This window comes from Dasypus novemcinctus, chromosome 8, assembly GCF_030445035.2.
Source record: "Dasypus novemcinctus isolate mDasNov1 chromosome 8, mDasNov1.1.hap2, whole genome shotgun sequence".
NCBI classification, from domain to species: Eukaryota; Metazoa; Chordata; class Mammalia; order Cingulata; family Dasypodidae; genus Dasypus; species Dasypus novemcinctus.
Window position 1 is genome coordinate 24219726 of NC_080680.1, and position 72089 is coordinate 24291814.

At 43.7% G+C, this 72089-nt stretch overlaps 3 pseudogenes; 1 reads left to right on the plus strand and 2 right to left on the minus strand.

Moving 5' to 3' along the window:
* Positions 1-19526: 19526 nt before the first annotated feature.
* LOC101426024 (small ribosomal subunit protein eS4, X isoform-like) lies at positions 19527-20322 on the plus strand (annotated as a pseudogene).
* A 15974-nt stretch (positions 20323-36296) lies between these two features.
* Positions 36297-37232, minus strand: LOC101426460 (ribosome production factor 2 homolog pseudogene; annotated as a pseudogene).
* A 32355-nt stretch (positions 37233-69587) lies between these two features.
* On the minus strand, positions 69588-70524 carry LOC101426907 (small ribosomal subunit protein uS2 pseudogene; annotated as a pseudogene).
* Between the last annotated feature and the right edge of the window lie 1565 nt (positions 70525-72089).

Genomic DNA, 72089 nt, shown 5'->3' on the forward strand with positions numbered 1-72089 from the left:
AGGATAGAAGTAGTCACAGAAGAACACACAGTGAATGGACACAGAAAGCAGACAACTTGGGGGCAGGGGGGGAGAGAAATAAATAAATCTTTAATAAAAAATAAATAGGCACAAAAGCTATAATTATTTTTTTTAAAAGCCAGTATGAAATTGAACCTCACTTTGTATGCTTTCCTTATCTCAAGAATCAAAATCCTACGATAGAGAAGCAGATGTGGTTCAAACAGTTGGGCATCGGCCTACCACACGGGAGGTCCCAGGTTCAGTTCCCAATGCCTCCTAAAGAAGACGAGCAAGACAGCGGGCTGACACGACAGGCTGGCACGGCAAGTTGACACAACAAGATGATGCAACGAATAGACACAAGGAAGAAACACAATGAGAGACACAACAAGCAGGGAATGGAGATGACTCAAGCAATTAGGCACCTCCCTCCCACATGAGATGGTCCTGGGTTCAGTTCCTGGTGCCTCCTAAAAAGAAGGTGAACACACAAGGAACAGATACAGAGAGCACAGAGCGAGCACAAACAATGGGGGGGGAGGAGGAAGAGGAAGAAATAAAATAAGTCTTTTTTAAAAATAACCCTATGATAGCCCCTGTCCAATGCCCAGTTGTATAGATGTTTATGCAGAAGAGTAAATCCAATGGCTGCTATTCTGTCTTGGCAGGAACTGGAAATCTTATGTATTTATTTAACACTTCAGTCGTTTTAATTACTCTAGGAATAACAAAGCCCTCTAGTGAAAGTCATCAGCAACCAGATTAAAATAAGCCCTGGACTAGGTTACGCTACCAATTCTTTCCCTGCCTAGTTGTCATATAAGCTCCCTGAGCCCCAGTTGTCTTCTCTGCAAAACAACGAGCTAAGCGACATGATCGCTAATGCCTCTCTGAGCTCTAACATAATACGCAAATTGGATTCATGAGCTGCACCGTTTCAGATAACCAAATCAGCAGTTCTCCATAAGGGCAAGGCTTGGCTGGAGCTCAGTCTGCTCCCGGGCTCCCATCTCTGCAGCAGTCCCCTCTGATGCTCCCCCGATGGCCATGGCGCAGGGCGGTCCCAGCAGGGCCATGCAGAGGCGCACAGCGTGCTGGGTGAAGCGAGACTTGGAGGCCCACCTGACCCAATTTCCACACTCATGTCCCGTGCATCCTCTCACTGCACCTCTCCGAGCCTTGGTTTCCTCGTCTGTGAAGTGGCTAAACTGATGCTGTCTCGCAGGGCTGCGCTGAGGCCTGGGGGTAACCCACTGAAGACTTAGCTTGCACTTTTGCACTTATCTTTAAAGATGTACAGCAAGTCCTTTAATGGCCTTTGAGAAATGGCAAGTCATTTATTAAGGCTTTAAATGTCTTCTCCAAAAAAAAAGGAAAACTGCAAAAAGAAAACTTGAGGGGACTGAGTGTAGCTAAGTGCGAGCACCTGCTTCACACGTCCGAGGTCCTGCATTCAATCCCTGGTACCTCCAATACATAAATCAATAAACGTCTTCCTCGCCCCCCTATCTCCACCATCCGCCTTGCACTACTGCCAGGAACACCCTCGCCACTCCCAGCTTCATGGGTGGGGAGCAATCACTGTTCTACAGCACCCTGCGTTCATCACTCCACCCTCTCCCTTAGGAAGCCAAGCAGGTAGGGGACAATCCGTGTTCAACAGTGCCCTCAAATGGCAAGAAACAGTACCTGCAGAGGGCTGACCAACACTTGAAAACGGGCGTTTGGAGAAATTCTCCTTTGGACTGTAAATGTTTTAAGAGGTTCTTGGATGATCCAGAAAGGAGCGAGGACCCCAAGAGTCTGCTAATGAACTTTAGGACAACATAGCAGGTGGACGCCTGGATGGCTGTGCTCTTGGTCAGCACATACCTATTACATGTGTGAAGATCGAAATGGGCTAAACACGGGTGAAGTGCTCAATAAACTAGCATTATGAATAAATGCGGAATGAATGAACAAGGACAAAGGTGTATTTATGATGGGGCAGGACTTCTTAGCCAAAATCCCACCCTTATGAAGCCACTACAATGTACGCTTCGTAAAGGCGGGAAGTTTAGTTGGTTTTGTTCACTGCTATATCCCCAACCTGTATAACAATGCCTAACGAGTACAGCGTCATAAATATTTGTTGAATATTGAAATAAATTGGGGGGTGGGAGACCTCCTGTGACTACAGCAAGATCCCCACCCCTTTACTGTCCAACAGATTTACCAAGAGCTTGAGGAAAGACCTTAAAGACTTGCTTATCAAATTAGGCTGAAACCAACAAGATGAAATATAAAAACATCAAATGCACAAATTCAGGATGGAAAAGGCTTGCCTTCGCAGTAGGGTAAAGGATAGGAAATCTTGAGTGGGCAACAAGGCCCATACTGGTGGCATTTGATGTGGCTGTCAAAAACACTTGCGGGGAAGCAGATGTGGCTCAAGCGATTGGGCTCCCATCTGCCTTATGGGAGGTCCCGGCTTCGGTTCCCAGGGACTCCTGGTGAAGGTGAGCTGGCCTGCATGGTAAGCTGACACAACCAGAAAAATAGACACAAAGGAAAGACAGTGAAAGACATAGCAAACCAGGAGCTGAGGTGGCTCAAGCGATTGAGTGCCTCTCTCCCACCTCAGAAGTTCCCAGGATCAGTTCCCGATACCTCCTAAAGAGAAGCCAAGCAGACACAGAAGAATGGACAGCAAATGGACACAGAGAGCAGAGAGCAAGTGCAAGCAGCAAAGGGGGGGAATAAATTTTTTAAAAAGACACTTGTGCGGGGGAGTGGATATAACTCAGGGGTTGAACACCTTTTTCCCATGTATAAGGTCCTGGGTTCAATCCCCAGTATCTCCTTAAAAATATCATGAAAAAGACAACACTCGTGCAATGGAAGGGCACACACCTCACTGGAAGGAAAAGAGGATAAGGGCAAGAGGGCTCCTTATTGCCTTGTAATGCTACATTTATCTGTAGCATCACACAGTCACGTAGAGTGGGCCCAGAGAGGAATGGATGGGGACCTTCAAAATGTGTCACTTGAGGGACAGTTAAAAAATTTTTAATAGTTATAAACTAGGGTTAGCTGTGAAGAAGAAAAGACCCATGGGGAAGCAGATGTGGCTCAAGTGATAAGGCCTCCACCTACCACATGGGAGGACCCAGAAGAGAAAGTGTGCTGTGTGCCTGCACGGCCTGCCGGTGCCCACGTGCAGAGCCGAGTGCCCCTGCGGCGAGCTGAGTGCCCGCACAACAAGCAAAGTGCCCGCATGGTGAGCCAGTGCCTGTGCCAGTGAGTCACACAGCAAGATGATGACACAACAACAGAGAGAAGGGGAGAGTCAAGGTGAAGCGCAGCAGAGACCAGGAACTGAGGTGGCGCAATGACAGGGAATCTCTCTCCCCATCAGAGGTCCCCAGGATCAAATCCTGTTGAATCCTAGAGGAGAAAGATGAGAAGAAAAGACCAAAAAAAAGAGAAATAGATACAGAAGATCATACCGCAAATGGACACAGAAAACAAAAACAGATAGGAGGAGAGGGAGGGGAAGGAAAGAAAAAAAAAAAGGAAGGGCCCATGGAGGGACATGACAGTTGTCTTCCAAATACATTAAGAGGGAAGCAGACTTGGCCCAGTGGTTAGGGCGTCCGTCTACCACATGGGAGGTCCGCGGTTCAAACCCCAGGGCCTCCTTGACCCGTGTGGAGCTGGCCCATGCGCAGTGCTGATGTACGCAAGGAGTGCCCTGCCACACAGGGGTGTCCCCCACGTAGGGGAGCCCCACGCGCAAGAAGTGCGCCCTGTAAGGAGAGCCGCCCAGCGTGAAATAAAGTGCAGCCTGCCCAAGAATGGTGCCACACACACAGAGAGCTGACACAACAAGATGACACAACAAAAAGAAACACAGATTCCTGTGCCACTGACAACAACAGAAGCGGACAAAGAAGAAGACGCAGCAAATAGACACAGAGAACAGACAAATGGGGGGTGGGGAGAAAAATAAATAAATAAATAAACAAAAAATTAAGAACTGTCCTTGGTTCTGATTACAGCAAATCTAGGGCTAAGAGAAGTGGTAAGGAAGCTTTCTAAAACTCTAGAGCTCTTTAAAAATGGAATCTGCCACCTTGGGTAATTGTACTTGGTTACCACTAAAAGAGTGAGGACAACAAGAGTTTCTATTTACTGTTTGCTGTATGCCAGCACCAGACCAGAAAATTTATGTAATCTCACAATCCTTTGAGATATGCATTTATTATCAATACAGAATTTTACACTCTGTATAAGGATTAGGCAGAATCCTTATACAGAATATAAGGTGGTTAATTGAAGGGGGGAAAAAGTTAAAGCGGTGAATCAACCACACCTGCATACCTTAAATATTTCATTTTAACTTAAAACATAAAAATTCTCTTTCATTCTCCACCCTTGATGTTGAATCACAGCCTTTCTCTGAGAGGAGATCTGCCGATGAGAGTCCACACTGTCTTTCTTCTATAAACTCTACCGTCTATTTCTTGACCATGATTTCTCAGTTTCATTTCTTTATAATAGAGCAAAACCTTAAAACCCCTTAGAAATAAATCTGAAGGGGGAAAAAAGGGCTTTTTCAGGTTTTATCATTTTCCCTGGGCATTTACAACCATCTCTTCTGCATTAACTCAAAAGTCAGTTTTTTAGCAACTTGCCTGCAATATTGTATTCAGTCATTTTGGAGAAGGTAAAAATGACTGTTTTGGTTTTATATCCATACGTCACCAATGTCTGTAGTATTTGATCAAATACTCTAGTTACAATACCGAGGAGAGCAGGCATGCATTTGGGGGAAGAGTTACTGTATGGGCCCCTCCCTATCACAGGGTGTACCTGGGGGCCCAGCTATCCCCGACAGCCTCCTCTGGGCACCCATCAGCTCACAGGCAGACAGCAGGGGGCCAGGCTGGAGAGCTGCATAAGTGAAGATGAGTTAAATGAGTGTCTACACTGCCTTTCAGTGCCAGAGTATGCTGGCTCCAACAGGTCAAGTAGTAATTCATCCAGGGTCAGGGCTTTAGTCTGCTAGGTAACAAAAATGCAATATACCAGAAATGGATCGGTTCTTACACAGGGATTTATTAGTTTATAAGCTTTCAGTTCTGAGACTGTGAAAATGTCCAAATCAAGTCTGCTTCAGGCAATGCTTTCTCCAGAAGACCAGCTGCTGGCGATCCTGGACTCCTCCTGCACATGGCAAGGCACATGGGCGTACCTGCTGGTGTCTCTCTTCTCTTCCCAGTTTTGTTGCTTTTAGCTTCTGGCTTCCTCTCTGCTTCTGTGGCTTTCTGTCTGTGCTTCTGTGGGTTTCTCTCTGTCTGTCTCACTATTCATTCCATTTTAAAAGGACTACAGTAGGGGGACTAAGACCCACCCTGGGTTATGCCCTACTGAACGAATCTAATCAAAAAGTCCCACCTACAATAGGTTAACACCCACAGGAACAGATTAACTCTAAGAATGTCATTTTCTGGGAAGCAGACTTGGCTCAACGGATAGAGCATCCGCCTACCACATGGAAGGTCCGCAGTTCAAACCCAGGACCTCCTTGACCCGTGTGGAGCTGCCCCACATGCAGTACTAATGCACACAAGGAGTGCCCTGCCATACAGGGGTGTCCCCATGTAGGGGAGCCCCATTTGCAAGGAGTGTGCCCCATAAGGAGAGCCACCCAGCATGAAAGAAAGTCCAGCCTGCCCAGGAGTGGCGCTGCACACATGGAGAGCTGATGCAGCAAGATGATGCAACAAAAAGAGACACAGATTCCCGGTGCTGCTGACAAGAATAGAAGCGGACACAGAAGAACACACAGCGAATGGACACAGAGAGCAGACAACTTGGCAGGGAGGGGGTAAGGGAAGAGAAATAAATTAAAAATGAATCTTTTAAAAAAAGAATATCATTTTCTGAGGTCCATAAAAGCCTCAAACTACTACAGTCAGAGAGCCTAAAGCAGCTTCCAGGTCTATGCTCTCTCTGCTGGCTGATCCTGGAAAAGATTAAGGAGACAATGAATCTACAACAGCCTCTCAGAGGACTCCAGTATTGGTGGGGAGAGACTGCAGAATGATCTGCAAGGTCCTGCCAACTCTGAATCTCTGAGAATCTCTACTTCACTTTTCTTCGGAGCTTTTCATTAGTTAAGACAAAAACAAGCCTAAAAAATATGCTTTATTTTAAATATCCAATCCCATCAGTGTATCTCTGCTACTGTATGTCTTATTAGGAGATATCAGAAGACTAGACTTCAAACCAAGTATAAAAAAAACATTTTTGAGATAATCCTGGAGAAATATGAATACGGACTGAGAATTAGATGATACCAAGACGTTATTGTTAGTGGCATGTGTTAGTGGCACAGAAATTATGAAGAAGATGCTCAATAGAGAAGAGAAAGAACTAGATGTTAGATGTGGATGAAAATATTTCAGCAAAGAAAAAGACAAAAAGGAAAGACAGCTACTGCAAAATCTTAATAATGGTTGACTCTAGGTGTTGGATAAATAAGGGTTCATACTAATTGTGTTAGTCAGCCAAAGGGGTGCTGATGCAAAGTATCAAAAATCTGTTGGCTTTTATAAAGGTATTTATTTGGGGTAGAAGTTTGCCGTCACCAGGTCATAACGTGGAAGTTACTTCCCTCACCAAAGTCTGTTGCCACATGTTGGAACAAGATGGCTGCCAATATATGCAAGGGTTCATCCTTCCTCTTCCTCTTAGAGTGCATGGTCTCAGCTTCTTCTGATCTCAGCTGTAGGCTGGCATAAGGTTTGCCTCTCTTCCCAGGGTTTGTCTCTTTTTGGGCTCAGCTCTGTTCTCTCCACAAGGCCACCTGTAAACTACCAGGCAAATGTCTTGGCTCTCTCCCTGGGGCTCCAGCATCAAAACTAAACTCTCTGTGTTCCCCTTTTCCATGTATTTACTTCCCTGTCTTTGATTGAGCATCCATTTCTATAGCCCACATAGGGGGGTGGGGCAGGGACTCAAACCAAGTTGCCCTAATGATGTGGTCAAATAAAAGCCCTAATCTTAATTTAATATAGTAATAGTGAAACCCCTGAATCTAATATGCCCAGAGGAACAGATCAGTTTACAAACACAATCCAATATCTATTTTTGCTTTTTGCTTTTTGTTTTTGTTTTTCTGAAAGATTTATTTTTTTATTTATTTCTCTCTCCTTCCCCCCCAACCTCCCCCATTGCCTGCTCTCTGTGTCCATTCACTGCGTGTTCTTCTGTGACTGCTTCTATCCTTATCTGCGGCATCGGGAATTTGTGTTTCTTTTTGTTGCATCATCTTGTTGTATCAGCTCTCTGTGTGCGCGGTGCCACTCCTGGGCAGGCTGCACCTTCTTTCGCACTGGGCGGCTCTCCTTACGGGACGCACTACCTGTGCATGGGGCTCCCCCGCATGGGGGACACCCCTGCATATCAGGGCACTCCTTGCGTGCATCAGCACTGCGTGTGGGCCCGCTCCACATGGGTCAAGGAGGCCCGGGGTTTGAATCACGGACCTCCCATGTGGTAGACGGACGCCCTAACCACTGGGCCAAGTCCCCTTCCCCCAATATCTATTTTTGGAATTCATAAACAATACCAAACTACCACACTAATCTCTTCACTTGTGTATATATTTGCATTTTTTACTTTTTAAAAAAAGGAATTTGAAAGCTAAATCCACAGTGTGCCATGGTTCTGAGGTGAAGCACCCACAGCCCACCTGTGTGCTCACCTCCACCTGGACTGGAGGAGGGTCAGGCCTGCTGTGCGTTGAATCATGTCTCCCCAAAAACGTGCTCAAGTCCTAACCCCTGCCCTGTGGATGTGAACTCATTTGTAAACAAATCTTTGAAGACGTTATTAGTTAAGGTGAGGTCAAATGCAATGTGACTGGAGTCCTTATAAGCAGAGGAAATTTGGATACGGGAGTAGCAAACAGGTGCAAGGAAAGATGGCCACTTGCTGGAGGCAGAGACTGACCCACGAATTGCCAGCAAGCCACCACCAGAATACCACAGGCTTCCAGTAAAGCGTGATCCTGTCGACACCTTGATTTTGAAATTCTAGTTCCCAAACCTGTGAAACAATAAAATCCTGTGGTTTAAGGAGAGCAGTTGGTGGTATTTGTTATAGCAGCTCTGGCAAACTAAGACACACCTCAAGAAGGTCCAGCAGCCCCTTGAGGAAATGAATGTAGACAACGCTCAGCAGATAAATGGAGCCAATGCCACAAGGTTTTCACTTCCACAGTCGCACCATCTCTCACTGGAAGGAACCCAGAAACGTACCTCGAGCCCTTGGAGCCCTGGCCTCGTCAGGTTCTGCCGGGGAGTTTATTAAGCATGCAGACTCCCCAGCTCTACCACAGACCTACAGGACAGACTGAGCAGAGGCAGGGCCCTGGAATCTGCATGTTTAATTCATTTCCCCAGTGGCTCTGGGGCAACTCTGAACCAGGAGCCATGGAATCTCTGAAGTGGATCGACACTCCAATTTCACAAAAGAGGAAATTGGCCCAGGAGGGCCCTGTACCCTGCCCAAGGAGCCCAAACAGAGCCCTTGGGACTAAGTGCCAGCTTCCCTGTGGCTTCCTTCTCCCTTGCTCCCCCCAGCCTTGCCCTCTGGCAAGTGTTTGTGAGCTTGGAGCTGCCCGCCCCAGGAGACAGCTCAGAAAGGACCAGTCCTGGAGGCTGCCGCTGATATACATGAAAGACTAAAACCATGCTCCCTGGCAAAGCAAGGCACTTCCCAGGTTTTAAAACTTCTTAGGATCTGGGGGACTCAGGTCTTTTGGGGCAGTTTGCCGCGTTCCATACGACCACCTCTTTGCCCCTCAAATCATCCCAGCCTTTCTCCTCGGGATTCAGCCTCCTGACCCTGACCACCTGCCCAGGCGCAAGGGGCTCCTTTGGAAGGGGGTGTTCCAATAGGAAAGAAAACAGGGAGGAAACAGAGGGTATCTGTTACAGCCATTATTTTTCGCTCAGCATCCTATTTTGCATCTTCCCTTGAAGCCTATAAATTGAATCTTCAGGCAGCAGCCCAAAAATCCAGAGCCGGGCGTTCATCAAAACAGGGCGGGTGCCTTGAACCGATCGAAGTGAAACACTGCCACCCCGTGGCTGCAATGGGTCGTCGCAGGCTGCCGCCCCTTTCCCAGCACCTGCCTCCAGGAGGGTGTGACGGAGACGGCCTGACAAAGCCGGTGAGACGCAAGCAGCCCTTCCCCTCTTTTTCATAAAAAAAAAATTTTCCAGTAGAAATGCATGCAGAAGGTCCAAAGGCTCTCCAAAGAAGGTCAAAACCCCTAGTCCCCGAGGCAATAACCGTGAACGGTCTCTTGCATCCTTTCAGAGGTATCCTATGCAGAGACACAATCATTTGTGTGTTGTCTTTACACAAATGGTGGCATCTTCGCCTGTTGTGTTCACTGCTGACTCCCTGGCACATGGCAGATAATAAATATAATCCATAAACACCTGTTCTGAACCTTGATTTTTTTTCACTTACTGTTACCTCACTCACAATATTTTCCCTTATAATTGACAGAATCCCATCTCTCAAGAGCACAGCAGGAAAATCAGAATGATGAGGCCTAATCCATAAACCAGGATAAGGTCAGTCTAGAATTACCATACCCAAGGGTGAGGTTTCGTCTAGAGAAACCATAATCAGGGTGGGACCTCTCTAGTCAGCTTCAGTAATTTCAGGTATTAACCTTTTGCTATTTTATAATAAAAGGCATCTATATAATGATTTAGTAATCATAATTATTTGTCCATTCTCAACCCTCGGTTATACTTCTGATGGCAAAACTGTGATGCCCCTGGGATGGGTGGCCCAGAGAACAAGCAGAATCTCTTCTGGGAGCTCTTTACAGTAGGATTAAATTTAAAAGTATGCCATGTATACTAATGAATCTATAATGCCATTTTTTAAAAAAGAGAAAAAAAGCAAGGAATCCCCAGTATGGGAGACTGGTGCTGCCTTCATTTTAACCTCACTTTCCAGCGTGCATTAACTGTGTACATTTTGTTATGCGTGTTCTTATTTCGCTGAAACCATCTGTGCCTCATATTGAACTGCTCTTAACATAATGGTAACCTGAAGATTGTCAGGCAAAATATTTACAATTACATTTCATGAGGAAAGGAACCCAAATGTGAGCTGCTGTCTTTTTTAATTGACAGGTTACATAATTCATCAGGTGTGTTGCCAGTTGTAACTTTCGTGTTTGTTTTGTAATGGATCATTTTGAAATCAACCAAAGAATTATCCTTTTGTTTTTAATGATGTGTGAATGGAAGTAATGCTAGTTAACAGGCTTGGATTTTTAAAAAGTCAATAACATAATTGTTTTAGAAGAACTGAAAATGGAAAAGCTAGAACAAGTTTTACGGGAAGGAATCTAGCATCATGGGACATTAGGGCTAGTGTCTGAGAGATGAAGCTCTAACACTACACCCTTATTTTATAAGGTGGGGAAACTGAGGCCCAGGAAGCCCAGGGAGCTAAAGCGGCTTTCCACTCATATTTCTGCTCCACCACTCACTCTGTCCTGGGGTTAGTGGCTGAGAGTCCGAGCTCTCTGAGCTCTCATTCTTACTCTGTACTTACATACTGTAAAATTCTCAACATCATCTCTTCTTTCTAAGTCTGTTTCCTCATCAGTAAAATGGAAAGTTTCGACAATAGGACATCTATGATGCAACCATTTTCCCAGAAAAAACCCTCCCATACCCATAAAACTACACATTAAATATGCATGGGTCAGCACGCCCCTATTTGCATCACTTTAAAACAGAAACTAGCCACACCCGCCCTTGCTCCTTCCCGGCAGGGGCGTGTCTCCGCAGGGGGCTGCGGGTGCGGGGCGTCCTGTGCACAGCCCTGCCCCGCCGGCTCCCCCTCCCCAGCGGGTTCGGCCTCCTGGTGAGGAGCAAGGCTCTCTGCACCCGACTGAGTCATCTCTGCCGAGGAATTTGCTTGGGAGTGATTTGAAAGTGCATTCAGCAGCCCCTGCAGTCGAGTAGAGGGAAGAACCCATCAGGGAACCGCAGCTGCCTCCGTGAGCGAGGAGCTCAGGCAGAGCCCGGCGTCTTCCCGAATCTCACAGAGGGACCCCGAGGGGCAGGGGCCACTCGGACGCCACCTGCGCCGCGGCCGGCGTCGTCTCTTCAGTGAAGACAGCCAAAGAGATGGGGCAGAATTGAGCCTCTACAGAAGCAGGTCCAGCTGTCCTGCCGGCGCCTGGCAGCGCAGGACCTGGCGGGAGTGTGGTCCTTGACCTTCCTGGGGTGGGGGCGCGGGCGGGGGTGCGGGTGTTACCATCTTCCTGGCCTGCTGCTTAAGGAACCTAGAGCAACTCTGAGAGCCGCTGTCCTCTGCTTGTGAGATGACTTTCCTCCCAGGCTCCACCCCCCACTTCCTCCCAGGCTCCACCCCCCACTTCCTCCCAGGCTCCACCCCCCACTTCCTCCCAGGCTCCACCCCCCACTTCCTCCCAGGCTCCACCCCCCACTTCCTCCCAGGCTCCACCCCCCACTTCCTCCCAGGCTCCACCCCCCACTTCCTCCCAGGCTCCACCCCTCCACTTCCTCCCAGGCTCCACCCTCCACTTCCTCCCCGGCTCCACCCCCCACTTCCTCCTAGGTTCCACCCCCCACTTCCTCCCGGGCTCCACCCCTCCACTTCCTCCCGGGTTCCACCCCCACTTCCTCCCCAGCTCCACCCTCCACTTCCTCCCCAGCTCCACCCCCACTTCCTCCCAGGCTCCACCCCCCACTTCCTCCCAGGCTCCACCCCTCCACTTCCTCCCAGGTTCCACCCTCCACTTCCTCCCCGGCTCCACCCCCACTTCCTCCCAGGCTCCACCCCCCACTTCCTCCCAGGCTCCACCCCCCACTTCCTCCTAGGTTCCACCCCCCACTTCCTCCCAGGCTCCACCCCTCCACTTCCTCCCGGGTTCCACCCTCCACTTCCTCCCAGGCTCCACCCCCCACTTCCTCCCAGGCTCCACCCCCCACTTCCTCCCAGGCTCCACCCTCCACTTCCTCCCCGGCTCCACCCCCCACTTCCTCCTAGGTTCCACCCCCCACTTCCTCCCGGGCTCCACCCCTCCACTTCCTCCCGTGTTCCACCCTCCACTTCCTCCCAGGCTCCACCCCCCACTTCCTCCCAGGCTCCACCCCCCACTTCCTCCCAGGTCCCACCCCCCACTTCCTCCTAGGTCCCACCCCCCACTTCCTCCCGGGCTCCACCCCTCCACTTCCTCCCGGGTTCCACCCTCCACTTCCTCCCCGGCTCCACCCTCCACTTCCTCCCAGGCTCCACCCCCCACTTCCTCCCAGGCTCCACCCCCCACTTCCTCCCAGGCTCCACCCCCCACTTCCTCCCGGGCTCCACCCCCCACTTCCTCCCAGGCTCCACCCTCCACTTCCTCCCCGGCTCCACCCCCACTTCCTCCCAGGCTCCACCCCCCACTTCCTCCCAGGCTCCACCCCCCACTTCCTCCTAGGTTCCACCCCCCACTTCCTCCCGGGCTCCACCCCTCCACTTCCTCCCGGGTTCCACCCTCCACTTCCTCCCAGGCTCCACCCCCCACTTCCTCCCAGGCTCCACCCCCCACTTCCTCCCAGGCTCCACCCCCCACTTCCTCCCAGGTTCCACCCCCCACTTCCTCCCGGGCTCCACCCCTCCACTTCCTCCCGGGTTCCACCCTCCACTTCCTCCCCAGCTCCACCCTCCACTTCCTCCCCAGCTCCACCCCCACTTCCTCCCAGGCTCCACCCCCCACTTCCTCCCAGGCTCCACCCCCCACTTCCTCCTAGGTTCCACCCCCCACTTCCTCCCAGGCTCCACCCCCCACTTCCTCCCAGGCTCCACCCCCTACTTCCTCCCGGATTCTACCCCCCACTTCCTCCCAGGCTCCACCCCCCACTTCCTCCCAGGCTCCACGCCCTCCGCTTCCTCCTAGGTTCCACCCTCCACTTCCTCCCGGGCTCCACCCCCCACTTCCTCCCGGGCTCCACCCCTCCACTTCCTCCCCGGCTCCACCCCCCACTTCCTCCCAGGTTCTACCCCCCCACACTTCCTCCCAGGTCCACACCCCACTTCTTCCCAGGTCCCACCCCCACTTCCTCACAGATTCCACCACCCTAACCTCCACCCCTCAGGATCTCTGCTTGAATACACTCACCATTGACCATGGAGAAAAGTACATTTTACTCTGAAGTTGTGTAGGAACAACTCACAGAGACCTCTTTATCCTTACTTGCTCTCCTTCTGAACAGGGAAATCTGGGATCTGGGATCTGGGCTGGTAGTGCCTAAACATGGACCAGGGCTCCTAGGGGCTAAGAAGCTGTTCTGTAGAGCATTTTAATCCATAGACAGCCAGGGTGTCGTCTTTAGAGAGAATTTGTCATTGAGTTAGAGCAGGTGCATTGGTTAGCATGGGCTAGTGTACTGCAACAAAGACAAAAGGTTTAGTGGTCTAGGACAGCAGAAGGTCACTTCTCACTCACATGGTTCTCCAAGGTGGGAGTTTCCCATCAGGGGCAGCAATGCTCCAACAGGGATTCAGGGACCCAGGCCCCTCCGTCTCCTAGGACTTCAACATTTTCGTTCCCATTACAAATGATGGAAAAGATAAGAAATGGGGGGGGGGGAACGTCTGCCTCTTAAAAGCTGAGTTCCATAAATGGAACTCCATGTCTTGGCTAAGTCTCATTTCCGCTGGGAGGTAGAGTCGGGCAGTGAACTCAGGATGAGAAGGGGAGTCCCTAGGAAATAGTGGTAGATGCTGCTGCAAGAGTATGATATTTTTAAAGATGCTGTTGAGATAAATAAAACACAAGTTCATTAAAAAGCCTGGCTGAGCTCAAGGTGGCTTTTTGTCACTGGGGATTTTATTAATCAATGGACACAGCAAATCGACTCCTGTGGCCAGTTTAAAATGTTTCTGGATTTGAAAATGTCTCCTGCAGTCCCCAAGCTCCAGACCCCACCTCAAGCCTCACCCTCAATCCCACCCCCACCCCTGACAGGAAGGCTCTAGCTCTCCCTGTTCATGGACCCCCACAGCACCTAGGAGACTCATACCAGCTGCTCTTCAGCCACCAGTGCTCCACACCATCAGCAGTCTCCTCGGCACAAGGCTGATCTGTCCTGAAGACACGCGTGACCCCTGGGCTTCCGTGGACTCATACTAGGTGAGAGAGGCTTGGAGGCTACAGGCTGGACGTCTGGACTTCCTGCCCTCACCAGAAGGTGGGGCCAAGCACCAGGCACCTAGTAGGTGTTCAAGAAAGCGCACAGCTGCTTGTGTGTCCTTGATTCTTGGATGGGTTCCTGCTCCAGCTGAATGGGCATGGAGCACCTGCTGTAGTGGCTCTCAGCAGACGTCCACTGAGTTCTAAGTGATACAATGCCAAGGCAGACTTTTCACTAAGCACCTACTATGTGCCATCCTCAGACTTTCTCCTAGCCACTTCATGTGCATTATCTGCAATCCTTGCATCATCTTCAAGATATGCATGTACCCATTCCACAGACGAGGAAATGGAAACTCCAATTAGGTATCGTGCCCAAGTTTATACAGTTCGTAAGGAGTGGTGTCTGAATTTGAACCCAGTTCTCTCTCCATAACAATAACAAAATTCAACCTAATAAAAGGTTATTTGGAAAAGCAACACAGTAATGTTTATAGCAATTTTGTTCATAACTGCCCCTAATTGGAAGCAATGAATATATCCTTCAACTGGGGCATGGATACACGAACTGGGACACCTGCATACAGTAGAATATCCTTCAGCCATAAACAGGAATGAGCTATCAAGCCATGAAAAGAAAGGAAGGGCCGTTAAAGCATATTGCTCAGTGACAAAAGCCAGGCTGAGGCGGCAGACTTGGCCCAGTGGTTAGGGCGTCCGCCTACCACGTGGGAGGTCCGTGGTTCAAACCCCGGGCCTCCTTGACCCGTGTGGAGCTGGCCCATGCGCAGTGCTGATGCGCACAAGGAGTGCCGTGCCACGCAAGGGTGTTCCCGCGTAGGGGAGCCCCACGCGCAAGGAGTGCGCCCCGTAAGGAGAGACGCCCAGCGTGAAAGAAAGTGAAGCCTGCCCAGGAATGGCGCTGCACACACGGAGAGCTGACACAGCAAGATGACACAACAAAAAGAAACACAGATTCCCGTGCCGCTGACAACAAAGAAGACGCAGCAAATAGATACAGAGAACAGATAACTGGGGTGGGCAGGGGAGGGGAGAGAAATAACTAAATAAATCTTTTAAAAAAAGAGCCAGGCTGAAAAGGCTACACACTGGATGATTCCAACTATGACATCCTGGAAAGAACAAAACTGTAGAAATGTTTTAAAAAAGATGCCCATTAAGTTCTAAGCCCCCTCTCAATGAGAAGCAGAGTGGGCATCACCATCGCAAAATCCTCAAGATTGAGGAATGAACAAACACAAGGGGGGAATGCAACTATGGGCCAAAGTTGACTTATTAGAATTGTAATAACAGAAGAACTTGTAACCTCGGTATAAAGATAGTGGTTACCAGAGGGGAGAGGGAGGGAAGACTAGGGGGAACACAGGGCATTTTTAGGGCATTGGAATTGTTCTGAATGATTTTGCAATGATAGATACAGGCCATTATGCATTCTGTCAAAACCTATACAATTGTGCGGTGCAAAGCGTAAACCATAATGTAAACTATCTGCCTCAGCTTTGATATCTGTTCATCAGTTGTAACAAATGTACCACACTAATGAAAGACGTTATTAATAGGGGAAATGTGAGATGGGGAGGGGATGAGGTATATGGGAATCTCCTTTATAGTTTTTTAATTCTATTTTTTCCCAAAGATTTATTTATTTTACTTCGTTTTTATTTATTCCCCCCACCCCTTGCTTGCGCTCGCTGTCTGCTGTCAGCTCTCCGCAGCAGCACGGGCCATCAGCTCCCAGCGGCTGCACAGGCCAGCTTGCCTTCACCAGGGGGCCCTGGGAATCACGCCCGGGGCCTCCCATATGGTAGACGGGAGCCCAATCACCTGAGCCACAGCTGCTTCTCCCTATGTTTTTTATGTAACTTTTCTGTAACCTAAACTACTTTAAAATAAAGCTTTTTAAAAAAGAGAACTATATATATCAGTGGTTGTCCGAAGTTCAGTTGGAGGAATGCCTTAGTGGAACATGGGGCATTTCTAGGGCAGTGAAATAATTCCACATGATATTGCAATGGTGGATACATACTATCAGGCAATTGTCAAAACCCACAGCTGTACAACGCAGGGTAAACCCTACTACAGACTATGGGCTTTAGTTAATAATATTGTATCAAAAGTGGTTCATCAGCGTGACAAAGGTACCACACCAAGGCAAGATGTTAAGAATAGGGAGGGGAGGGGTACTTTCTGTACTTTCTGCAACCCTAAAACTACTCTAAAAATAATGTTTATTACCTTAAAAATAAAAAAGAGGATCTGTGGACAACAGACCCAGGCAAGACGAAAGAGGACGGGGCGGGAGAAGGGACTTAGGGGCTCCGGGGGCCTGGAAGTCGCCGCACCTGGCAGCTCTTCAGGCAGGATGACGTCCGCTTTCCCTCTGCCTCGGAGGATGGAGTCCTGCCCCACGGAGGGCCGGGGCGACCACAGTCACCAGCCCGGGGAAGGAGGGGAGCCCCCGTGCCTGCCCAAAGCTGAGAACGCTCCAAGTGTTTGCAGAAATCGAGCCCCCGTTCTCACCTGCCCTATTGAGAGGAGTTTGGCGCCTCCAAATCTGAGGCTCGGCATGAAGTGTGGAGAGCCAGACAGAGGGAGGAGGCGACTCCGTCTGGCCGGCCACTCCCTGCCTCGATCAGAATTCCCGTCTCTGCCCTGCATCCCACGTACTCTGGAAAACACAGGCAGTCTCTCCTCCCTGCCACGGATCCAAGCTGCAGATGCCATGTGACCAGTTCTCCCCGGGCCTGTTCTTGTCTAACAAGTGACACTGCCGCGTGCGTCACCAAGGAGCCAGGGGAACTGGGCCCCAGAACTGGTTGTGCCACTCAGTCATCTGCAGCAAGCCAGCTGGCCTCCCCGAGCCCCGGGTCCTCCTCTGGAGAGGGAGAGGAATATCATTTGTCCTGCCTACTTCACAGGGTCACTGGGAGAACAGTCAGCATGTCATAGGGTAGGGCCCCTAGAAATGTGTCTGTTCATTATTACCATGATTAATAATGTCCTCATCATCTCTGCTGGCCTGGCAGCCTTGCTGGAGTCTATTGCCTGTCAGCGTAAACTCTTTTCCTGGCAGGAGCACTGGCCAGAGAGCATCCTTTAAAAGGCCCGTTGCCACAGGTGGGACTGAAATTCTTCTAAAGAAAGCACGTGGCATCCGTGGCTCTTTCTCCCTTGCAGGTGCTGCGTCCTTTCTCCATCATTTTTAGGAGTTATAATGATAATATTATAAATGTTAGCCTATTAAATATTTGTTGATGGGGGAGGCTGTGCTCACCTCCGAGAAGGGCAGAAAAGGGGAGTGAGTGAGGGTGGAGGCCTCTTTTCTATGACCGAAGCAGGTCGCCTTCATGCCCCAGCTTACACACCAGACTCAGCCAAAGGAAAGCCCTGCGGGAAATTGAGTGACCCTCCTTAAAAAGGCGTTTCGCTTTCTGCTATTTTTAAAACATGCTCTGCCCCAAGAGGTTTACCGTACTAATTCTTCCAGATGCTTAGAACTCTCCATGAGAAGAGTTCTGGTCATACCTTTCTTCAGTGCCTTCAAGTGGCCTCAGGTGCCCTTGTTGAAGGGAAGGGGGTCACTCGAATCTCACTCTGTTCATGCAAGGGTCGGGGAGTCTCTCTTCCAACTAGTCCCCTTAACTTGAATGCCACGACTTTCACCAATGAGAATCCATTGCCTTCAGCCATTATGCCGATTAACAAGCCACCAAATTCAGCCATGAAAGCCCCTTTCTGACATTCTTTATGTAATCAGCAGTACATCTGGTGAAAATTGAGTGACTCCAAGACAGAACCTGGAATGACTACCTGGCTAACCTGTGCATGGAATGTCTCTGGGTTCTCTAGAGAGGTCAGATGTAAGGTCCCAACTCTCACCCTGCACTGCCAAGATGGGTGGAAGGGGGTAGTATTTGTGTTTGTAATTTCTTTAAAATACTTTAGCATGGAAAATGTGGCCTGAATGTATTAGTCTAAGCTATACTCTATTCAAGGAGCAGTTAGGATTTGTAGTCCTAATCAGGAATATATTCCAAGGAGGTCAGGCCAGCTTTCAATCAAAAAGATCATACTTTAGACTTCAGGTCAACCAAGACCGTGGCCTAACACTCTCCAGAAGGTTGTCTCCAGAGCCATCTTCCACAGAACCCCAGAAAACAGTTAAAAGGTTGTTTTAACTAAGGAAGTGCTGAATCCAGAAGACAGAGCTTTAAAAATCTGCTAGAGGAATTGTCCTGAATGACACTGCAATGACAGATCCAGGACATTATGTATCTTGCCATAACTTATGTAACATTTATATAACCTAAGTATCTTTTTTAAAAAATTAAAAAGCATATTAAAAAAAAAAACAGAGGGGAGTGGATGTAGCTCAAGTAGTTGAGCACCTGCTTCCCACGTATGAGGTCCTGCCTTCAATCCCACGAACCTTCTGAAAAATAAAAACAGTAAGAAAAGCTTGTGTGGTCTCTCTTCCAATTCTTTCCCTGCCCCATGTGGAGTCAGGTTGTACTCCCACTGTGGGTCCTTGGTCTTGTTTGGAAGGGAGTAGAGTAACCCCTGTGTGCAAACTGCAGTACCTCTATGTCTGTGCCTGTTTATCTGGTGGCAGCCTGAAAGACTGAACCAAGAAACCTGTCTCTTGCTGACCCTTTCAGAACTTGTCCTGTAGGCAGAGCAGCTTGCAGACAGCCAAAGCAGTGTCAAAGAGGCCGGAGGCAAAGTGTTACCTGCTATAAGTTATCTAATAGAGCACCCAAGAGGGGGGAGGAACTCTATCCCATAAGGACTAAAAATACCAGTGCTTGAATTCCTGTAAATGGGGGAATTCCGAAGGCTAAAAGCAAGCACAGGCCCAAGACAAGCCCCAGGCTCAGAAAAGATAGAGAGGCCTTGCACTTCACATTCACCTTGGGCTGATCTTCTTCATAGGTGGGCTAAATTCTGAAGGACAGAACCTGCCAACACAGAGCCAATTTGTAAAGAATTATGAAAGCTTTTTTTCCCCATTGGTTTATTCGGGTTTTGTTAGCTCCTGGGACTCAACGAAATGTTTGCCTTATCACTTGCAGGGTACAAATTTAAGGAATAGACAGCTCAGAGTTAACCCATTAAAATGTACAGTGTACCACGAAAGATTATAAGACAAATGAAACAGGAAAGGATGGCCCAACAAAGGGGACCAGATTTGTGACATACTGGGGAAAGACTTCTAAAAATGAAATAAAGGAAAAAAACAGAGAAAGTTCTTTCTGTGCCTAGAGCAGCCATGGCTCTTGGTCCGAAGAAGCATTTGAAGTGTGTAGCAGCACCAAAGCATTGGATGTTGGACAAACTGATGGATGTGTTTGCTTCTTGTCCATCCACTGGTCACCACAAGCTGAGAGAACGTTTCCCCTTCAACATTGTCTTAAGAGACAGACTTAAGTATGCCTTGACAGGAGAGGAAGTAAAAAAAGATCTGTATGCAGCGGTTCTTAGATATTGATAGCAAGGTCTGAACTGATATAACTATCCTGCTGATTTTATTAGCAGGACATCATCAGCACTGGCAAGACTGGAGAGAATTTCCATCTGATCTATGATACCCAGGGTCGTTTTGCTGTTCATTACATTATGCCCGAGGCGGCCAAGTACAAGTTGTACAAAGCAAGGAAGCTCTTTGTAGACACAAAAGGAATCCTCATCTGGTGACCCATGATGCTCGCACCATCCGCTACCCTGTTCCCCTCATCAAGGTGAATGACGCCATTCACACTGATTTGGATGTGGGCAAAAGTACCGGTTTCATAAAGCTCAATACTGGTAACCTGCATGTGGTGACTGCAGGTGCTAACCTTGGAAGAATTGGTGTGAGCACCAACAGAAAGTGACGTCCTGGCTCTTGAGATGTGGTTCATATAAAAGATGACAAAGGCAACAGCTTTGCCACCCAACTTTCCAACATTTTTGTTATTGGCAGAGGCAACCAACCATGGATTTCTCTTCCCTGAGGAAAAGATATCCACCTCACAATTGCTGAAGATAGAGACAAGAGACTGGTAACCAAACAGAGCAGGCGGTAAAATGCTCTTTGGTTGACATGAATGGAGAGTGCCTTGTGGCTAATTAAAGTTAATAAAGCATGAGAAAAAAAAAAAAAACAGAGAAAGAACTAATGGGTATGAATAATTTGAGAATGAACACTATGAGAATCTCAATAAAGAGATAGAAATTTTAAAAGGAACCAAACAGAAATGCTGGAGATGAAGGCCATACAACTGAAATGAAAAATTCCCTAGAAGGTTTCAACAGCAGTTTGGAAATGACAGAAGAAAGAATCAGTAAATTCAAAGACAAGACAATTGAAATCATGCAGACTGAAAAGCAGAAAGAATGAAAAAGAGTGAAAGACCAAGAAAATGGTGAGACATCATCAAACATACCAATATACATGTTATGGGAGTTGCAGAAGGAAAAGAAAAGAGAAAGGGGCAGAAGGAATATGCAAAGGAATAAGGGCAGAAAACTACCCAAATTTAACAAAAGACATGAAAATAATCCTTCAGAAAGTCCAACAAACTCCCAAACTGGATGAGCTCAAAGAAAACTGTGCCCAGAAATACAGTAGTCAAATGTCAAATGCCGAGGCCAATGAGAGAATTCTGAAAGCTGCAAGAGAAAAGCAACATCTTAGGTACAAGGGAGTCCCAAGAAGATCAAGTGCAGATTTCTCATCAGAAACTGTGGAGGCAAAAAGGCACTGGGATGAAATATTTGAAGTGCTGAAAGGAAATAATTGTTAACCAAGAATTTTATATGAGACTTCTTACATGAGGGAGAGATTAAGACATTCCCAGATAAACAAGAGCTGAAAGAGTTCATTGCTACTAGACCTTCACTACCAACAATGCTAAAGGAGTTCTTAAGACTGAAGAGCAGGAGTCGGGGCATATGGGAACCTCTTATATTTTTTTAATGTAACATTTAAAAATAATAATAATAATAAAGAGATCGGTAGAACCAAAAAAAAAAAAAAGACTGAAGGGAGGGAAGGAAGCAGATTTGGCTCAACTGAGAGCATCTGCCTACCATATGGGGGGTCCAGGGTTCAAACCCAGAGCTTCCTGACCTGTGTGGTGAGCTGGCCCACGCGCAGTGCTGATGCTCGCAAGGAGTGCCGTGCCATGCAGGGGTGTCCCTGTGTAGGGGAGCCCCACACACAAGGAGTGCACCCATCAAGGAGAGCCGCCCCAAGCTAAAAAAGCACAGCCTGCCCAGGAGTGCTGCCACATTCTCTGAGAGCTGATGCAGCAAGATGACACACCAAAAAAGAGACACAGTTTCCCAGTGCCACTAACAAGAATGCAAGTGGACAAAGAAGAACACAAAGCGAATGGACACAGAGAGCAGACAACGGGGGGAGAGGGGGTAGAGAGGAGGGGAGAGAAATAAATAAATAAACAAAAAAACAAACTTGGGGAGAAAAAGACTGAAGGGAAAAGACAATAGGTGGTGGATCAAAGTGGAATAAAGAAATAAAGACCTCCAGTAAAGGTAACCATATGGGTAATTATAAATTCCAGTAAGATTATATTCTATTTTTTGGTATTTAACTCCATATTTTACTTTTTACAGGTTCTAAAATGCAAATGCAGACATTTGCATAAAATGCAAATAAAAACAGGGATAAATCTATGGTTTTGGACATGCAATGTATAAAGATATATTTGGTAACAAGTACAACCAAAAGGTGAGTGGTTGGAGGGGTATAAGAACAGTGAATGATTATGCTATTGAAGTTATGTTGGTATCAAGTGAAATGCAATTATTATAGGTTTAGGATGTTAATTTTTAGTCCGATGGTAACCACAAAGAAAATATATGAGAAATATATACAGAAAGAACTGAGAAGGCACTCAAAATGGTACAATGCAAAAAATCAAATAAATATGATTTTTGATAAGGGTTCCACGTCCTCTTAATGGGGAAAGGATAATCTGTTCAATAAATGGTGCTGGAAAAACTGGATATACACACGCAAAAGAAGGAAAGTGTGCCCCTACCATACACCATATGCAAAAATTAACTCCAAATGGATCAAAGACTGAAATATAAGAAACCGAACTATGAAATTCCTAGAAGAAAACATAGGGAAGCATCTTCAGGAACTTGTGTTAGGCTATTGTTTCTCATATTTTATACCAAAAGCACAAACAACAAAAATGAAAATAAATAGCTGCACACCAATGTTCATAGTGGCATTAAACTGATTGCTAAAAATTGGAAACAACCCAGGTGTCCATCAACTGAAGAAAGGATAAACAAATTGTGGTGTATCATGCAATGGAGTATTATGCAACTTTAAGAAGCAATGAAGTCATGAAATATATGACAATATGGATGAACCTGGAGGACATTATGTTGAGTGAAGCAAGCCAGACACAAGAGGATAAATACTGTATGATTGCATTACTATGAATCAAATATATTGTGTAACATATTGTATTATTTTAAAAAAACATTTATATGTATCCAGTACATTTTTTAAAAATTAAAAAATAAAATAAATAAAAATAAAAATAAATGGGACTACATCAAAATTTAAAACTTTTATGCATCAAAGGATTTCATCATGAAAGTAAAAAGACAACCTACACAATGGGAAAAAATATTTGGAAACAACGTTTCTGACAAGGGTTTCACATCTAGGATATAGAAAGAAATCCTTCAACTCAATAACAAAAAGACAATCAAGTCAATTTAAAAATCGATGAAAGGATGCATCTCTAGTGTTTGAGCACCTGCCTCCCATGTGGGAGGTCCTAGGTTTGATCTCCAGTACCTCCTAAAAACAAAACAAACAAATGAAAAAAACCATCTCTCATTGGGGAGCAGATGTAGCTCAGTGGTTGAGCTCCTGCTTCCCATCTACAAGGCCCTTGGTTCAATCCCCAGTACCTCCTTTAAAAAAAAATGGCAAAAGACTTGAGTAGACATTTCTCTAAAAAGATACACAGATGGCCAGAAAACACATGAAAAGATGTTCAACATCATTAGCCATTAGAGAAATATGAATAAAAACCAAAATGAAGCACCATTTCATACCCAGTGGAATGATTACTATTAAAAAAAAAAAAAAAAAGCCCCAGAAAGTAACTAGTGTTAGAGAAGATATGGAGAAAAAGGAACACTTTTTCACCGTTGATGAGAATATGAAATGGTGCAGCCACTGTAGAAGATAGTTTAGTGGTTCCTCAGAAAGTTAAGTATAGAATTACCATATAGACTCTGCAATCCCACTTATAGGTATATACCAAAAAAATATGAAAGCAGGGATTCAAACAAATATTCGTGCAACAATGTTCATAGCAGTATTATTCACAATTGCCAAAAGGTGGAAGCAACCATGTGCCAACAGCAGGTGAATAGACAAACAAAATGTGGAATATTCATACAATGAAATATTATTGAGTGGTAAAAATGAATGAAGTTCTGATACATGCAGCAACAAGGATGAATCTTGAAACTATCATGTTGAGTAACATAAGCCAGACACAAAAGGATAAGTATTGTATATTTTGGATATGAAATGATGGCATTAAGCAAATTTATAGACTCAGAAACTAGAATACAAGTTACCAGGGACTAGGTGAGTGTGGGAATGGGGTGTTGTTGTATAATTGGTACAGAGTTTCTGTTTGCTGTGATGGAAATGTTTGCTAATGAACGGTGATGTTGGCAGCACAACATTGTGAAAGTAATTAGCAACACTGAATTATATATTTGAATATGGTTAAAGGGGAAATTTTTAGGTTGTGTGTATATTACTAGAATAATTAAAAATAAAAAAAACCATGGGATATATCCAAAACAACGTAAACAGTGCACCCTAGTATAAACAATAATAGCATAATAATAATAATACTGCTTCATCAGTTGTAACAAATTAATATGTATCACACTAAGCAAAGGGTTAATAATGGGGGAAAGGGTTTGGGGGAACTCTGTCTTTTCTGCAAAAATTTTCTGTAAACCTACAACTTCTCTAATAATTTTTTTTACAAGGGTGCACATTTCCCAGATTGTCACCAGAGCAAGCTCTCCAGCTATCTCTATCTCTGATCAACACCAGATGTTCTACTAATTACGTAAATACCAGAAATGGGTTTTCATTGGTGAAATTGATGATGTGATAACTAGCATAATGGGTTCTCTTTGGTGAAAGAAGTGACATTCGAGATAAATAAATTAGCTGGAACAGACACCCCAGCCCTTGCCCCTTCCTTTAGAAACAGCAGCTGAGGCACCCGAGGTCAGTTTCAGCCATCAGTCAGAGGATGCTGGATGCGTGATGCACATAAAGTTAGCCAAAACCTACTTTTAGAATATTATTGCATCTGTGCATCTGAACCTTTTATGCAAGGTGTGCTTGGAGGACATAAAAGCTATGAGATCTGAGAATTCATTGCGCTCACAAAGTTGCATGAACTAATTTGATCCTGCTTGCTAAGGCTTGTTTCATACAGGACAAACTTTGCTCTGAGTCTATCTAACATTTAACCATCTAGAACTACTGGTGGCTGCCCTTATCTAGGAAAAAAGAATCTAATCCTTGTATATGGCCATGCAAATTTCCTGTGGGGAGGGGGAAGCATGAGGGAAGTGAAGAGTCCTTGCTTCCTGCATGTCTACAGTTCCTGGAGGGAGAGTCAACCTGGAAAGAAGCATCCAAGATTTTAAGTTTCCATGACTCCAGGAAAAATCAATAACACCTTACCTATACTTTTTGAATGCTTAAAACACCCTTGTGGGTGCTTATCATGCAAAAATGATGCTTTGTCTCCTGCAGCCTCATCCATTCATTCAACATTCATGTAGAAAGAGTCCCTACCATATGACCTGCATGCTGTACCAAGAAGTAAGGTAGCAATGCAACTGGAAAAAGACCTTGACCACGAGGGGAAAGGGGAAAGACAAATGAGTTTTTATGGCTAAGAGACTTCAAAGTGAGTCCGGAAGTCATTCCAGAGGTTACACTTATGCACATCTCAGCAGGATCTTATTCACTGCCAAAGTAAATATTGCCTTAAATAGCACAGACATCCAGATACTATAGGCAGGGCACATGGCTCAGGAGTTTGGTTCCCTGCCAGTGGGCCCTACTTGGGAATTTATGCTCCCCAGTGTGACAGAGTTGGATTCAGTGGTGGTTTCCCTACACATGGCTCTTCTGCCCCTTCTATCTGAACCTATAGTTAGTGGTAGAGTTTATAGGTATATGTCCAAGAGACTTAAATCTTTGGGCTGTCCAGGTGCCAGCTGGGCCCTGAGCCTCAATGGAGTTGCAGCACCTACTCTCCAGTTCATTAGACTCACCCAGGACAACTAACAAGGAGATGATGGACAATGACCATCCCAAGGTACCGAGAGTCTGCAAATGCAAGCAAGATAGTCCCACCATCTTCCCCATGGGATCTAAGCCCCCTCTCAATTAGAGATGGAGTGGGCATTACCAATCAAAAAGCCTCAGGATTGGGGAATAAATGATTGACTAGACTAGACTTACTGTTATTCTACTATAGACTTACGGTGATGCTAGCAAATGAAGAAATTTTACCATTCATGCGGAGGAAGTGGCCACCAGAGGTTCTGAGGTCAGGGAGAAGAAAAAACAGTTGTAGTATGGGAACATTTTTGGGACTTGGGAATTGTAATAACAGATACAAGCCATTATCTATCGTATTATAACTTACAAAATTGTAAGTTATGTGGCAGTGCTTCAAAATATGTCCATCAATTGTAACAAATGTACCACACTAATGAAGGATGTTGTTAATGGGGGAAAATGCTGGGGAGGGGGTGGCGGATGTTGGGAGCAGGGCATATGGGAAACCCCTATATTTTTTATGTAACATTTATGTAATCTAAGTATCTTTTTTTTTTTATTTAAAAGTATATATATTTAAAAAAAAGAAGTAAGGATTCAGCAGTGAACAAAACAGACCAAATTTCCACCCTCACTGAGCTTACAGTTGCAGGAATTCTACAGGGTGGGCCCCAATGATACTTGTAACTTTACGGTGCTCTTGTTACAACTCTGGTTCACACGAAGTTGCTCAGGGTCTATAGGGGACAACCAGGGTGCTTCACTTCAATCCCTCTGCACTCCCTTTCTTCATTTCTTTGCATCCAGGAAGGCAGGCTATTGTTTAAAGCACCCTAATCAGGACTCCATCTCCCAGAGGTGTTTAAGTGGCAATAATCAGAATAATTTATTGAACCCCTGTTTAAGAAAAGCTATAAACCAAGCTTGTGAGAAGCCAGAGAATGTTGGCTTTGTGTTTTCTTTCAATTCTAGAGCATTTTCTAATAAGCCGGCTTAACCATCATCTGACACTCTGAGGGAATGCCGCTGGTGTAGTTGACTAACAATCCACAGTAAAATTGTAGTTGGTCTTTAGCCCTGGAATTCCCGCAGTTAACCTGCAGAAATTGATAAGTTGTTTTGACTTTATGACCTGGTAGAAAAATAATCCCCAAGGCGTTGTGGTTTCCCACACTAAGGAAAGTGAAAGCCTTATATCTAACCTGGCAATTTTATTGGGCATTTATTTCCCAAAAGGACTGTATAAATCCCTGTTTTCCAAATGCTCCTTGAACCAGCTCATTTGTCTCCATGCTGCCTCATTCGTTAAAGAATTAAATCAAATTTGGCGCATGGTTACCATTTATTTGTGTGAGAATTATGTTTTTAACACTCCAGAAGAGGTCACGCCAAGAACTTCAAGTATCAGTCTCTAAATCAGCATCAGGGTTGCAATATTTCACATGAGTTGTTGGAAACAATTTTTTCATTCATGAAGAAGTGCTGTCCAAAAAACGTGGTTGGCACAGTGCTTCTCAATCTTTTTTTTTTTTTGTATTATTGCCCCCAAAGGAGCATTTTTAGACATTTTTTCCCTAATCAACCCCCTCCCTGTGAAATTGTAATACAACGGATACACTGTGTATCAGTTTATATACTATGGCCCTTTGGAGCCACAAACCATTGTGATAGCTAAGATCTTTTACCACCCCCCACCTGCCAGAAACCAATTTTTTTTCCCCCTTTGGAGGCAATATGCCCTGGAGAGAAAGTGCAGGCTTGAGCAAGGGGGGTTAAGCTCTATCTATCACCTTTTCAGCCTTGAGTAAGTTACTTCCTCTCTTATAAGGTTGTTGTGGAGCTGGGGGCATGAAGTGTAAGGTTCCCTCTTCCTGGATGGATTTGTCTGGGCAAAGTAATTTGGCTCTAACCCCTAGTCCACCCCCTATACACACACACATCCCTTTTTAGCTTTGGTTGGTTGGTTGGTTGGTTGGTTGGTTTTTCAGGGCAGGATGACTTGAAGCTCTTCTTTTAGTAATTCATTTATTGCTTTTTTTCTCTTTTAAAAATATTGCTTTGGATAGCAACCAACCAACCAAACCAACAAAAGCTAAAAAGGGATGTGTGTATGTAAAGGGAGTGGACTGGGAATTAGAGCCAAATTACTTTGCCCAGACAAATCCATGCAGGAAGAGTGATGCAATGAATGTGCTACACTGATGAAAGAGGTTGTTGATATGGGAGGAGGGAGGGGGAAAGGGGGAGAGGGGTATATAGGAACCTCTTGTTTTGTTTTTAAGTATTTATTTATCCTCCCCCCCGCGGCTTTTTTTTTTTTTTTTTTTTTTTTGCTGTCTGTTCTCTGTGTCCAGTCGCTGCGCGTTTTTTCTGTATCTGCTTATCTTCCTTTGCTGCATCATCTTCTACATCGGCTCTCCGCTGCACAGGGGCCATCAGCTCTCCTGCCTTCACAAGGAGGCCCCAGGATGTGAACCCATGGCCTCCGGTTGGTAGACCACAGCCGCTTCCCGGAACCTCTTATATTTTTTAATGTAACATTTTGTGTGACCTATGTATCTTAAAAAAAAAAAAAAAAGACAATAAAAAACGTTATGAAACAAATATTGCTAACTGTAAATGGTTCCTCTCTATTTAATTCTGTGCGTTTTAAGAGTATAAAGCGCTGACAGAGGGCATCGGTTTGCCTCTCCGGTTGCCTGTGCTTCCACTGACTCCCTCTTTCACTGATAACTTCTGTGTGGGAGAAGCAATTTTTCTCCCACACTGAAACATACTGTAAAAGACTAGAAGACCTGGGGGGAGGAGTGGAGGGAGGGGGGTTGGGGGTATATGGGGACCTCATATTTTTTGAATATAATATTAAAAAAATAAAAAGACAAAAAATAAAATAAAAAGACTGAAAGACCAAAAGGATAAAAATGATAGTAGTGGCAGCAATTAATTCATAGCCTCATGGATAATCCTCACAGAACTTAGTCAAAGTTTTAAAAACTTCACATGATTTTTTCCCCTTGAATTTTATCACTCCAGATTCAGAAAGTTGATACCGATCGACAAGTGTATGTGGTGTTTTTTTTGGGGGTGGGGTGGGGTTCTCTACCAATTATGTGACTTCTGGGTTTCAAAGAGATAAAGAGTTGATTGCTAAGCAGAGTTTATTGCCAAGCAAATTCTACAACAGTAGCACTCCTTGCGGGCATCAGCACTGCGCATGGGCCAGCTGCACACGGATCAAGGAGACCCAGGTTTGAACCGCGGACCTCCCATGTGGTAGGCGGATGCCCTAACCACTGGGCCAAGTCTGCTTCCCAAGTTCAGTGATTTAGAAGTTGCAAATACTGGCTTGCAGCTATTTCGAAACCAAGGCTATAATTTAGTAAGCCATGACAGTGATAGGTATTTTCTTTTCCTGTGTTGAAGGTTAGCAATTGCCTAATATGCAAGGCAATGGACTAAAATAAGTATGTTAATTTGTCTGTTACAAAGCCCCTAGCTTTGCATGGTTGCAAAGAACAAGAAGCCCTGCTAGATTAGGAACAAAACTTAAATAAAGGTGCTACTGTTGTAGAATTTGAGAGAGGTTCAATTATTTGCATATAGAAAGGCCAGGACTCAAGAATGATTTTGAGAAGGAAAAATGATTTATTGATGGCCGGCTGGACTCGGGAGCTTTCTGTTGCAAACCCGAGCCCTGACCAAGAGTTGTGAGTTCCTTTTGTACAGAGGAAGGGCTAAATTGTTCTTTGTTTCAGTGCTCATTAGGTTTGAATTAGCATATATCTTCCACATCCTAGGTAAGCATTTAGCATGGACTTTATACATTCTAGATAAGCTTTTAGCACATTTGGTTTGCATTTTCCCTGAATAGTTAAAGTTTATAGAGTTTGCACTGCTAAACTGTTTCCTGGGACTGGAGTCGTTGCCATGGTCACCGAGGGCAGGGCTGCAGCCTCTTACTGTCCCACGCCCACAAGTCAGGACAGTTTAGATTAAGGTTATCTCTGAAAAGACAAAGAGCCTCCCACCCATAGCTGACATCACTGCCATCTCAGGTAAGCCCCTTATTTGGCAGGGGAGGGGAAAGCCTGGAAAAAGCCCCAGGAGAACATCAGCAGCAGGCTGAGGAAGGCGTGCCGGAAAGGCACTCCTGTCCTACACCGAGATGGTCAAGTAGGTGCTCTTTCCCTTAGCAGAAATCAGAGCTCAAAGAAAAGTGGGGCACAAGGTCCAAACAGTCCATAATTCAATTCTACAACCAGAAAGGAGTGAGAGTAAGAGCACAGCTAGCAAGAGCAGCCACAGGTTTAAATGATATGGAAGTCACTTGGGGAAAAGTGTTTCTTCCTGAGGTTAGAAGCTTAACCAAGGGGGAAGCAGACTTGGCCCAGTGGTTAGAGTCGCCCCGCGTGAAAAAAGCACAGCCAAATGGTGCCCCACACACGGAGAGCTGACGCAGCAAGATGACACAACACAAAAGAGATGCCGTTTCCCAGTGCCACTGGATAATGCAAGCAGAAGCAGAAGAACACATAGAAAATGGACAATGGGGGGGGGGGAAGAGGAGAGAAATAAATAAAATCTTTAAAAAATAAAATAATAAAATGGAGGTGGGTTGAGAGGTGATGAGTTTTGTGTATTTGGTTGGTTTCTTTTTGTCTTTTCATATTGTTATTTTTTTGTTATTATTTGAATCTCCTTTTTTAAACTTTATTTGTGCATTTAATAATTTAAAATATAAACAATTAAAAACTAAAAAGAAAATATAGTTGAATAGAGGACAACCAGCAAGATGGCGGTGGAGTAAGGAGCTCCTAGAGTCAGCTCCTGCTACAAGGCAGTTAGTAAACACCCAGAGCCTCTCTGGAGCTAGCTGAAGCACCTGTTTGGGGGCTCCAGGAGACCAGAAGAGCATCCTGCCACATCCTTGAAGGAATGAAGAAGGAGAATGTCCATCTGCAGAGAAGACTCCCAAGTAGAGCGCTCCACACCCCGGAGGCTGGTGCCTATCCTCCACTGGAGGTACAAGCTGCCTTGGGAGCTGTTCCATGGCTGGAACTGAAAGCTCTACTTCCCAAAAACAGGGGAGGAAGAGACAGTTGAACTTCAACTACTGATGAGTAAATTCATCGGGCTAAAGTATAATAGTGAGAACAGGTAAAGTTTGAGCCTGTCCATATCAGAAAGAGGCTGGGAGCCGCCATCTTAACTCCATGCCTGGCATGAGGGGAAGTGAGGCAGACTGAAAATCACAGTGTTGGTAGGAACTGGCTTCTTTCCATCCAGATCAGATTGCAGGTGTAGCCTAAGCCACAGCCCCACCTCTGGGAGGGAGGAAGCTGGGAGGACCTGGGCCAGCCTCTCCAGGAAATTACCGGCTAAGCTGCAGAAGCCAGAGATTATCCTACTCTGGTGGTGCAAGCTGCTCCAGGAGCTATTCTGTGGCTGGAATTAGAAGCTCCATTTCCCAAAAACAGGGGAGGGGGAGACAGTTGGCCACTGTTTTTGACTACTGATTAGTAGACTCAGCTAGCTAAGGTATAACTCTAGGAACAGGTTGGGTATGAATCTGTCCAAGTCAGAAAGAGGCCATTAGCTGCCATTTTGACTCCGCCCCCAGTTTGAGGGGAAGCCAGGCTGACTGAAAATCACAGTGATGGTAGGAATCAGTTTCGTTCACCAAGATCAGCCTGCAGCCCTAGCCTAGGCTTCAGCCCCACCTCTGGCAGGGAGGAAGCTGAGGAGCCCTGCACCAGCCTATCCAGGTAAATGCAGGTAAATTTGGCTGGCACAGACTGAATAATCAGAACTCTACTGGGGCAACTGCGGTCATCTTGGACTGCACTACATAGATTGCTGCCTGCAACTGCAGCTCCATTCCTGCCCCAGGCTGGGGAGAAAGGGATGTGAAGCTTCATTAGTCTCTCTGGGCAACTACAGTCTAGGCCTACACAACTTGGATTATTTCACACAGCTATGACTTGGTTCTACCCCTGGCAAAGGAGAAAGTTGGGAGAAGCTTCAATGGCCCCTGGGGCAATGAGGGCAGCTTGAGCCTCCATAACGTACTGCACCAATTACATCCTTGACTCCTACTGCACAGCCAGCAATGGAGAAAGGGTAGGAAAAAACTAAAGAGAAAAACTGTACCCAGAATAAATACTCTAGTAAGCCAGATGCCAAGGTGCCAACAAAAAAATTATAATCCACCCCAAGAAACAGGAAGCTATGGCCCAGTTAAAGGAAAAAGATAAGCCTCCAGGTGACATAAAGAAGTTGAGACAACTAATCATAGATGTTCAGACAAATCTCCTTAATAAATTCAATGAGATGGCTAAAGAGATTAAGGATAGTAAAGAAGACATTGGATGAGCAGAAAGAGCTTGAAAGCATACATAGAAAAATAGAAGATTTTATGGAAATAAAAGACAAAATAAATGAAATTTTAAAAACATTGAAATCATATAATAGATTTGAGAAGGCAGAAGAAAGGAATGGTGAGCTTGAAGAAATGGCCTCTGAAAGTGAATATACAAAGAACAGATGAAGAAAAGAATGGAAAAAATTGAACAAGGTCCCAGGGAACTAAATGACAGCAAAAGACATGCAAACATGCATGTCATGGGTGTCCCAGAAGGAGAAGAGAAGGGAAAAGGGACAGAAGGAATATTTGAAGAAATAATGGTAGAAAATTTCCCAACCCTATTGAAGGACATAGATATCCATGTCCAAGAAGCACAACATATTCCCATCTGAAAAAAATCCAAATAGACCAACTGCAAGATGCATACTAACCAGAATGTCAAATGCCAAAGACAAAGAGAACTCTGAGAAAAGCAATGCCATAACATATAAGAGATACCCAATAAGATTAAGTGCTGATTTCTCACCAGAAACCATGGAGGCAAGAAGACAGTGTATGATATATGCAAGATTCTACAGGAATATGACTTCCAGCCAAGAATTTTATATTCAGCAGGATTAGCTTTCAAAAATGAGGGCAAGATTAGAATATTCACAGATAAACAGAAACTGAGAGAATTTCTAACCAAGAGACCAAATTTTCAGGAAATGCTAAAGGATGTGCTAGAGCCTGAAGAGAAAAGACAGGAGAGAGGGGCCTGGAGGAGAGTCTAGAAATGAAAATTATATCAATAATAGTAACCAAAAGTGTCAAAAGAGTGGGGATAATAAAATATGACAGATAAAACTCAAATAGGAATAAACTTAGTCAACCAATGTAAAGCACTTATATTCAGAAAACTGCAACTCAATGTTAACAGAAATCAAAAAAGGCTTGGAAGAATATTCCATGCTCATGGATTGGAAGATTAAATATCATTAAGACATCAATTCTACTCAAATTAATATACAGATTCAATGCAATCCCAACAAAAATTCCACCAGCATTTTTTAAATTGAAAACACAATTATCAAATTTATTTGAAAGGTAGAGGTTCCTGAATAGTCAGAAACATCTTCCAGACTTTAAATTATATTACCTAGCTATAGTAGAAAAAACAGCATGGATCAGGCATAAAGACAGACATACAGACCAATGGAACCAAATTTATGGTTCAGAAACAGACCCTCACATGTATGGTAAAGTGATTTTTTACTGACCTGTCAAAAACAGTCCATTGGACAAAACAATCCATTCAAAAAATGGTGCTGAAAGAACTGGATATCCATACCCAAAAGAAGGAAGGATTATCCTCTGTCCAGATGTTCTATCTAATGCTGAGAGTGGAGTGTTACTGTCTCCAATGAGTACTGTCTATTTCTCCCTTCAGTTTTGCCACTTTATGTCTCACGTTTTGGGAGTAAATATTTATGATTGTCATTTCTTCTTGGTGAACTGCCCCTTCACAATATATAATAACCTTCTTCATCTCATAACAGTTCTGCATTTAAAATCTATTTTATCTGATTTTAGTATCACTATTCCAGCTCTTTCTGGGTTACTGTTTGCATGGAATATCTTTTTCCATTTCACTTTCAACCTGATTGTGTCTTTGCATCTACGGTGAGTCTCTTATAGAAAGTATATTGATGGCTCATGTTTTTTATCCAATCTATCAGTCTTTTAATTGGGGAGAATTCAAAAACACATTAAAAAACTGTAAACCCATGGAGTTAATAATTAAAATATATAGGGCACCAGAAAATTTAAGGTGCACAGAGAATGGAAAGCTGAGAGTTAACCTGTACAGAATTGGTAAAAAGGTTTGTAAATCATTGGAAATGAAGAAATGGTTAAACCACATGGTGGTGTTTGAAAGGGAGAGCCTAAGGTCATTTATATTATTAGAAAGAAAGCTAAAAACTGTGACATGGATGGTATAATTTAGTAAAACCACATAAAACATGAATATGGGGTAACTGCATATATAGGACTGTTTTTAAAAAACAAAATATATAATATTAGAGAGAAGGAAAAAGATTAGAAGCTATGTATGGCAGGTGAGGCACAGAGAGACTGAGAGGTTAAAATTTTTGTTTTTTGTTTATTATTATTGGAATAATGAAAGTGCTCTGGCAATGACTGGGGTGATGAATGTACACTATGTGATTATACTGAATGCCACTGATTGTACTCTTAGAATGGATTTATGCTATATTAATAAGAATAAAATTGATTTTTTAAAATAAAAAAAAAAGAAGGAAGGAGGACCCCTATCTCACACCTTATCCAAAAATTAACTCAAAATGGATCAAAAACCTAAAAATAAAAGCAAGAACCATAAAGTTTCTAGAAGAAATTGTAGAAAAATATATTCAAGTCCTGGTGGTAGCTGGTGGATTCTTGAAGGAGATAAGAGGAGGACTGTAATGGACTACTGATGTTTAATTTATGTAGAAGTTTTAATTAGCTTTACTGTAAAAGTGTGGAAATTTATAGAGTGGATGGTAATACATAGTGAGTAACAGCTAGTTTATAAATGGGGATGTGGCTGAAAATGGTAGTCTCAGTATAAATGCCAATTGACAGAATGCTAGAGAATAATATAGAAACTGAATAGCACAGTAAACCAAGAGGTGGATGAGAATTGTGGTTGATGGTACAGATGCAAGAGTGTCTTTTGTGAGCTAGAGCAAATGTATATCACTACTGCAGGGTGGTGGGAATGTGGAGAAGCATGGAAAAAATACAACTGGAGTGACCTATGGACTGTGGTTAGCAGTAGTAATGTAATATGCTTGCATCTATGCCAAAGATGTACTGTGTTGATAATGGAGCAGTATGGAGAATGTAAGCCAAATGTACACTGTGGACGTGTTTACAATCAGATATTATTTTATCTGTAACAAATGCTCCACCACAGTGTGATGTGTTGATAGATGGATGTTGTTTGGGAATTCTGCACATGTGCATGGTTGTTTTATAAGTTTACAACATCTGTCATAAAAAATATATTTAAAAAATAATAATAGGTTGGGTTGGGGGGAAAATACACCAAATGTAAGATAAGAACTATAATTAGTAGTACAATTTTGACAATATTCTTTCATAATCTATGTAACAAATGTCTCATGACAATGCAAAGTGTTGGTGGAGGGTTGATGTATAATGTATAATGTTATGCAAGTTTGTTTTGTAAGTCCACAACTTTTACTATACAATTATTATTTATGTATGTTCATATATAAATGATATAAAGATAAGAATAAAAATAGGGTGGATTGAGGGAAATACTTTGATTAGTAGTAGTATTTTGACAAAGCTCTTTAATCATTAGTTAAAAATGTTTAACAACAATGCAAGGTATTGGTGGTAGAGTGAGTTATGAGAGTCCTGTATGATGCCATATATGTTTGTTTTGTAAGTTCACAACTATTACTATACGCTTATCGTTTATGTTTGTTTTTGTATGACTGATATACTTCAATAATTTTTTTAAAAATTAAATGAATAAATATACAGTTGAATAAAAACATACATTTCTCAATTAATAGCTATAGACACCTATAGATAATACCTATAGATATCTATAATTTTTTTAATCATAAAATATGCTACACAATATATTTGGTTCATAGTAATGCAAATGTACAGTATTGGTCCTTTTGTGTCTGGCTTGCTTCACTCAACATAATGTCCTCCAGGTTCATGCATGTTGTTATATCCTTCACGACTTCATTTCTTCTTAAAGCTGCATAATATTTTATCATGTAAATAGACCACAGTTTGTTTATCCATTCTTCAGTTGGTGGACACCTGGGTTGTTTCCAACTTTTGGCAATCATGAATAATATCGCTATGAACATCAGTGTGCAGATGTCAGTCCTCGTCACTGCTCTCAGTTCTTCTGGGTATATACCCAGTAGTGGTATTGCAGGGTCACATGGCAACTCTATATGCAACTTCTTTAGGAACTGCCAAACAGTCCTCCACAGTGGCTATACCATTCTGCATTCCTACCAACAGTGAATAAGTGTTCCTATCTCCCCACACCCTCTCCAACACTTGTAGTTCTTTGTCTTTTTAATAGTGGCCATTCTGATAGGTGTGAAATGATACCTCATTGAAGTTTGATTTGCATTTCCCTAATCATTTATTGTTGCTGGAATAATGAAGATGCCCTAGGAATGATTGGAGTGATGAATGCACAACTATGTGATTGTACCAAATGCCATTTTGTTGTTGTTGTTGTTGTTGCTTAAGTTCCATCAAATTGTTTTAATTCTCTTTGATTTATTCTCCTGATCTACTGTTCTTTCTGCAGGTCGCTTTTTCAACCCCTTCATTTTCCTGGTTTGTAGTTTGCTTAGGTCTTGCTTCTGCATATGAATCCTTCCATAAGTTGTACCAAGAGTGTCCTGAGAGATATTTTTCTTCTTCTTTGGCTTGAGAGTTTTGGGCATTTTCATTGATAACTTATAAGGTCATCTGATGCCAGGTGTGTCCTCCTCAAAACCAGATCCAATGAGGGGCCCATCTCTTCCAATTCAATTCAAGGTGTTCTGCAACCAGATTTCTTCAACAGCAACTTATAGCTTCGAAACTATACCTTCCCATTCAGTGCAGTGAAGTGCAGAACATACGCTAAACCAGCAAGGCAGATGTTTGATACTGCGGAACCTCTGAAGAAATCACTAAGATTTTTTAGTCTCCTATAGTCTTCAGTCACATCAAAATCATCACCAGCAAATATTAACATAGGTTTTGTTCCCTCAGGACATTTACTGTTCTTAATATCTTTCAGAGAAACAAATTTCTTGATACCTAATTCAATCATATCCAGCACATGGTAGTCATACATACGACCTATTACTAGATTATATGGCCGCTTCTTATTATGGGAGCCAAACATGAATAGAGAACAATCTGACTTCTTTGAAAAGAATTCCAGTGATGTCTGATCCTCAAATGGTCTTGCAATATTTTTCTTTTTATACAGAACTCCATATGGTTTCTTCAGAGCATACACATCTCTAAGGACTTGTGTCACTGTTGCATTTGCATTTCCCCATTTAATTAGCATGGCATTTTTAATATTTTCAGAGTTTTGGTTCTCTCTTCTCAAGAAATCTCTTGGCCCTTTTTGTTTTGGGCTTTATTACTCGATCCAAAGCATCCATCGCTTCCCCAACCCAAGCCCGGCGACATACCAAATGCCATTGATTGTACACTTTGGATGGATTGTATATTTTATTAATATGCATCAATAAAATTGATTTGTTAAAAAAAAATGGGTGCGATTAGAGCACCTATCTCATTGAGATTTTGGAGAGATAAAATGATACACTAAGTTTAAAATAGCACCTGCCTGAAATGTTCATTAGTCCTCAATAAGTGAATATTATATTGAGCTGAAGAGAACATATTTCCCACCAGAGTTGAACAGAAGGCGTTACACAAAACATTACTTTCCTTATGTTTTTCAGAGCTGTGAAGCTGCATTGCCAAGACTGTGTGAGAGAAAACAAAATGGTGTCCTTAAGAGACTCATTTTTCAGGATTTCCTCTCTAGCTCTCCAAGAGGACTTAGTCTTAGATAAAGGAAAAAACTGGATGCCGGGAACCAGATCCCACAACTTGACCAAAGAAGTTCCATGGGAGTGTTCCAGGGCCTTCCAAATCACAGGCTCTGCCCTGGCAAATGGCCCACCTCTCTGACCCTGAGTTTCCTCATCCGTAAAATGTAGGTTTACCCGACGATCTCCAAGGACCATTTCACAGCCCCCGGCACAGCTTCCTTACCCCTCCTCTCAGCCCAGTCTCTGCAAGGTGCTCCACAGTCTTCCTCCTAACCCAAACAAAAAGCTATATTTTGTATGGTGTGATTGCTGTTGGCATCTAGCAGGTGGGACATCCTACAATGCACAGGCCAGTCACCCACAACAAAGAATGATCTGTCCCCAAATTAGTGCCAATGTCGAAAAACCCTGGGTTCTCTTTAAAAGCACAATTAGTCATAGGGTGGTATGTGGGAATCCTGTATTTTATGCATGATTGTTCTGTAAATTCACAACCTCTCCAATAAAGAAAAAAGAGTGGAAAAAAGGACAATTCACATGGATCGCTCGATTTTCCACGGCTTTGAAATCCAAGAGTGTTGAGTCCAGAGGCTGCCTGCTTCACGGGGCACCTGTGTCACGGCCTCTGATTCCTTGCCAACTTTGAGAGTAGGCAATTAGGACATTACTGGCCACTTGAAACACCTAAACCAGTTCCAATTTCCTACCTTTCTCCTAAAGTAATATTCAATTAAGCTGTTTTTGAAGGCTGTCACTAAAAACTAGAAACACGTGGATCTGGATAAGTCACAGTTCCCCAACCTCCATGAAAAGAATCACATGGGATTACTTCACCCTGAGAAAGAATTAGCACCTGGTGGGAGTTGGGAGGGTTGGGACCCAGGGTGGCTTTAAACTCGGACTAAAGGATTCTCACTCCTTAAATGTACAGGTTTACTGGTTCTGTGTTTGGCAAAAATATGACACATACACCAAACGCTCTTTTTAAAATCTAGAATTCTTTTCAACTCCCTGCCTCTCTTCTGCTCTTCCTCAGAACCCTACCACCATAACCACTAAAGCTATTTCCTGCACTGTTTTTGACCGACTTATATTGAACACAGTCCCTTAACATGCCACACCAAGAAATAATAATAATAATACAGAAGGGGAGCGGATGTAGCTCAGTGGTTGAGCACCTGATTCCTGTGTACGAGGTCCTGGGTTCAATCCAAGTACCTCCAAAAAAAAAAAAAACAAGAGTTCACTCTTTCAGATGTCCCTGATTACTTCAGCAACTTGCTTAGACCCACCAGGGAATCCGTTAAGGGGAAGTGAATTGGCAACAGGGCTTGTGTGCATTGGTCTTCCCCTCAGATGAGCTCATCGTCCAGGCTGAGTGAACCCCATGTAATTACGAAAAAGAAAAGGCGAGAGTCTGTCATTCTTTGCTACACCCTAGCTTCTCTGAAGGAAGCTACAAGCAGGACTCCCCAGTTCCCTCCTGCCTTGGGCCTGCAGGTAACCACACTCCCCCCATTTACTTTTTCTCATCGTCTATTGGTTATCTCTACAATTCCAGCAGCAGACTTTATGGCCCCTCCCATCTTACAGATAAGGAAAACTCAGCTAAAAGGAAGTCAAATGACTTGCCCTGTGGCCACATGATTCATTACTGTGGGCACCAGATCGCAGCCCCTGTCTCCTGGCTGGCTAAGGGGATCCCTCCCAGAGCAGAATCTCTCTTGTGTGTCAGCCCAACCCTAGGTGCTGGAAAACACCCTTTTGGTGGCAAAGGGGGAAAAGCTGGAATGAATTCAGAAATGCAGGAATGTTCCTACCAGTGCCCCAAACCAACAGATCTTCAGAATTTCCCTGGGCAGTTGTTTAAAAAAAAAATTCAGGTGTCTCCTGAGGACATTCAGGTATCAGTAAGGGTAAGTTCCTGGCAGACAAAGTGTGGAAGCCACTGGCCTCTGTGAAGTGAGGCACTGCCACTGAACAGTCCTGTGACCCTCTGACCTAAGGTAAGTTCCTTCCTCTCATCCTCAGGTTTTTACCTGTAAACTGGGGGTAATCACCTCATCATGAGATTCCCAAAGGGATTAAATGAGGATTTGATGCCTCTGCCTAAGCAATTTAGGCTTTAGTCTAAGAACAGTTTGGGGGCTCACTCATGAATTTTCAGAGGGAGGGATGTGATTAGCTTTGTATCTCCAGATATTCATTTTGTCATCTATGTGGAGATGATTGAGACTAAGGAGAGGAAAGCTTGAGGCTCTAGATGAATTATTTGTCAGCTTCTTGCAGTGGTCAAGGTGAAAAAGAACACGTTCTGCGGTAGAGGGATGAAAATGAAGGGAGAAATTCAAGAAGTATTCCGGAGGTGGATTGGGACAAGTTTTGGGACTGATGATGTTGAAGAAGACGAGAGAGTTTCAATTATTTGCATATAGAAAGGCCAGGACTCAGGAATGATTTTGAGAAGGAAAAAAATGATTTATTGACAGCCGGCCAGACTCCGGAGCTTTCTGTTTCAAACCCGAGCCCCGAAAAAGATTTTTTAATTCTTTTTATACAGAGGAAGGGCCAAATTGTTCTTTGTTTCAGTGCTCGATAGGCTTGAATTAGCATATATCTTCCACATCCTAGGTAAGCATTTAGCATGGACTTCATACATTCTAGATAAGCTTTTAGCACATTCAGTTTGCATTTTCCCTGAATAGTTAAAATGTATAGAGTTTGCACTGCTAAACTCTTTCCCAGGACTGGAGTTGTTGCCATGGTCACCAAGGGCAGGACTGCAGCCTCTCACTGCGCCACACCCACAAGTCAGGACAGACAGCTTAGGTTCTCTACAGAAGAGAGGAACAGCCTCCCACCCATAGCCCACATCAACGAGAGGCCTCTGATTCTTCGCTTTTCCTCATCGCCCACCTCTGCTCCACTGGTAGGTCTGATCTACTCCACCAGAACTAGCCAGATTCTCTCAGTCTGCTCCGATCTACCCCTAGGCTCTTGGACGGTTCCAGTAGACGCTAGTCTTTCTCCTGCTTCCACCACCGTCCATTCTCCACAGAGCAGCCAGAACATTATTTTTTTAATGTAAACCAAATCATGTTCACACCCGCCTTAAAGATCCTCTAGTAGGCTTCCAGCACACTGAATAAAATAAAATCATTAAACCTGGCTTTCAAAGCTCACAGGATCTGATCTGCATTCCACTTCGATGCTAATTTCCCCCACCCCCCATGCTGCTCCAACCTTTCTGTTTTCCTCCAGCCAAGCTCAGGCCCCCTGTGGAGTGTCTGCCCAGGCTGTCCTCTGCCTAGAATGGATTCCCCCCACCCCCATATTTCATATTTTCCCAGGTGACTCCCAGTTGTCATTCAGACCTCAGCTGCAATGTGCTTTCAGAAAGGCCCTCCCTTCCTGAATCAATTTCATACTAGCACTTGTCATCACCTGATATTTTTCTTGTACAAATGTTGGCTGATGGTTGCATTGTCTATCTCTTTCTATTAGAATGTGCCTTCTTTAAGAGTAGAAACTGACTTGTTCCTTGTATCTGACCTATAGGAGATACACAATGAAGACTGCTGAATGAATTTTAAAAAAGTATGTAAGGGGCGGAGAAGGTGTTTGCAAAAATTTCTCTGATTATCCCATCCCAACAATTAGTCACTTTCCTAGCACTTTTAACTCCTGTTCTAGTACCTACTATACTTTACTGCAATTATCTCCTCAATTGCCATATATGTGTGGATTTCCCAGTTCTCCGTCTGCTCTTGATTTCTAGCTTCCTTCCATTGTGGTCTATAAATCTCCCCCTGAGGACTGCCTTGGCTGCATTGCAATGACCTCTTTGCTGCATCTACCTCTCCCATCCCTTTCCAGGATGGGTATCATTTTCTTATTTATCTTTGCATTCCCAACACCTTGCTCAGCATTTGGCACATGGTTAAGTGCTCAACAAGTATTTGTGGAAGGAAGGAAAGACAGAAGGAAAAGGAAGGGAGGAAGGAAGGGTGGGGGGAAGGAAGGGTAACTTCCCAGTTTTTATTTTTTATTTTTAGCCATGATTTAATTACTTTTAATTTATATATCATAACTATTCCTTACAGTTTTTACTTCTTGTGCCAACTTTTGTTCTTCATGTAGGCACTTGCTAAAATATTTCTCTGTGACTGGATGGCTCCGGTTTCTGGGCTTCTAGGGTTTTGGCTCTGTCACATAATAGAATTTAAGGACATGTCATAGGGTAGGCAAGGGAATAAAGAGTTTTTTAAGAAACAAGAAAACAAGGAAAGAACATGGCCTGAGGCACGAGCCACAGACATACTGCAGGGTGAGTGGTAAGCATGGGACAGGGCTTTTTAAAGTCTGTTTGCTGTCCTCATTAGTTGCCCCATCTGTCAGTTTTCAGGGACCAATGGTAAGGCCTTTTGAGGGTATCTGATCAGATTCTCATTCCAAATGAGATTTTGTTCAAAATGAGATTTCCATTCCAGGGTCTCACAGGATCCTTTAAGAAGTTTCTGGGTGGGGTCTCACAGCCATGTGGTCCATCAACCATGTTTTCTGTCGGCCATGTTGTCTGCCAGCCATGTTGTCTGCCAGCCATGTTTTCTGCCGGGTCTTCAGCTGTGACCCAAGTCTTCACTTTTCCTGTACCAACCTGCCTCACTTTCTGGCACTGCTTCAGACTTTATTTCTTCTCTTCATACATGTACCTAAGACCTGCTCACCTTCAAAATTCAACTGACTTCACATTGGACTGGAAAGGAGATGCCCTCTAACCCTAAGCTTCTCTTTTTCTCCAGATAACTTACCTGAATTCTCTCATTTCCTCTCTCCTCCACTCTTGTCCCAGTTTCACCTTCTGCCAATCCTCCATCCATACCCATCCCACCCTCTAAGGCAGAGTTTCTCCAAAGATAGTGAGAATCATCTGTACCGACTGTTAATAGTGCACATTCCTATCCTAATGAATTGGACTCTCTGGAACTGAAGTCAGGAAATACGCATTTTCAAATTTCTCATTGATTTTTTCCCCCTATCTGGTTGCATCATTGTCTTTTTGGTGCATCACTTCAATCTGCAGGGGTCTCTGCCTCACCACACAAGTGTGGGACAACTTTTTTCTTTTCTTTTACCAGGAGGTCCCAGGGTTTGAACCTGGGTTCTCCATATGGTAAATGGGAGCTCAATTCCTTGAGTCACAGCTGCTTCCTGCAACTGATTCGTGGTTTTTTTTAAGATTTTTTTATTTCTCTACCCTCCCCACCCCAACCCCCCAGTTGTCTGCTGTCTGTGTCCATTCCCTGTGTGTTCTGTCTGCTTGTATTCTTGTCAGCAGTACCAGGAATTTGTGTCTCTTTTTTGTTGTGTCATCGTGCTGCATCAGCTCTCCATGTGTGCGGCGCCACTGCTGGGCAGGCTACACTTTTTTGTGTGGGGTGGCTCACCTTACAGGGAGCACTCCTTGCATGTGGGGCTCCCTTATGCGGGGGACACCCCTGTGTGGCATGGCACTCGTGTGCATCAGCACTGCACGTGGGCCAGCTCACCACAAGTGTCAGAAGGTCCTGGGTTTAAACCCTGAACCTTCCATGTGGTAGGTGGATGCTCTATCCATTGAGCCAAATCTGCTTCCTCCAACTGATTGTTAATGTACCAATAGTAAAGACTTCTAGTAAGCTATTTTCTAATTTTTTAAATAATTAACTTCCTAACAAGACAAAAAAAAAAAAAATCCCAAAAGTAAAATAGATTTTTCAGTGGTTAGCCCACATGCCTATAGAATCCCTACTAATTAATAAGACAACAAAAAACCCAATAGACAAATGGGCAGGAGACATTAATAGGCATTTCTCAAATTTTCCAACAAACATATGAAAAGATAAGCTTACCCTCACCAGTAATCAAGAAAATGCAAGATTAAAACCATAATGATATATCATTTTAACTCTTCTTAGATGGGCAAAACTTAAAGTCTGATATTATAAACTAGAAACAGATATGGAAACAGCATGGACTCTCTTATACTGCTATTGTAAAGTGGAATAATGACAGTGGGAAACAACTGAGTGTGCTATCCTAAAAAGTGAAGCACTCACATCAATGTCTCTCCTACATATATACCCTAAGAATTCTTGCATGTGTTCACCGAAAGCACATTCCACCATATTCTGTAACAGCATTGCTCATGATATAAAAAGCTGGAAATAACTCAAATGCTCATCAACAGAAGACTGGATAAGTAAATGATGGTGTGTTGACACTACAGAATATGTGCATATATAGCAATAAAATACTATACAGCAATGAAAATAAATGAACCACAGTGACACTCTTGAACATGGATGAATTTTAGGAGATAATGTTGAGGGCGGGAGAAGCAAATTAACAAGCCACAGAACAATAAACACAGTATGATGCCATTTTTATAAAGTTTAAAGCAAGCAAAACAAAAGAATGTATTATCTAAAGGGACATATGTGGAAAATATATAACCACAAGCAAGGGGATGACCTTTTACCTTAATGTTGAGTGGCTGGTTCATAGGTATTTATTTTGTATTATACTATATCTCATAACTTGAATGTACATTTTATTTATTCTTTTGAAGTTATAAAGTATTTCATTATTTAAATATGAGGAGTGAATTACGATAGGAAATATATCTCCCTTCCACCCCATCCCTCCCACCCCAGTCTTCCAGTGGACAGCACTGTTTAGTTTCTAGTGAATAGTGAATCCTTCCAGAGACATTCTATTCATATCCAACTATATGTGTATATCTATACCTTTTTTTTTTTTTTTTTTTTTTAGGAGGCCCGGGGTTTGAACCACGGACCTCCCATGTGGTAGATGGATGCCCCAACCACTGGGCCAAGTCCGCCACCTATCCATACCTTTTTTACACATATGGCCCCATAATACATATACTGTTCTGTATCCTGTTTTAGATTGTTCCACTATAATTCATTAGACAGTCTCATTCTAGATCGGTCTCATTTTCCTATTGGGTTATTGATCTTTTTCTCATACATTTGCAGGGGTTCCTCTTACATTTAAAAAAAAATAGCTCTTTTTCATATGCAAAACTATTTTTCCAGTTTATCTTCTGTTTTCATTTATGATAGTTTTCCATGCAAAAAGTTTAATTCCAATGATTGACGTGATGAATGTACAACTATGTGGTTATAACAAATACCATTGATTGTACACTTTGGATAGATTATACGTTTTATTAATATGTATCAATAAAATTGGTTTGTTTTTTTAAAAAAATTCTACTCCCCATCTTTTGATACTTAGCTCCATTACCATGTACCTTCTTTGTGAAGCTGTTTGTCACCAAGCAGAATTAATTGCTTTCTTCCTTATTCCTGTAGATTTTATTTGATTTGCCTTGTGTTGTAGATAATTGCGAGTGGTCGTAAATCCTTTGAGTTTTGGAGGGTTGGATCTGATTTTATTTGAAATGCCCCCCAGTCCCTTAAGTATAATAGAAATTCAATTTAAAAAAATGTTTGAAAGAAAAAAATTAGTTTTTTATGTTGTGAATTTATCAAGTTCTCTATTAATGTATTTTTAATAAATCAGATGTATTTATTACTGATTATTTTATATTGAGTTAAATATTTGAACTCTAACACTTCTCAACATACAAAACACAAGTATCTTGAAGGTTCTTCATGAATGCATTATAGAGGAATTCAGTATGTCATAATTACTTTCTAAAGACTTGGCATTTGACAGTAGTGTCATATGTTGGTTAATTTCTTTATAAGCCCTATGATAGAAAGACTTAAAGATGAAATTGAGAAAAACTGAAAGAAATTAGGTTATCAGGTTCTGTTAAATTGTTATATGTATCTTGCTTAACTTTTTGTTATATCCACCCAATTACATAAAGCAAATTTAGATGGGGGAAAAAAAGGCTATTTGCTGTTTATAAGTTTATTTCTAGGAAGTGGATGTGGCTCAACTGATAGAGCATCTGCCTACCATATGGAGGGTCCAGGGTTCGATTCCCAGGGTCTCCTGGCCTGTGTGGTAAGCTGGTGCGTGCAAGGAGTACCGTGCAGGGGTGCCTCATGCGCAAGGAGTCTACCCTGCAAGGAGAGCCGTCCTGCATGAAAAAAAAAAGTGCAGCCCACCCAGGAGTGGTGCCACACACACGAAGAGTTGACACAGCAAGATGATGGAACAAAAAAGAGATGCAGTTTCCCAGTGCCACTGGATAATGCAAGAGGATGCAGAAGAACACACAGCGAATGGACACAGAGAGCAGACAACAGGGGGAAGGGGAGAGAAATAAAATAAAATCTTTTTTAAAAAAAAGTTTATTTCATAGTTGCAACAAAAATTATTTCCCCCTTCCCCATGTTTTTAGACTTCCCTGTATTCCCCCATTCAATCTTGGGTACCACAAACAGACAGACAGAAAACACAAGGACCTTTTTTTCTTGCATCTATGGTGGAAAACTTAGCAGCTGATATTAATGTTCCAGGTCTGTCAGAGATGAATTATGTGTTTGTTTTTTGGGGTTTTTAAAATTTTTTTAATTAATAGAACACAAAGAATTTTATGTTTTATTTATGGTTTTGTTCATGTTCACAAGCCATTCTAAGATTTTTTTTTAATTTCCATATTTTTTACTGACATTTTATGGATCCTTTTTAGTGTGTAATTTTTTTTATCCTTCTGCAATTTTTCTTTTGGTGTAAAAAAGTGAAGTTAGTAAAATATCAGTAAGTCCACTCCAATCCATATTTTATTCCTCCTTCCTGTGGACCCTGGGATGGTGATGTCCCCTCCACCTCTGTATTGAGAGGGGGCTTACATTCCACATGGATGATGGATGCAATCCTCCTGCTTTTATTTGTAGGCATTTTCAGCTCCCTGGTGTGGTGGTTGACCATCTTCACCTCCCTGTTAGCTGACCTGGGTAAGTCCAATGAACCAGAGAATAGGAGTTGCAACTCTGCTGAGGCTCAGGGCCCAGCTGGCACATGGACAGTCCAGAGATTCAAGTCTCCTGAGTATATACCAACCCTAGCACCCACCACAGGTTCAGTAAATGGGACAGAAGAGGCATGTGTAGAAAGGTCACATCTGAGTCCAACTCCATCACACTCCAGAGGGTCCACTGACATGGCACTGAACTCCAGAGCCATCTGCCATGATCATAGAACCTGTGGATCTCTGTAGCCCTCGGGAGCACCAGTACCTAGGGTTGTATCTACTTTGGCTGTCTCTGGGGTCCTGCTGAGGCGTGCATAAGCACAACCCCCCTGATTACCTCCCGACTCTTTTTTGAAGACTCTTAGCCATATAAACTCATTTGTCTTTGCCATTTCCCTCTTTTGTTCAAGGTCAAAAAGCAGTTTTCAACACATGATCCTACATGTAGAACTAGTTATGAAAGAAATTGTAGCATTGATGAGAATGTGTCCATGGTAGTTGCTGAGGTCAGGGAGAGGGAAGAAGAGATGTGATGTGGGGGTATTTTCGGGACTTGGAGCTGTCCTAAATGATATCGCAAGGACAGATGCTGGATGTTATACATCCTGCCATAACCCACTGAATGGACTGGGGGAGAGTGTAAACTACAATGTAAACTATAATCCATGTGGCGCAGCAGTGCTCCAAAATTTATTCACCAAATGCAATGAATGTGCCACACTAATGAAAAAGGTTGTTGATGTGGGAGAAGTGGGGGGGAGGCAAAGGGGAGTATATGGGAACCTCTTATATTTTTTAATGTAATATTTTTTGTGATCTATGTATTTTCAAAAAAACAATTTAAAAAATGATGGGGGTGGGGGGATGGCGAATGGAGTATATGGGAACCTCTTATGTTTTTTAATGTAACATTTTGTCATCTATTAACTTTAAAAAAAGATAATTAAAAAATAAATTTTTTTAAAAAGTGAAGTTGGGATCCACTCCTTTTTCTAGATGTTCATGAATGTTTCAGTACTCTGCAGTAAATATGCCATATTTTCACCATTGATTCGTTATGCCACCTTCTTCATGTAATAAATTCCTTTTGGGTCTCGTGAATTCAAACTTTCTCATTTGGTTGACTTGCTCAGCCGTCAAAGGCAACCTGTGCCTTGTAACCTAAGTAAAGAAACCTACCCATTCTGTTTCCTCATCAGCTCATTAATGGGAACTGCTGTAGCAGTTTGATATTATTTATGAACTCCAAAAAAGATATTATGTTTGTAAACTTGTGTGTTCCTCTGAGTATGACACCCTTTGATTGTATTAAATTCAAAGATTTTGCATTTACTTGATTAAATCAAGATTGTGCCTTTGATTTGACCACTTTAGTAGGGTATGACTCAGGGCTGAGTTCCCGCCCCCTTGTGGCTGATATAAATGGACACGCACTCAAGAAGACACATGGAAGATACGTTAGAAGAGAAAACTGTCAGTTTTGATCCCGGAGTCCCAGGGCAAGATGAGCCAATTGCCTGATAGTTTATAGCTGACCTTGACCAGAGCTGCTGAGAAGCCCTGAGAGACAAGCCCTGTGCCAGCTGGGGCCATGGAGCCCCAAGAGGAAGAGGAAGGCTGAACCCTTGCCGAGATCAGCAGCCATCTTGCTTCAACATAAGGCAACAGACTTTGGTGAGAAAATACCTTTTATGGTACCTTGAGTTGGACTCTTTAGGACCTTGTAATGGTGAGCTTTTACCCCAAATAAAAACCCTTTATAAAAGCCAACAGATTTCTGGTACTTTGCGTCAGCACCCCTTTGACTGACTAATACAGGTACCTACAATTGTTTGTAAATGTGTGACACAAGCCTCCTACAGCAATTCCAGCTTTCTTCAAGGTCTTTGATGATCAAAAATCCCTTCCCAGACTGGTTTTCAACAATGGCCAGCATAGCTTGACACTAGATTAACAAAGACTATCTCCCCACCAATTTGCTGTTGCTTGCCTGCATTAGTAGTATTTTAATCTATGAATGGGGATTTGTATCTCAGCCCCCTAAGAACTGCAATCCACCAAGCAGAGTATTCTCTTCTGAGTCAGATTTCAGATAGCCCTTTCAAGAGGCATCTGTTGCCTCCACCACCAAGTATGCTTCCTACTTCCCTGGCTATGACTTGGCCTCAGAACTAATCTTTTTTTTTTCAGGTTTGAATTCAGGACCTTGTATATGGGAGGCCAGTGCTCAACCACTAAGCCACATCAGTTCCCCTGCATTGGTTTTTTGTTTGTTTGTTTTGTTTCTAGGAAGCACTGGGAACCAAACCCAGGACCTCCAATGTGGTAAGCAGGCACTCAACCACTTGAGCCACATCTGCTCCCCAAAACTGTTGCCAGATTCCCTCTAGGGTCTTGGCTATGTTACTGTTAGAGGCGCCCCCTCTAGGCTTGCAATAATTATTAAGTTGAGACTCAGGTCCTCCTGATATACATTAAGGAAAGACAAGCCCCCTACGTGTCTGAAAGCATGGAACTTCCCCAAAGGTTAAACAGAGAAACCACATGGAAACGGGAGTAAAGGGAGATAGAGACCTTCACTCCCTGCAGATCAAAGGAACACCTGCTCCAACAGCATTCCAAGAAAACATAACTCCCTAACCCACTATCCTGTAGCCATACCAGGGAAAATTTTTGCCTCTAGGGTTTCCTTTTGGCCCCTAAACCTCAGTTGAACCCTCGACCCCTCCCACCAACTATCATTTCCTCACCTGGGAAAGTTCTGTATCAATTCAAATCCCCCCTTCCAGAAGAGTGCTGAAGTCTATTCTTCAGATCCCCTCTTTTGAGAGAATTTTTCAATAAATTTCCTGCCTATAGTCATATTAGTCTCTATGTCCCAGGAAGCACCCTTTTTCTCCAACATTTGGTGCCAAAAACCTGGGACTGGGATCATGTTGAGACTGATTAGTGAGGAATCTCCTTTCTACCATGGCTGAATGCCCATCCAACACTGGATATTGAATCTCGACTAGGTGAGTTAAGGTTTTCTCTGCCAGAGGCTCCTGCTCTCTCTCAGTCTTTTTCTGTTGTCCAGAGCAACCCACTGGGAAAACCTAGTGCTAGGCCAGGATTCTCACTGTTCCCCGAGGGCTACGGGCAGGTGGTATGCCTGCGTCTTTGTGGGGAGAAACCCCTTGGCTCCAGAGACTTCTGGCTCCAAGCGCAGTTTCCTGTTTCCTTGGAGATATCTGACTGATGCAGGGATGCCTGTCTCACTCAGAATCTCCCGTCTTGGAGATACTTAGTCTCACCCATGCCACCTAAGATGGGGAATTCAATTTTGGTCTCTCCGAAACCACACCTCTGGGCTATCTTCTTCACAACATTAAAACACTATACCCAAAAGGAGACATCAGACCCAAAAACTCATTTTCTATTCAACCTGTGTGGCCCAATACCAATTGGACAATGAAAGTCAATGGTGAGAAAACACACTTTCAGTTCCCAAGTTCTCCAAGACAAAGAACTTTGTCCAGCGCAGCAGCAGACTTGCGAGATTCCTTACGCTCAGGCCTTCTCTCCTCTTCGTATCCACCCCTCCCTCTGTCAATCCTGTTCTTCGTTTACACCAAAAACCTCCTCAAAAGCTTTCTTCTTCCTCCTTTCAGCCCCCCAAATCCCTCCAAAACCTCGACTCTGATCCAGCTGCTCAGGCTCCCCCTGCACTTCCTCCATATATTCCTTGGACATCGCGTCCACCCCCACCTGCCTCATCTCTGATTCTCCTTCCTCCTCCTCAGTTGTCACTGCCTTCCACCCCACCTTTCTCCCCTCCTCCTCAGGTGCCCAGGCCGGTGCTCACCCCCCCTCCCGGCCCCTCCCCAACCTCTGCACACAGAAAACCCTCCTTCCAACTCTGATCCCTCCAGTCATGCCCCCTCCCCACTGCCCTATGCCACAGCAGCACCCTGATTTACTCCATCCTCCTCCTGTTCCCCCACGTCTCCCTGTGAATCTGCTCCTTCTCCCCACCCACCACCCACTCTCCAGCCCAGCTCCCCACTCTCCAGGCTCCTTCCCCAGCTCCTGTCCTCCCTCTCCAGGAAGTGGCTGAGGCAGAAGCCACATCCCCTTCTCCATCTCCCATCTCTCCCAAATCAAACACCTTCTCAGATCCTGTTCCTCTGATCCCGCTCAACTTAACACCCAGCTGTCCCTAATAACCTTCCTTAACCTACAACTGCTCACCTCTTACAAGTAAGCTTTTAGCTGACTCCTAAGTCTAAGCGTACTCCTAACAGGCAATAATCCAAAATATATGTGCTAAATATCTGTCCATCTAAACTGTTAAAGCTTAACTGCATTTATTGTGCTCAAATGTTGCTAATTATTGCTGATTATTAGTGTTTCCAAAAACAAGACTGCATGTTACAAGCAACACTAATTTTTTAAAAAATCTTGAATGCAGTAAAAATAGCGATACCAAAAGAGTAAGAATTATGAGTCAAATTAATGAACTTTTTATTTTTTAATTAATGAACTTTATGTTTCTGTGTGTTACCAGATTTAATTAGGTTCTTTGACTGTGCTAGAGAAATGAATTTCAAGAGCACATCAGGTGAGTTAGGCCAGTAACTTATTTAGGTAGGGAGAGAAGATAAATGGGAGCAAACAACAGAAAATAACAAAGCAGGGGTCCCAGGTAGTGAGGAAGGGGATGAAAAGGGATGAAGAGGGCTGACTTACAAGCTACAATTCCCCATTATAGATGATAAGTCCCAGGGTTACTTGCATAGCCACGTGGCAGAGGAAAAATGGCGACAGCAGCGCACAGAGGACAGGACAGGTCCGTGGGCAAGAGTATAAGGAAGAGAGCTCAAGCCTGGTGGTTTGCTTTTAAATTGCTAATTATTCCACCCCCTTGCTAATGGAAGGGAAGGGAGCTCCAGCTGTTTGCTGTTTGCACTGATTACCCACCCGTCAATTCCTTAGTGAGGACCCAGTGATAAAGTTTCTAGGGAACACCTGGGCTTTTCCTTGTTCTCAGGAAGGAGTCTTTGTTCTAGATAGCAGAATCCCGGGGGTGGGAGTCCTCCAGCACCCTTCTTGGGGGTTCCAGATGTCCACGGGACTCTGTCAGGTTCCAGATCCGTCTATTCCCTATCTTACTAGCCTGCTTCATGTGTGTTGTAACTCTTCTTGTGTTTGTTTATTCCGTGCCAGTATATATTTTAATACCTCTGGATGGTAGTATTAATTCCTAAAAGAGCTCTATTCAAATGGCCAAAAATTAAACAAGCACTTATACTAATAAGTATGAATGCTAATAAGATTTTTAAATCTTAGTCTTGACTAATGACATTACTACAGATCTCTTCATAAAAGATAGTTCTTGGCTGAACTGAAATGAATTATTTTTCTTCACAGAATGTAGGATGTGAAACTTAAATGGATATTGAAAGAAGTGAAAAGTTTGTAGTAGTGCTGACTGAAATTTGATGTTTGTTCAAGAGAGTATGTTTTGTCCTAAAAACAGCTGGTTTTTGTAAAATCAGCGTGGAAGTCTGTAAGACAAAACTTGAATGCATATGGCAAGTTGTAGAAGGTATTGTGGTAGCCTTGAATAAGGGAATGTGTTCTGTGAAGGAGTTTGTCTTGAAATGAAGTAACTGCAGTTATGAATAGTTACTAGAAGTTTGTAGAAGCATTGTGTATTAGTCAGCCAAAGGGCATCTGATGCAAAATACCAGAAACTGGTTGGTTTTTATAAAGGGTATTTATTTGGGGTAGGAGTTTACAGATACCAGGCCATAAAGCATAAGTTACTTCCCTCACCAAAGTCTATTTTTACGTGTTGGAGCAAAATGGCTACCGACGCTTGTGAGGATTCAGGCTCCCTGAGTTTCTCCCTTCCAGGGTCTTGCTTCTCTCTGGTTTCAAAGTTCCTTTCTTCCCAGGGCTTGCTTCTTCCTAGGGCTGGCTTCTCTTTCCTCTGTGAGTTTACTTCCTGCAGCTCCAGCTTCAGCATCAAACTCCAACATCAAAAACTCTTAACTCTGTCGTTCGTCATGCCTTTTATCTGTGAGTCCCTATGTTGTAGAATTTGAGAGAGGTTCAATTATTTGCGTATAGAAAGGCCAGGACTTGGGAACGATTTTGAGAAGGAAAAATGGCTTATTGATGGCCCGCGGGACTCAGGAGTTTTCTATTGCAAACCCGAGCCCCAAACAAGACTTTCTTCTTTGTTTTTTGTTTTTTTTGTTGTTGTTGTTGTTGTTTTTCTTTTTTCTTTTTTTTTTTTTTTTTATTTTTTCAAACAAGACTTTCAAGTTCTTTTTATACAGAGAGGAAAGGCCAAATGATCCTTTTGTCTCAGTTCTCAATAGGCTTGAATTAGCATATATATCTTCCACTTCCTAGGTAAGCTTTTAGCATGGACCTCATACATTCTAGATAAGCTTTTAGCACATTTGGTTTGCATTTTCCCTGAATATTTAAAGTTTATAGAGTTTGCATTGATAAACTGTTTCCTGGGACTGGAGTCATTGCCATGGTTACCAAGGGCAGGGCTGCAGCCTCTCACCATCCCACAGCCACAAGTCAGGACAGACAGCTTAGATTAAGGTTATCTCCAAAGAGACAAAGAGCCACCCACCCATAGCCCACATCACCTACCCACCAAAGGGTGGGGACTCAATGCCCTACAGGCACAAGAGGTTTACATAATTAATCAAGTAAACCTATGAATCCAATATAATCTAATATGTCCAGAAGAAAAGATCAGTTTACAAACATAATTCAAAATTTCTTTTTGGAATTCATCAATAATATCAAACTGCTACACATTGCTTAAACTGAAATATTCAAATAGCTAATTACAGAAAGTCATTCTTAAACAGAAATTGAGTTGATGATTAAAAGCCACCGCAGTCAGCATATTACAGTGGTAATAGGGAAAGATAATTTTAATTCCACTGAAAATCGTAGGTTTTCATAGATAGTGGGAAAAGTAGTTTTTTTCCTGCACTGCTAAAATAAAATGGCTATTAATTAATGTAATCATGATCATTGTATGTTCTAAGAAATTTGCTTTGAGATAGTTCCCAAATCATTTTAGTTAGTAACTTATGTATGTAGGGTGTATAGAATGTGTTTTATTGTTAAGGGAAAAGATAGTAATTTTGTCCTAAGATAAAACAACTGGGGTTATCAAGAAAAATTAAAATATAAAACAAAGCCTGAATGAATACAGAAAGTACAGAAGGTTCATGAAAAAGACGTTTTTGTAGTTAAAGTTGAGTAAAATTTTTTGGGTCCATCTATAAAATTTTAAAAGCTATACTATCAAACAGTACACTAGTGGTCTGTTTTAGGAAAAGTTTGCATAAAATTTTTCTCCTGACTAATCAATATACAAAAGAAAAATCTCTTTTTATCAAAATAGCTTCTTATACTTTAACCTTATCGTTTCCTTGGCTGTTTAAGAAAAATAAATCGTATCACTTTTAAAAGAACATAATGCTCAACCTGTCTTCAGAGTCCAATACTGAAAAATATCTTTCACCTTGGGAAAAAGTGAAATAATAGAATAATTGAGTTCATTTGATATATTTCAAGTTGAATGAAAAGTGTTTTAAAGTGTTATGAAATTAAAAGGGATCCTTTAACCCTCTGTTCATCAAAGTAGTATCAGTAAAATGTTCATATGAATACCTAAAAGAGTGCATAAAATTCCTGAAAATCTAAAAATATTTCGGCACAGTATTAGATATAGTGTTGTCAATCATGGCTTTAATTATTTTTAAAATGGTATGTGTCACAGAAACAACCTTCCTGCACAGAAATCAAGAAACAGATGCTTTAGCTTGTGTTCATTTTATTTGCCCCACCTCCACTAAAGAAGCAGCACTATGGCTGCAGAAAAAGAGTGACTATTGAGAACTGGCAGAAGGGGTGCATAACGGTAGATTATCATGAATTAAAGTAACAACGCTGCTGTCTGCAGCAGTCCTAAATATTGCAAGTGTGTTACAGAAATTAATATCCAGTTGTGTCACTATCACTTTGTCTTTAAACTTGCTAAGGCTTTCTTTAGTATCTCCTTAGGCAAATCAATCCAGCCTGCATTTGCCTTCACGTGAGAAGGCCAGCGGTGGATTTTGCAGGGCTCCCCCAAGACTGTGTGCATAGCCCATCTATCTGGCCTGGCCTGGTGGCAAAAATCCCAGCTGCTTGAAAACAAACAAACAAACAGTGACTGTAACCCTATTGATGATATTGTGTTAGCCAGTAATCCCTTTTTTTTTTTTTTTTCAGAATTAAAAGAAGCATCAAAGTCAATGTTATCTTAAGAGCATGAGATAGGCAAACAATTAGGACAAGCAACAAAGTCCTGACTGTCTATCAAATTCTTAAATGGTATTTAGTTGAGTAAAATAAAAACTGTGCCCTCTGCTGTAACTGATAAAGTACTATGTTTTCTCATACTAATAAGGTTTATAATATTATTGGGATACTGAAAACCCTTCATCCCTCATTTAGCTCATATATTAAAACCATTATATGTGTCAGTCAGAAAAAGTTGTGCATGGAAATGAGAGCCCCCCCACCCCACCCAGCAGGCTACTTTTAAAGCAATTACACAGGCTCAAGCAGTAAGGGAGTTGGATCCTAACTTACCCTGTGAATTGGATGTAGCCAGTACCAATACTGGCAGAGGCAACTTTCTAAACAAACACCATTTGAGTTTTAGTCACAATTGCGAGAAGAAACCAAAGTGCAAGACAAGAACAACGCACTATTGTGAGCTGCCCTCTGTGGAGAAGAGAAATCTGTGGAAGAACATCTGGAATGCCTGCCCGCAGTGACAGGTGACTGTCTATCACGTCCCCGCCCCCTCCTCTAACATCTCTTGAGACTGTTGAGGCAAATGCCCTCATGAAAATCCAGAGCCATACCCTTGAGACCCAAAAAGCAGCCGAGTGGCTCCACCAAAAAAGCAAATACCATGGATACCAGACCTTGTGGTGTCTAGCCCAGCAGTTCCAACTGCCTGTCACTCACCAGCAGCTCATGGACATCACCCACGAGTGTCCATCGTGCTCACTGCAATGACTGACGATTACCTTACTGAATGAGACCTACTGGCAGAGCACAGACTCCAGTAGCACAAAGGCAAGTGGCTTACATCGGTCCCCTCCCTCTCTCAGAAGGGGTAAGGTATGCTTTCAGTGCTGCAGACACTGCAACAGGATTCTTGTAACCTTGTATGGATCCTTACTACAATGGACTAAGTCTAAATTACAAGTTAAAGGGCCAGCTGCCCCAAGCCCAAAAGGAAACATAATGATAAATTGTTGCTGCCGATGCTTCAAACTATATAAACTGGGGGAAAATGTGGTCATTTTGATCACCGTACTGGTCTGTGCAGCTCTGCTGGTTGGGAATCTTTAATCCATGAAAAATCACTCAAAAACATTGCTATGAACCCAAAAGTTAATAATCTAAAGTCTCCTATTCTAGCTAAAACTCTATGTGTATAAGCCCACCAAATCATGTAATTTCACTGTCAGCCATTAATGCCATTAATGTTTAATGCTGAATGTATAATCTCATTCCTTCTCAGACTCTTGGGGGCGATAACCTCACAGCCCACCCTAAATTTCATGGTTAATGCCTATCCTCACCTCAATTATAATTCTCATTCTCCTCCTATCAGCAAGCCCACACATCTTCCATGCAATAACTCAGTTATCCAGACAGCCATCCAAGGTTTCACACATGATCATGAACATGATCTTCCCCTGCTGCAAAAATACAGTGCCAGCTGCCGAGCCAGAAGCCAAAATATCTTAACACCGAAAGAGGAACAATAACTGAATCCCACAACACCTTCCTGCTCTTCCTCTCCACACACCCATATCGAAAAGAGCTGGAAATTTTACTTCTCCCCTGCCCCAATAACAGATAACAAATGACCCCACACCCCCACCCCTGCCCCTAATCCAACAGAATGTACTAGGCACCTGTGCAACCATAAATGAAACTTGTTGTTTCTACATTAACACAACTGGTCAAGTAGAAGAGAATCTTAAAGTCCTGGAAAAAAACATGGAAATCATTCAAAAAGCCTGAGATAAAACTATGGAAATCAATCAAGGCTATCCTCATTCCTCTCTTATTTTTCTTCACCCTTAAAATCAATCCTTTTACCCATTATATCGTATGGCTGCTGCTTCTTTTTGGTCCTTGTCTCTTGCAGTTTCTTGTCCTATTCATACACCGAATTGTACAGTCAACAACCCAGGAATACATAAATGGTGTCTTTCTGCTGCATGAGCAACAATGTGAACCCCTGCAAGACCTGAAACCACAGCACACTACACAGGATGGAAGGAAACTTTTTCCACCCCTTGACAGCAAGAAGTAGCAAGATTGAGCCAACACCCAAATCCCTTCACCCTCCCATCCTGCCCAGTATCACATACCCCAATACCCAAACCCCCAATATATATATAAATATATAAACAAAGATTTAGGAATGTTAGAGGCTCCCTTTCATAGGTTTGCAATAACTAACAAGCTGTGACTCAGCTTGTTATGTCAATGCATATCCCCCTGATATGCATTGAGGAAAGACAAGTCCCCTCCCCCATAAACCTACATGTCTGAAAGCATGGACTTCCCCAAAGGTTAAACAAAGAAACCACATGGAAACGGGAGTAAAGGGAGATAGAGACCTTCACTCCCTGCAGATCAAAGGAACACCTGCTCCAACAGCATTCCAAGAAAACATAACTCCCTAACCCCTACCCTCTAGCCATACCAGGGAAAATTTTTGCCTCTAGGGCTTTCTTTTGGCCCCTAAACCTCAGTCGGACCCTCGACCCCCTCCCACCAACTATCATTTCCTCACCTAGAAAAGTTCTGCATCAATTCAAATCCCCCCTTCCAGAAGTGTGCTTAAGTCTATTCTTCAGACTCCCTCCGTTGGGAGAGCTTCTCAATAAATTTCCTGCCTGTAGTCATATCAGTCTCCATGTCCCAGTGAGCACTGTTTTCCTCCAACAATTACATAAAAGAATTTAAGAACATGCAGATTTAGTTAGGCCAGTAATTTACTAAGGAAATGAGAGAAAAAGAATAGAAATGGGAGAAAATAATAGATTACAGGTCTCCAGATATACTTGCAGGCTGGTCCAGGCAGAGGAGAAAAAGGGGCAATTTAACTTTTGTGCTTGCTTTCTAAACCATTAATTAGTCCTCCCACTTGCTAATGTTGGGGGTGGGGCCCAGTTGTTTGCTGTTTTGGCTGATTACCACACCCATCAATTTCCTTGGGGAGCCCAATGATAATGCCCCTTGAGAATTATCTGGGGCCTTTCCTTGATCCCTGATGATCAAGGAAAATTGTTGCAGGTTCTTTCAGCAGCTTTCTTGTGGAAGTCTTTCTCTGAGCATTTCCAGCTGGAATTCCATGGCCACGTGTTTCACAGTTGTGGTTTTCTGCCAGATCCCAGATTTGTCTTCTCATTCCCTAAACTAGCCTGCTTCAGAACCAATCTTTAAAAGGAGTTTTTCTTGTTAAGTTCTCTGAAAACTCTTATTAAAATATCTTCTTCCTTGTGGAGGAATGTGAATACCCCTGAAACTTCAAAATCCAAAACATTAAGCATTCTAAGTATCATTCACTCCATCACTCAGTTATTGCACTGTGCCAGTATGTATGGAGACTATAAAGATGAATATGACATTGTCCTCTTCCTCAAGGGCATTATAACCCAATAGGGGGAAACAGACATGTAAGAAAATAACAATAACCTGAGTCATAATATGATCAGAACCATTCATGATAAGGTTAGGGAAGCTGGGCTAGAGAGTCACTGTGTGTGAACTTGAGCACATTACCTAATATGTCTGGGCCTCATCTGAGAAGTGAAATAAAACATGCACTTATAACATAAGGTTAATGAGAAGAATGAAGGAAGCAACACATAGGAAGCCTGTGCTGCAGTCCCTGGTGCCTGAGGGCACTCAGTAAATGTGAGCGCTCTCATTACTGCAAAGGACCATGAGACCACACTCGAGGGACCAATTCATTACATGTTGGGCCCTTTTGGATGAACAGGTTTCACAAAAATGGACCTTAAATTCAGGTAAAAGCAGCAATTTGGAGAAAGAATGGAGGCAGATTAAGGGAATTCCAAGGTGCCAGAAAAGTATGGTGCCTTCTGACATCAGTCAGCAAAGGCAGGGGTGGGGACCAAAAGGGTACCTGATTAAGAATTTGGCCACAATTCCATAGAGACAGCATTTGCTACTGTATTCAGCCAAGCCAGGCAACCAGAAGAGACTGCCCTGAGTAAGGGCAAGCATTCTCTTTTTTTTAACATACTCCTTTCCCACTGACACTGGATCCCTTGGATTTGAAATAGGAGCAGTCTCCAGAACCTTACCAGCCTCTACCTGCCCCCACCCCCTTCCAACACTGTGATACTAACCAGATTCTGATGAGAACACCACTTATCCTCTTTACATTTTATTTCAAGGAATACTCATATTCTCCTCCATTTGGACATAATAATCACTGCCACCTTGCTTCTTCCAGCCACATAAATAAAATTTTGCTTCCTCTTTGAGTGAGAGAGGTTAAGAAAATACAATCAAATCATGCTTTCATTATGCTTCAGAATGCAGTTTTTCTAAGGCATGTATCAGGCCTTTAGGGATGGAAAAGAATAAACATGGGGGGAAAGCCATGTTTTCAAAGATTTAAAGAGGCATAAAATTCATTTTTAACAAGAAACAGATGTACCACAACTAATTAGAGTGGAAATTTTTCTAAAATTGACCAGCCCAAACTGGAATCCACCACCAACACAGAGAGATAAAAGCAGAGTACAATGTGGGCAAGAATAAAGATAAATGGGAGTTACTAGGGGAAAATGAAAATCTGATATTGCCTATCACCAGGAAAGCCAGAGCCAATATTTAGAATTCATTAGATCTGCTTAACTTAATCAAAAGCAGAAGGTGGCCCTAGAAGCAGGGTCTACTCCAAGGAGATTTTCTCCATTAGTCGGCTTTCCTTAGGGCAGCCTGAGGGATCCTTTTAAAATGTAAATCAGACCGCATCAAACCCTACAAGGCCCTCTCTTGTGTCTTCACCTTTCTGTCATCTTCTGTTCCTCCTTGCCTCCATCACCCTGATTAACTGGCAGCCTTTGGTTTGTTTGTTTTTATTGTGCTAAGATATACATATCAGAAAAACATTTTAGCCATTTTCAAAGGTATACTTTTGTGGCATTTATGCATTGACAATGTTGTGACTGCTATCTATGGCAGAAACTCTATACCCATTCAGCAACGACTACATTTTCTCTCCTCCCTCCAGCCTGGTGACCACTATTTTTTCTGTCTCTATGCATTTGCCTATTCTAGGTACATCAAATAATCAGAATCATACATTGTGTCTAGCCTATAACACAATGTCTTCAAGGCTCATCCATGTTACCACGTTTATGAGAACATCATTCCTTTTTCTGGCTAAATGATATTCCACTGTATGGCTCTACCACATTTTGTTTACCCATTCATCTGATGGGCACTTGGGTTGTTCCCACCTTTTGACTATTGTGAATAATTCTGCTGTGCACCTTGACATACAAGTATATGTTTGAGTCCTGCTTTCAATTCTTTGAGGTATATTCCTAAAGAGTAGAATTGGAGGCCTTCCTATGAAGACTAGAATGAGCCTTTCTACCCTCTGGAACCCAAGGGCCCCTTATTCTGCTCAATGTTCTCCTTTTTCCCATAGCGCTTATCACTTCCTAGCATAAAACAGCAAACTTCTTTCCATTATGTTTGTTTTTTCTTTTACATTCCTAGAATGTAAACTCAGAAAGGATAGCAATCATTCTTATTCAGTGACTTACTGCCCAGAAGAGTATCTGGCACATAATAGGTGCTCAACAAATATGTGTGGAATGAGTAAATGACTTAGACATTTAAATCAGTAAAAGTTTTGCCTAAATAAGAAATAATTTAAAGACCAAATGTGTTTTCATTGTCTTCAAAACTAGAGTTCAATATATTTTAAGTCTTGTGTCCATTTCTCCACTTTGAAGGTGGTTTATGGTAAGAGATAGATGTTGTCTTTTCTTATGTGTCTGTCAAGGAAGAGTATGTTTCTTAGGACAGTTGAGGAATTTCTGAGTTTAGGTTCAATAGGAAGCAAAAAACATCCTTTTGGACAACTTACACTGATAATTAGAAACAATTTTATTTCATTCTCTCTGTTTTTAATTTAAAGAAAAGCCACCCTTCAGAAAAGTGTCAAGAAAGGTACAGTTAATACCTTCACCTAGATTCACCAGTCATTAATGTTTTGCCATATTTGCTTCTTTCTCTGCTTCTCTTCTCTAATTCTCCATTTGAGAATTAGTTGTGGTAATCAAGACTTTACCTCAAAATACATCAGTGTATTGTAACCCATTACATCAAATTTAGGGAGACAGCAAATCACTTCACCTTCTTTGAGTTTAGTGTAAATGGAAACCTGCTAGTTAGAAGTGAAGAGAATGGTAGAAATAGTGTAGAGAATGGTAGAAAGTTGGGACTGAAGGGGAACTGTGGGATTCAAAAGGAGACCATTTTCAATTTAAAGATAAGGGAAGGGAAGCGGACCTGGCCCAGTGGTTAGGGCATCCGCCTACCACATGGGAGGTCCATGGTTCAAACCCCGGGCCTCCTTGACCCGTGTGGAGCCGGCCCACGCGCAGTGCTGATGCACACAAGGAGTGCCCTGCCACGCAGGGGTGTCCCCTGCATAGGGGAGCCCCACCCGCAAGGAGTGCACCCCATAAGGAGAGCCACCCAGTACAAAAGAAAGTACAGCCTGCCCAGGAATGGCACCGCACACACAGAGAGCTGACACAAGACAATGCAATAAAAAGAAACACAGATTCCTGGTGCCACTGATAAGAATAGAAGTGGTCCAAAAAAGAACACAGCAAATGGACACAGAGAGCAGACAAGTGGGGGGGGGGGGGGAGGAAGGGGAGAGAAATAAATAAATAAATCTTAAAAAAAATAAAGGTAAGGGAAGCAAAAATTAAAAAATTAAAAAATTAAAATAAAAAGATGAGGGAAGCAAGGCCCGAAGTCAAGGGGTCACAGTTCTCATTATGTGAGAGTCAGAAGGACATAAGTTGGATATGCACGTACCAGGATATGGACAGAGCTGTAGAGTCATAGAGAGGATGCAATTCACATGTACTTGGCCTTTGAGCAGGTTAAAGAAGGCCCAGTGCTCTCTGCACAGCATACTTGACCAGGCTGCTTGCGTGCCTCTGTGTGCACCAGAAATTTGCACAGTCCAACATATCCCTGATTTTTGTTTTGTTGTTGCTGTTGTGTGTATATGTATGTATGTGTGTGGTGTGCATGGATTTGAATCTTCTGCAAAATAATAATTTAAGGTGGCAGCATTTGTGAAAGCTACCTTATGGCTTGTTTTTTTCCCAGTTGAGAGTTAGGAATAGCAGATCAAAATAAAGTCATTTAAAAAGTTGGGCAGTCAGAACTTAGAGCCACAGGTGTAGGGCAGTGATCAGGGGCAGCTGGCCTTTTATGAGAAAGCATCTCTGCTATCCAGGTCTCCCATCAACACCAGAGGTATGGTTGATTTGAATAATGAATGAAACAAATGGGTTTTCATTCAAGAAATTAGTAGGCTTATTAATCAGCACAAGAGATGTTAGAAATGAGTGCTGATTTGGGGAAACTAAGAGTATTCAAGATATGTGGATTGGTTCCAATAGTTTAGAGACGACCCAACCCTTGCACAAACCAGAGCCCTAGCGCCTACAACCTTATGGCCTTAGGGATGATGCCCTGGGTGAAATCCTAAGTGGCCCTGCATCCCACCATGACCTTAGGGTGTTCTGGCTGCTTGAAGCCAGCCTTCAGTCTCACAGAACCCCACCTCTAGAGTAAGGTTTCTGGGGAGCAGGTGTAGCTCAGTGGTTGAGTACCTGCTTCCCACGTACGAGGTCCTGGGTTCATTCCCCAGTACCAACTAAAGAAAAGAAAATTTGAGTAAGGTTTCTCAGCCTCAGCACTACTGATATTTTGGGCCAGCTGTGGGAGCTGTCCTGGGCACTGTAGGATGCTTAGCCACATCAGTGGCCTCTACCCACTGGATGCCAGTAGCTCTACCCCCACCCGCATATTTGGTAACCAAAAATATCACCAGACATAGCCAAATGCCCCTCTCCCTCCACCAGAGAGTAAAATCACCCTGGAGCAGGGCTGTGCGATAGAACTTTCTGTAATGATGGAAAGGAATAGCTGCACTGTGGAATACTGTTGCCACTAGTCTCATGTGCCTTACTGACACTCAAAGTGTGGTTAATGTGATGGCAGAAGTGAATTTTAATTATAATTTTAATTAATTTAAGTTTAAATCTAAATAGCCACATGTTGCTAGAGGCTACTGCATAGGATGACGTAGCTCAAGAATATTATCAGATCTGCTTCCTGTGAACCTTTCATGCAAGCCAATGGTGGAAGCATTTAAAAGGATAGAGAGTTGGGACTTATTTCACCAAGGCTACAAAATAAGTTGCATGAGGCATGTTTAAGGTTGCTTGCTAATACTTGCTTATTTTATAGATTTTATAAATTGAGAAGAAACAAAACAAAACGCATTCCTACTATGTCTGTCCTTTGAGATGGTTCTTCTCCTTCCATGATTAGAAATGGGTTTACTACTATCCACCTATTTCCATCCCGTCCCACCCCACACCACAATCAGCCCTCTGGATCTTGCAGAGATCGTTTTATACACAAAGAAACATGGAACAAAAGGAGATAAACAAAGCCTTTTTCAAGATTCATCATACCTTTTACTTTACAGCCATCTCTCATCTTGTTTTGCTTTCATGTTTATATTTTTCCCCAAAATTTTATCCACTCTTTTTTTTTTTCAGAGGCACAGACGGGGTTTTATCCATTCTTTATCATCTAATTTTGCAAAAGCCCAAACCCAGAGTACGGAAAGTCTGAGCTAGTTTCTGTCATTTACCAAAATAATCTTTCAACATATTCAAATAATTATGCCATCCAAGCACTGTCTTGGATGCTCTGATTCCTTCAGGGATAGATACTGATGCATGATGGGAGGTTCTAAGTGGGCAGTGACTCTGGAACTTGGAAACAGCAAATGGCTCTAAGGGAGGAAAAGGCCAATAGCACATGTGTCATGTAGACAGGATGAGCATTATGACCATCCTCATTTGGTGGGTGAGAGACACTGAGGTCTAAAACATTAAATGACCTGACCAAGACCAGAAAATGACATCTGGAACACGGACTTGAATTTGGGTCTTCTGACCCCAGATCCAGAGCACTGCTGTTCTTTTCTTAGGCATATGATGGAAAGAAGGAATGTGTCATCCTTGTCATTCCTTTAGAGTCTGTACTTTCCTGCATCCTGTTGACTGATTGAAATCCCAGAAATAATCCCATTTTAGAAATGGGATTATTATAACACCCACTTCTAAATGAAAGGGTTACTTTGTTGATCTTATTACAATTAATCTGTAAAAGAATAATTTGAAAAATCCTGTATGGTAGTAGCCTTCAGACTTTGGTGGATACCAAATCCGTTGTACAATTAATTTAAAGCACAGAGGGATCTGCGTACCCCAACTATGCATTCTGACTCAAGAGTGTTTGGAGTGGGACCCAGTCATCTTTTTATTAGTGTTATTATTTCCTTTTTAACACAGCACTTAGATGATCCTGATGCAGCCCAAAGACTGGGAATCGCTATTCCTATAGACTATAGGAGAGCAGAAGAAGCAGTGACGTGAGAGGGAAACCAGGAAAGCAACGAGCCATAGAGCTCGTTGAAGCCAGGAAAGCATAGAAGCCAAGAGAAAAAAAGTGTCACAAGAAGGAGGGAGTGGATATTGTGAAATAAAACCAGAGAAGCAGCCACTGGATTTGGCCACATAGAGATCATCGAGGATTTTAACAAGCTTCAGAGATACGGTGGAGTCAGAGCTTGTTTGGAGAGAGATGAGGATGAGAATGAGGGGAGGAAGATGGGACAGTGGCAATTTACCAACTTTTTGAAGAAGTTGAACTGTGAAAGGGAGCCGGGGAATAGAGCTGAAGTGGAGGAATAGGGCAGGTATTGGGTCAAGGGAGAAGGGGAGAGTTGTTTTTTGTTGTTGTTGTTGTTGTTGTTTTTTTTAAAGATTTATTTATTTATTTAATTTCCCCCCCTCCCCTGGTTGTCTGTTCTTGGTGTCTATTTGCTGCGTCTTGTTTCTTTGTCCGCTTCTGTTGTCGTCAGCGGCACGGGAAGTGTGGGCAGCGCCATTCCTGGGCAGGCTGCTCTTTCTTTTCACGCTGGGCGGCTTTCCTCACGGGCGCACTCCTTGCGCGTGGGGCTCCCCCACGCGGGGGACACCCTTGCGTGGCACGGCACTCCTTGCGCGCATCAGCACTGCGCATGGCCAGCTCCACACGGGTCAAGGAGGCCCAGGGTTTGAACCGCGGACCTCCATGTGGTAGACGGACGCCCTAACCACTGGGCCAAAGTCCGTTTCCCGAGAGTTGTTTTTATTATCTTTTAAAGAACTGACATACTAGAGGATTTCCTGATATACAGCCTCACTAGCACGTAAAACCCGTGCGGGCAGAACCTTTGTTTTGTTTACAGCACAGTGGTTAAGATTTAGGAGCCGGGAGTCAGGTCCAATTCCTTTTCCATCCTTCCTGGCTGTGTGACTTTAAATAAGTTATTTAATCTCTCTGGGCCTCTATTTCATCTCTTGAGTGGGAGTAATAATAGTAGAGATACGGGAGACTTGTTGTGAGCATTAAATTAGTGAGTATATGTAAAGTTCTTAGTTGAGTGCCTGACCCAAAGTAACCATTATTTCTGTATTTCCTGCCCTACAACACCTTGCTGGGTATATTGCTGGAGTTGAGAAAATACTAGCTGAATGAATGAACAATGGGAATGGTCCCGTGGAGCGGTCCCTAAAGCACTGGTGGGGGAGGCCGCGCTCCGGGGGCCGGCGGGGGTCGGGGACGAGCTCGGGCCGCCGAGGCCGCGTCGCAGGGGAGCCCTGCGCGCGTGAGCGTCGCCCGCCCTGACGCGCGCCGCCGCCGCCTCCCTCCCCGCGGGCCGGGCTGGGGGCGGGGGCCTGGGGGTGCCGTGGGAGGCGGGGAGGGACGAGTCCCGCGCGGCGGGGCGGGCGGGGCGGCCAGGGGTGGCCGCGGGAGAGCGGGGGCGCTGGGGAGTGCGGGGCGGGGGACCCGGGGGGTGGGGGTCCGGGATCCGGGCCACAGGGGGCAGCCGAGGGCCCCGGGGCGTCAGGGGCGGCCGGGGAGGGCGTATCTGAGGCCGAGCGGGCTCGGGGTCCCCGCGGTGGGCGGCTGACAGGGGTTTGTCCTCCCCCAGGCCAGAGCGCCTTCCTCCACCCCTCATCCGCTCCCGTGGCCCCGCAGCCCCTCCGCGGCCCGCCCCTCGCCCCCGGGGCCCTCCCGCTGCAGGCTGTGTTGTCCGCGGGTCCCAGGCCCCCGTCGAGAAGCCGAAGAGCCGGGGAGATGGGCACGGGGGCCAGAGGGGCCGGCTGGAGACACACCTCGATCGTCGGGGCTTCCCTGGATCAGGCCCATCTCCCCCACCCCCAGCGTGGCGTTCCGGAAGTAGCCAACGCGGCAGACCCGTAGGCAGGAGCCGGATTCTTCCGGGTGGGTGGAGGGAGAGGGTGGAGAAGGTGGTTCCAGGCCCCAAGGTGTGGAAACACCCGTGCTCGCTGACTTTATTTTGGGTGAAGAGAAGTTTACGTGTGCGCATGGTCAAGATAGTAGGCTCCATTGACCCCAGTTTTTCCAGCCTGTGATTTCCTTCCTATTCCATCACTGGTCACACACACTGCCCTCTCCACAGGACCTTTCCCAACGCCTGGAGCTGAGCTCCTGTGGCCCCTTTGCCCCCCAGTTCTGGTCTCTGCTCTCGCCTGGAGCAGTTTCTAGCTTGCTTCCGCCTGCCACTGAGCTGAGGCAGCACCCTCTTCAGCTTCGTACCCCCACAGGCCCTAGGAGAGCAAAAGAGAAGGAAAACAAGCCCCGGTGGGCATCATAGATGCCTGAAGAAATTCCATTCAAGGGATTCATGAACTTGGATGAGAAAAAATATCGTATTTTCACTACCCCCTAACTGAAATTTAACATTTCTTTCATTTACAAATAAAAGACTCTTAAGCATCAGCATCATAGCAGTATCTGTGACTCTGTCACCAACAGTAATCACAAGCGTTGTCATATTACATTACAGTGTTCCAGATAGCTAAAAATATCATTTACCCTCTTTGCTATGTGAAAATTGCGGAAATTATTAGATATACTAGATCCGTTAATGTATTAATACAGGCGCATATATATTATTACATCACAATTTTAAAATATCTAACTATTTTAGTACGATTTCTTTGCAATTTTATGAATTTTACTTTATGCACTTAAAAAAACATTATTCTGAAACAGAGCGTATAGGTTTCACCAGACTGCCAAAGACAGCCATGGCATAAAAAAGCTAACCATCCTTGATCTAGATAACCATAAGTCCTAAATTTCTATCTCCAGCCCTGACCTTGCTCCAGCTCCAGCCTCCTCGACATCCCCACCTAGATGTCCAGTAGATGCCTCACTATTAATAATACAAAATCCCCTCTGGGCACGCCTTCTACCACTGTTCCTCTCCCTTTCTTCCCTTCTCAGTAAATGGTACAGAGACCCAACAGTTAAAGCTCAGACTCTAGGACCATGTTACAATACCCTAGCTTCACTTACATTCACAACATCATCTGAAACTCTTTAGTTGATAACATGAAAAATATTAACAAGTAAGGTCTCACCTGGAAAAGGAAGAGTGACCCTTCTAATTTATTTAAATTAGCAGAGGTCGCAATTTAGCACCTTAACTGCATGGCAGGTAGGTCCATAAATTGGCACAACCTTTCTGGAGGGCAGCTTTGTGATCTCATCCAAAGCCAAGATCCAGGAATCCCATTTATGGGCATTTTAAAATCTCTTTAGTGAAGTATAACATTCGCACAGTGCACAAATGTTAAGTATATAGTGCACAAATAGTGCGGTACACAGTGCACAAATATTAAGTATATAACTGAATTTTTACATTTGGGAGGGAAGCACATATATATGTATGAATATAAATAAAGGTTTAAAACCTTTATTTTAAGAAGTTGACTTTAAAACCACCTCCCAGATTTAAAAAAAGATATCACAGAAGGCAGCCTTGAGACAGGTTAGTATAGGGAAAGGAAAGACTTGGGTCACAGCTGAAGACCTGGCAGACAACATGGCCAACAGACAACATGGTGGGCAGAAATATGGCCGGTAGACGGCATGGCGGTGGGACCCAGCTCGGAAACCTTCAGAGGGATCCCACAAGACCCTGGAATGAGAATCTCATTTGGAAGGAGAATTTTATTTGAACTGAGAATCCTGTTTGGGGTCAAGGGAAAGCCCCAGATATCCTCAATAGTCCTCACCATTGTCTCCCTGAGAAATGACAGGTGGGGCAACCAATCAGAACAGCAAACAGACTTTTAAAAGCCCTGACCTGGGGTCCCACATGCACCATTCCCTCTGCAGTATGCCCAAGGTTCATTCCTCTGACCGTGTACTTTTCTCATTCTCTTATTCTTAATAAACTATTCCCTTGCCTATCCTATGGTATGTCTTGACATAAACCAAGAACCCAGAAACCCAGAAACCAGAGCCATCTGTAACAGCCTCATGCCTTTTCCAGGTCATTACCCACCCATTTCCACCCTGAGGAGACACTGTTTTGATTTCTATCTGTTGGAGAAAATATGGCACTTACTGGGACACAAAGACTGAACATTACCCACCCATTTCCACCCTGAGGAGACACTGTTTTGATTTCTATCTGTTGGAGAAAATATGGCACTTACTGGGACACAAAGACTGAAATGACTATAGATAAAGAAAGATCTGGGAAACAAACTTGGCCCAGTGGTTAGGGCTTAGGGTATCTGTCTACCACATGGGAGTTCCACGGTTAAAACCCTGGGCCTCCTTGACCTGTGTAGGGCCTTGACCCGTGTGGAGCTGGCCCATGCGCAGTGCTGATGCGTGCAAGGTGTGCTCTGCCACGCAGGAGTGTACCCCGCGTAGGGGAGCCCCACTCACAAGAAGTGCGCCCCATAAGGAGAGCCACCCAGCACAACAGAAAGTGCAGCCTGACCAGGAATGGCGCTGCCCACATGGAGAGCTGACACAACAAGATGACGCAACAAAAAGAAACACAGATTCCCATGCCGCTGACAACAACAGAAGTGGACAAAGAAGATGCAACAAACAGACACAGAGAACAGACAACCGGGATGGGGGTGGGGTTGGGGGGGAGATTAATAAATAAATCTTAAAAAAAAAAAGAGAGAGATAGAAAGATTGGAAGCTCTCCCAGCAGAGGGGGTCTGAAGAACAGACTTGAGCCCACTCCCAGAAGGGGGGATTTGAATTTATATGGAACTTTTGTAGACGGGGAAATGATCGTTGGGGGAGAGGGGTTGAGGGTTCAAGTGAGGTGCAGCAGCCAGTAGGAAGCCCTAGAGGGGAAAACTTTCCCTGACAGTGACTAGAAGATAGTGGGTTAGGGAGTTATGGTTTCTTGGAATGCAGCAGGAGCAGATGTTTCTTTGATCTGTAGGGATTTTATCTCCCTCTGATATGCAGGTAGGGAAGGTTTCCATTTCCCTTATTCCCATCTCTATGTGGTTTCATTGTTTAACCTGTGGGGAAGTGCTGTGCCCTTGACACACAGGCTTATGGGGGATGGGGTTAGCCTTTCCCCAGGGCATATCAGGGGAAACTGCACCACAGCTTGTTATTTATTGCAAGCCTCTAACACTATCAACATGATTTCATTTTGCCTGATTTTGAACTTCATATACATGGAATCCTTTTTTTAATTACAGAAACCGGTGTTTATTTTCCGGCACCCTCATTTCCACTTCCTGTGGAAGCCTGTGGCAGAGCAGCTCAGGACACTTGGTGGTGGTTCCCACCCACTCGGCAGCCTGAGCAGGGGATGCTGCAGACCAGGCTTCAGGTGCAGGCTGAGCGCTCCAGTCCTCAGTGGGGAACTGCTGAGTAGGCACGGAGGGCACCAGCACGCCTTCAGACCAGCCTGCGACCTCGGGCTGAGCAGCAGTGAACTCAGGAGAGGGGCCATCCATTCACCCCGAAACTCCTCCTTGATCACGGCCTTCTCAGCAGCGGCCTGCTCTGCCTTTTCAATCTCTTCAGGACCCCTTGTAGAAGTAGAGGTCAGGCATGACCTCCCACAGGTGCTCAGGAGAGATGGTGCCACGCATGTGCAGGACTTCCCAAGCCAGCATCCACCACATCAGACCCACCGAGTGAGCGCCCTTGTTGTCGCACGGGACGGCGATGTCCACGGAGCGCAGAGGAGAGTCTGTGTTACACAGGGCCATGGTGGGCAGGTTGACATAGGATGCCTCTGTGAGAGGCTGGTGGTCAGCCCTGGGATCGGTGACCACCAGGAGACGTGGCTCCCAGAAGCCTGCCTGGATCTGGTTGGTGAAGGTTCCAGGGCGGAAGCGGCCGGCAATGGGGGTAGCTCCAGTGGTGGCAGCAAACTTCAGCACAGCCACTGGCCAGTATTCCTGGAGGATATGACTGACATCAGCAGGGTTTTCAATGGCACGAGCCACCAGCAGAAGCTTCTCCCAGGTCCTCTTCAGGTTTATGATGTAAATGCCATCACTTTTTCTTTTGTAGATGTACTGTTTCATTTGGAAGGCAAGGTTGGTGCCACCTAAGTGCTGCAAGGAATTTGAGAACATCCTTCTTCTTCATCTGCAGGACATCAAGGGCTCTGGACATCATTTAAGTTTCCCTTTAAGTTACGACGGGAGCCCAGGACAATGCTGTATGGACCCCTCTGTGGGTAGTGCGGAAAGCTTCATGGAATCCTAAGTATGAGCACTTTCCTTGTAATGATATTTTCCTGAAAGAAAATAGTCATAGACATGAACAGAGATTTAGCCTCCAACGTGTCTGTGTGTTCACTCCTTCAGCTCAGAGCACCTACTGGGGTGCCCAGCAGTGCCCCAAGAGTGGGTGCTGAGGTGAGGGAGGCAATGCCTCCTTTCTCATGGGCTGGCATGGACAAGTCAACTGATGAAGCAGAAAATAGCCAGCAGGGATAAATGCTCCGTATAGAGTGAAAACAGGGCAATGAGATGAAAATCCTGAACAGCATCTAGGGAGCAGCTGGGCCAGAGGTTGAACTGAGTCTGACCTGGTTAGCGGGGTTGGCCTGGCCAGGATGACGGTGGGGGGGGACAGGGATGGGGGACAGGGACGGGGGACGGGACACATTAGGAGAGAGGAAAGGGAAGGAAAGGACGTAGGACTGGCAGGCAGGGTGCAGGCTGTGTCGGGCCCTATGAACCAGAGTAAGGAATTAGGATTCTAGTGAAGATGTGATGGGAAGCCTTAGGGCCATACCTGGGACAGCATTAGGAGGGAAGCTAAATGCTCCATAATTGGATTTTATTAATTAAATTACAGTATCAGCATTGCCCAAGTGGCTCTCCCTGGTCACCCAGCGTGTCCCCTGAGAAAGGATGCTTTATGGTCAAACAAGTGTGGGGACTTCTGCCTACTTCTATGGCATGGAAACTCACTCAACTTATTCAAACAGTGAATGTTTTTTGTCAGGTCCTCTGTGGAAAACATTTTGATATACATCATACAATAAACTGGTCTAAAACCAGTTAGGAAAACTTTGGTCTAGAAGTATATTATAATTACATTAAAAAAATGCTATAAATGAAACAAATGCATTAAGGTTTTAGTTAGATATTTAAACAAAACAAATATATTACAAATCAGTATATACAGTTTCTTACTTTAAAAAAAAATAAAGTTTACATGTTCATTATAAAAAGATTTGAAACATGTAAATCTACGTGTTAGCAGTAGCACTCCAGGTGGTTTCTATTTTTTATTGTGATATCTGTATCTCTTATAACAAATACCTCTTACTTGTTTTCTCTCTGAAAAAAAAAGTTTGGGGGAAAATAAAGAAAAAAACAGAAATCTCTAAAATGATGGGAATTACAAGACAGACTTTGAAAATTCAATTCCTTTCTAATTTGCTATTTCTTCAACACAGATTTCCTTAACCATTCCAAAGGGAATAGGCACTTACATCGGGAGGCAGAGGAATTCCCCAAGGGCACAGGAGGTGGGGGAAGAAAGAACTGGTATGGCTAGGATGCAAATTTCCATGATAAATAAATATTGCAGCCAAACCAAAAATGTCCTTTAATAGTTATTAGGGAGTAACTATTTATCCTCTAGAAACTGAAAATCCAAAAGTATGTATTGTATTGTCTATCCTTTTGGGGTCCACCCTAAGGTGGGACTGATCAGGGCGGGAG